This window comes from Acinonyx jubatus, chromosome E4, assembly GCF_027475565.1.
Source record: "Acinonyx jubatus isolate Ajub_Pintada_27869175 chromosome E4, VMU_Ajub_asm_v1.0, whole genome shotgun sequence".
NCBI lineage: Eukaryota > Metazoa > Chordata > Mammalia > Carnivora > Felidae > Acinonyx > Acinonyx jubatus.
In genome coordinates, this window is record NC_069395.1 from 27,091,983 (window position 1) to 27,152,930 (window position 60,948).

At 49.3% G+C, this 60,948-nt stretch overlaps 1 protein-coding gene, 1 long non-coding RNA gene and 1 pseudogene across 8 annotated transcripts; 1 reads left to right on the forward strand and 2 right to left on the reverse strand.

Annotated features, from left to right (window-relative positions):
* Positions 1 to 6,760: 6,760 nt before the first annotated feature.
* CHIT1 (chitinase 1) lies at positions 6,761 to 42,598 on the forward strand. Of its 6 annotated transcripts, none has more exons than XM_027074753.2 (12): positions 6,761 to 6,997; positions 29,965 to 30,041; positions 31,562 to 31,591; positions 34,110 to 34,311; positions 34,906 to 34,962; positions 36,301 to 36,466; positions 36,698 to 36,822; positions 37,536 to 37,659; positions 39,521 to 39,706; positions 40,024 to 40,137; positions 41,468 to 41,594; positions 42,153 to 42,598. In XM_027074753.2, exons 1-12 carry the CDS (start codon positions 6,963 to 6,965, stop codon positions 42,386 to 42,388), a joined length of 1,479 nt encoding a protein of 492 aa, XP_026930554.2. In that variant the 5' UTR covers positions 6,761 to 6,962; the 3' UTR covers positions 42,389 to 42,598. The 6 variants fall into 6 exon arrangements, with proteins under 6 accessions (XP_026930554.2, XP_053065143.1, XP_026930555.2 ...); XM_027074754.2 differs by lacking the exon at positions 6,761 to 6,997 and adding an exon at positions 7,969 to 8,703; XM_027074755.2 differs by lacking the exon at positions 6,761 to 6,997 and adding an exon at positions 25,905 to 26,034 and having other exon boundaries at positions 29,965 to 30,070.
* On the reverse strand, positions 18,814 to 19,854 carry LOC106971716 (etoposide-induced protein 2.4 homolog; annotated as a pseudogene).
* On the reverse strand, positions 40,217 to 60,694 carry LOC106971808 (uncharacterized). 2 transcript variants are annotated; one of them, XR_003425667.2, is made up of 4 exons: positions 56,844 to 60,694; positions 47,093 to 47,213; positions 46,255 to 46,975; positions 40,306 to 40,779 (listed from the first exon to the last, which is right to left on the reverse strand). It is a non-coding gene; the product is annotated as an uncharacterized LOC106971808 (long non-coding RNA). The 2 variants fall into 2 exon arrangements; XR_008293048.1 differs by having other exon boundaries at positions 40,217 to 40,779; positions 46,255 to 47,213.
* Positions 60,695 to 60,948: the final 254 nt, after the last annotated feature.

A 60,948-nucleotide genomic window follows, 5' to 3' on the forward strand; every position in this document is an offset into this window, starting at 1 on the left:
GGGAACCTTCTGGGTTGTAGGTTCTGGCCAACGAAGGTGAATAAGATAGGGTCTGTGCTGTTGGCAAACCCGAAGTCTATTCAGGGAGGCAGGAAGGATCCTGGGAGGGGCCCAGTGACGATACTGCAGCCCCGCTGGCCACCGACCGTCGAGCTCTGGCCGCTGGTGCTCCTTAGAGCCAGGGGAAGGGGGAGAGCAGCCCAGGGAGGTCTGCTGGCTGGAAGAGGGCCTAAGGAGGGGCGGGAGTGGTAAAGGCAAAAGGGAGGGAGTCTTGGGAGGCGAAAAGCGTGCAGCTCGTCCCCGGCTCCATTGTCCCTACTCTGTGCAAGGTGGCTCAATATTCAGGTAGCAGGTGGAAGCTGACTCAACCTGAGCTCATGTGAGATTGTTGGGTCTTGCTCTGCCTGGGGCCTCAGAGAATCCCGGGAGGGCAGGGACAATCTTACTGATCTTCAAAGGATCGCTGTCTCCCTCCCTGCGCTCCCCCTCCTTCACCACGAGATCTCATCAAGGAGGGCTTTGTTCATTCAACAACTATTTGCTAAAGCACTTACTGTGTGTTGGGCATTGTGGTAGGCACTGGAGATACAACAGTGACTAAAACAGACAAAACAGCCATTCCTAGCGTGAGGGGTGGGGGTGGGCAGGGGAAGGTCAGATACTACACAGGATAAGTAAGGGAATACACACATACTGTATCAGATTGCATTGTGAGAAGTGCTGAGTTGGAAAATGAAGCAGGGGAGGGGGTGAGATGCGAGATAGGGTGGCTGGAATGTGAGAAGGTCACCGTCTGGGCTCCAGGAGGTCACCTTCGTGGCTCGTTTGAACCTCCAGGGGGAGCTATAGAAGGCAGATGCGGGAGTGGGGGGCTGGGGGGAAGTGTCACCTCCGGGACTCTCATTTAGCAGGCCTGGGGTTGGGGTCGGGCCCAGACATGTGAAGCCATGAGTGTGGTTCTTTCTTAGGAAACCGAGTCTAAGAAAGATGGCACTGGTTTTTCCCCTAGGAAGGCCCTGTGGGAACCCCAGGAAAACTGGACAGGGGTGGCTATGGCAGTGCCCCCCAGGTTTCGAGCTGTGGGGGATCCTCACATGCCATTTCCTCTTCCTGGGGCCCAGGCCCAATGCCCAGCCTCTCCAGGGAAAAGGATGAGTTTGGAGTTCCCAGCCAGAGCCTCTACCAGATGCAACTGGGCTGGGCTGGAAGAAGGGGAAAATCCAGTTTGAGGACAGAAGCCTCGTTTGGGGTTCTGCCTCCTGAGTCAGTTCTGCCGCCCAGGGGCAGTGAGGAGGGGCCCCGGCCCAGCCCAGATGCCGCTGTCCCAGTATTTTACAGCAATACCAGCCCTCACCGGGGGCAGTCTGGGGGCCCCAAGCTCTGGCGACAGAGGGGGAAACTTCCCCTCTAACGAAACTTCCTGGGATGATCTGTTTATTCCAGAGAGCACTTTCTGAATACTGACTTTGTGCCAGACCCCGTTCTAGGGGCTGAGCACATAGCGGAGCGCAAAACAGGCAGAGTCCCTGCTCTCTTCGAGCTTACATTCCATTGAGGGAGACAGACCCTGAACAAGATGGTAAATGAAATCTAGATTTCCGGTCATGATAAAGGCTAACAAAGAGAGAAGGGAGTTAGAAGGTGTTGGTAGCAAGTATATGATTGAGAGGTTCAAGGGAATGGGGTGACAATGTCCCCCCTCCCCTCCCCGCACCCCACCCCAACCAGGGCTGCACGGGGAAGGTGATTTGAGTGAAGGCTCCAAGTAAGCAAGGGAGTCACAGGAGTAGAATTCCAGGTCGACGAAATGACAAGTTCAAAGGCACTGGGGCCGAGCTGTGTGTGGCAGGGTTGAGTTACAGCACGTTGGCCAGTGTGACCGGAGCTAGCAGCAAAAGAGGGAAGGCAAGGAGATGGAATCAGAGATCGCATTGACTAATCACAGAGGGCCCCACAGGCCCTATCAAGGACTTGGGTTTTTACTCCCAGTGAGGTAGGAAGACCAAAGGAGAATTTTGGCAGAAGAGTGACCACATGTGACTTACATATTTAAGGGATCTCCTCTGGCAGCTGTGTTGAAAACAGATGATGTGGGACAAGAGTGGAAGCAAGACCAAGGAGGAGGCCATCATGTCCGTGAGAAATGATGCTAGCTTGGAATGGGCTGTTAGCAATCGGAAGATAAGAAGTGGCTGGATATTTTAAGGGAAGGGCCTACCGGATTTGCTGACAGACAAAACGAGGGTTGTAAGAGAAGTTCTACGTTCACACATACCAGGTGCTACGTGAAATCCTTCATGTGGCAATCATTCAGATTTTGCAATAATCGTCTAAGTGAGGTTTGATTGGTATATGCACTTTACAGATCAGGAAACCGACAGAGAGGCTCGGTACCTTGAAAACCCTCAAGTGCTGTTGCTGGTCTTTAAGCCCCATCTTCCCCCGAAAGCAAACCCTGAGCCCTTAGCAGCTTTGCTGTGACCGTCTTATCCATTCGTCCCCCTGCAACTCTCTGCTGCACCTCTACCCTGCGTCGGGCAGCGGACTCGATGTCGGGGATGCAAAGATGAGTAAGAGAGAGTGCTTGACCTTGGAGAATGCATGGTTTGGAGGAGGAGACAGATAGGAGTGGAAATAACTAGAGTTATAAGAGATGCGTGATGCAGAGTCCTAAGCCCTCAGAGGACCGGGCTGCCATACGGCGCGGGGGGGGGGGGGGGGGGGGTAAGACACCTCAAAGGGGAAGGTGTGGGCCCGGGGCTGGAGTAGGGGGAGAAGAGGGGACCAGAAGAATCGGGGATGGAAAAGCATTCCTGGCTGAGGGCCCTGTGTGTGCCAAGGCACAGAGGTAGAAAGTGGTCTGGCACACCCAGAGAAGGGCACGAAAGGTGCTTTGGTTTGGGAAGAGTGTAGAGAGACCCGGGAGGCTGGAGTGGAGCCGTGGCACTTTGCCGGGCCTCAGGCCTGCCCAAGAAAGAGCTCCTCCTGAGAACCAGGGGAAATCACCGCAGGGTTCCCAGGGGCAGAGATTCGGTCAGATCTGTTTTCCAAAGATGGCTCTCCATGGTGGGGGGTGGGGGAGGAGTGGCAGTGGATGCCCGGGGCAGGAGGACGTGGTTTTCCCTGCTTCAGGATGACGCTGCTCGCCATATCTGGTAAGACCATGAGAACCAGTACGTGTTTCCAGGAAACAAACAGTACTCTCCCGTGCATGTGTATCTACGCGTGTGGTGCCTATAAATAGACTCCGACACGGTGCTTGGCTCGAGTCTCACGCAGGGCCATGGCAGCGTCTTGCCACAGTCCCCGAGCTGCCTCTGCTGCTTCCTCCCCTCCCCTGGCAAGGCTCAGCCCCATCAAGCACCACCTTTCATCACCCAGAGGGCAGGGCCAGGATCTGACCTGTCTTACCATGTTCCCCCTAGGACACCAAGGCCAGTGTCTGAACTGCCGAGTAAAGGATGTGAGTTTGGCCAAAGGGGGAGATATGGAGACTGTGTGACTCCCCCGTGACAAGGGTGAAAAGGAGAAGTGGGTTTGAAAACCTAACCCCCCCCTCCAGTGGTTCAGGGACCATCCTGGTCAGAGGTAGTGAGTGGATACGATGACCCTCATCCCATCCATGGGAAGCTCTATGACCTTTATGTTAGATTAATGAGGAGAGAGGAAACAGAGGCAGAGAAAGACAATATATATGTATATGTATATGCATATCTAGAGATACACACGTGTATATGTAGATACAGTATATACAAGTATATGCATATAAATATATACATGTATACCCACATATGTGTATATATGGAGAGAAAGACAAAGAAGGCACAGGAAACAGGGACAGAGACAGACAGACAGACAGCTAGAGACAGAGAGATGGGGCAACCAACCGTGGGTTTTAACCATGGCGATCTTCAAAGCCCCAGCTAGAGCAGACCTGCTAAAATAGGGCAGAATCGATGCTGAGGTGCCACGGAGTCCAGCCTAGTTCCCCTTCCACATCCCCAGCTCAGAAATTTACATCGGTTTCTCCCTCTCTTGTCAACTCTGGGGGGGAAAAAAGCAAAAAGCAGGGGACAGCAAAACAGAGAAAACCCAGACTCACAGGGATTCGCAGAGTGAAGCCTCCCGCCCCCCAAGGGCTTACTAACCCCTTCTGCTCCAGGCTGAGGGGGAGCCCACGTTCTTGGCAGTTCTTTGTGAGGCTGAGCCCTGTCCCAGAGGTCAGGGCCTGGATCGGGGAGGGCACTGAGCACCCGCCTCTCCTCTGGAGCACCAGGACCTGGCATGTTTCACCAGGCAGCCAAGTGGAGCCCAGTGTCAGCCAGGCCACCCTCCTGAGCCACCCAATTCATCAGGAGCTGCAGGGACCTTGGGAGACTCCCTCACCTTGAGAGACAGCAGAGTCCTGCTCTTCACATGACTTCCGGGTGAGAGATATAGTCTTTTCCCTCTTGGGCCTCAGTGTCCTCATCTGGAAAATGGGAATAAAACACCTGCTACCGTGTGATCTCCCTTATACGTGGAACAACAACAAAACACCAAGCCTGTAAATACAGAGAACAGACTGGTGGTCGCCAGAGGGGAAGAAAGGGGCTGGGGGGAGTGGGCAAAATGGGTGAAGGGAGCCAAAAGGTACTTCCAGTTATAAAAGAGATAAGTTATGGGGATGTGATGTACAGTATGGGGCTGCAGTTAATGCTACTGCATTGTATATTTGAAAGCCGCTAGGAGAGTGGATTTAAGAGCCTTCATTCTAAGAACAATAATTTTATTGCAACTACATACGGTGACGATGTTAACTACTCTTATCGTGGTGATCATTTTGGGATATAGACAATTATCAAAATCATTACGTTGTACACCTGAAACTAATACGTTGTATGTCAATTGCACCTCAATAAAATTTAGTCTTATTTATTTTTGAGAGAGAGCACAAGCAGGGGAGGGATGAAGAGAGAGGGGGACAGAGGATCAGAAGTGAGCTCCGCCCTGACAGCGGTGAGCCTGATGAGGGGCTCAGACTCACAAGCCACGAGATCATGACCTGAGCCGAAGTCCAACACTCAACCGAGTGAGCCACCCTGGCGTCCCCATGAAACATTTTTAATAAAAAAAAAAAAAAAAAAAATCTGCTCTCCCATTTTACAGATGATGCAGCTGAGACACAAAGAGGTTGGGTATCTTCCCCGTGGCACTATCTTCCCCAGGATTTGGGCCAGGCAGTCGGGCTTTAGATCCTGTGCCCTTCGCCACATGTCTTTGCTGCCTGTCTGCGTCACCAGCATCGCGGGAGGCCCGCCGCAGCGCGGTGAGAGATATTTGTTCAAGCGTGTGAGGCTACGATATCTGCATAAGATCATCCACTTTGACTCTAAGCTTGAATCCCAATTCCCACATTGGCACTGACTTCGGGTTGAACGACGGTGGTGGCCTCTGTGTCGAGGCTGGTGTGGGGCAAGTCTTCAGGTTGCAGGGTCTATACCACGGTACGAACTCCCCTTCCCCGCACCCGAGAAAACGAAGAAGGCAGTAAAACTCCCAGCCTTAGCAAAGTGAGATGGTTGAATACGATCTAGAACGTGGCAGGATTTTAACGAAATGCTCAAGAGCTGAATCACTACGCATTGAGCACTTTTCAAAAAACCCCCTGATTCTCGGGGTTTAGGGACTACTAATAAAAGTTTCTGAAATGCCCAACACAAACGAACAAACAAACAAAACCCCAAACCAAGCATCTGCTCTGCTTCCCCCGCAGGCCTGCTGTGAGCACGGATTAAGGTGGTAGCATTGTGGGGATTTTGTAAGCTGCACATGACTGGCCCGTGTGCTCCAGGCTGATGCATGCTTCCACGGCCCCCCCGGGTCTCCTAACCGCAGCAGGATGGAGACCCAGCCTGAGTGTGCTTTCTTAGAGGGTGTGTCTGAATCGGGGCTCCCCAGGAAGACCCGTTTGAGGACTGCCTGTCTCCCTCAGGGGTTTGTGTACAGAATGTGGGGTAGGGATCACCCTCGGGAGGGGGCCATCAGAGGACAAGAAAAGACCTTTTTCTTTTCGTGCTCAACCAAGCTACCCACAGCCTCTTTCCTACCCAGCTACCCCAAATCTCCTCAGGGGCCCTCAGATCTTCCGGGAAGGAGCACTCCGGGAAGGAGCACTCTCCAGGCAAGAAGCACTCCGGGGAGTGTCGGGGAGCAGACCACTCTGCGTTGCCCAGCTCCCATACCCGGAGTGCCCAGAGTGGACCCTTGGAAAAGCTCTGTGCACTCAAGCTGGAAAGGGGGACCAGCGGGATTTGAGGGAGGACCCGGGAGGGCAGAGGCGCGCGAGGACCTGTTTCCAGCATCTGTGGGAAGCCTCCTGCCTCTGCCTGTTTGTGAAGTTGGTCTTCGCCGCCCCTGGGCTATAACAGCCATCCATTTATGAGGTCTCGTCATCCTACACCCTCGCTGCGCCATAGTTACATGAATGAGGCCCCCGAATTTGACACTTCTAAAATCCACATCACTATGATAACAAAACAGTTACCATTTACGGAGTCCCGTCTGCACGCTGGGCAAGGCGTCAGTCACCTAACACAGCTCAAGTCTAATCCTCCGCACAGCCTCAACTGAGTTGGGGCCCCAACTGAGAGGTCGGGAAGCCGGGTCCCACAAGGAGAAGTCACGTGGCCGAGGTCACGCCCAGTAGCATCATCCAAGTCCCAGCCTCAGAAGCCTGCGTTCTTGGGTAATGACCTCTCCAGGGAGGGCATATGATTGGCCCCTCCACCTCCTGTGTGTTTGGTGCTGTAAGCCAGGCCCCCCAGAAGTTAACCGACTCTGGTGCCTGAAAAATCAAACGAAAACGAGTTCTAGGCCTGTCAAGCTAAGTCAGGCCCTGTTGTTCCCACCCAGGTTCTGCCTCGGGCGGTTGGGGTGGTGGCAGGGGCAGAAGCTATCAAAAGAACCAGTCAAGGCTTGGGATGTGCAGTCAGAGCTCCTTGCTGTGTGTCCTGAGGTAAGTTAGTTAACTTATCTGAGCTCCACTTTCTGATCTACCTCACAGAATAAAGGTAGGTGTGCCTGGTCGCCAGCGCCACCAGATGTGCCTGCCTGACCCACTGGTCCTAAGTCCCTCCAGGACAGGAATCGCAGTTGGGCCTCGTTCCTGTCACCGGCCTCGACAATTTCTCGGCTTCCTTCAGGTGTCCTTGTAGCTGGCCCTCCCTGGTACCTTTCCCATCAAGGGGCTTCCTCAGGGCCTGTCACTCTGTGGTGATTGTCCAGCGCCAGCCCTGTTCTGTAAGCTCTTTGTGTCCCCAACTTGGGAAGGATGGTCACACAGTGGCTTTTCAGGAAGTGTTTAAAAGGGGGCACTCTGAGGAGTCGGGAAAGCAAGAAGAGAGCCGGCCGCTGACTGGGCGGTGGAAAGGCCCTGAACACTTCGTCTACTTGGCAGGCCGAGTTCGCCTTCTCTGCCCCCGTGGGGCCTCAGGCCTTTCTCGAAACAGTCTGACTCGTCTTTGGTAGAATTGCAGCCTGCAAGCTGTTCTCTCCTGCATTTCCTGTGGAGCAGACAGCATTTCCCCCTCAGGCCAGAGCCCTGGGGCCCAGGCCATGCTTCTGAACCTGTCCCCGTCAGGCCCACGCAGGCCGGGTCCATTCCCAGGGCTCACCGCTGACAGAGCCCAGGCTGGCTGATTTGACTTGAGCAGTTTCTGGCCTCGGGGCAAGACCGTGATCTCGCTGAGCTTTTCGTTTTGTGTTTTGTATTGTTTTGTTTTGTTTTGTTTTGCCTTCTTGTCCAAGAACCTGAGAGCTCTTTTGCAACCTTTAGTCCCTTTCCTCTGGCAAGAGAAGGAAGGGAGACTTCTTCCATCCTGGGCCCATTTACACTGACTGGGGAGCAGGAGCGAAGGGGTGTGTGTGTGTGTGTGTGTGCCACAGGGGTCACCCGCCGGGCTGCCTCCAGGGGCTTTCTCTAGAGGACACCCGAGTGGGTCCTTCCCATCGTAGGACCTACGGAGTGACTCCTTTCTGGACTGAACACAGAGGCAAGGTGTTCCAGACCCTTGCCCAGCACCGGGGACCCCCTCTCCAAGCCCAGGAAACAGGCTGCCTGGCCACTGCTTGGAACCCGGGACATGGGCTGACGGGAGAGGACCCTTCCCTCCACTCAGGACAAACCCAGGGCCACACGGAGCCACTGCCCCCGCATTCAGCTTGTCGCACGCTCTGTGCACTCAAGTACTTCCATCTACGCACACACCCAGGGGAGTCAGCCGGTGAGATATGGTGACTGGCTTTAAATAAACACCGTCAGCTCTTTTAGGCCCCTGGGACCGGGTGCATTTTCCTGGCCTGACACGCCTTCCAGGAGCAACACCTGCGGAGACGTGCCCAGCTCCCAGCCTGGCGGCGTAGACCAACACGGAGGCCCGGCTCCCCCTGCTGGTGAGTCTGCAGTGTCTTCTCGTCTCCATTGGCCAAGGCCTCCCCCTTGCCATGTTCTCCCTGGCTGCACAGTGGCCAACGCCACACCGCTGACACCATCGGGCTCCACGTGACCTGCCTGAACAGCAGCTCCTCGTACTCAGTGGTGTGAACACGCCTGAGGTGGCTGTGTGACACCGAAAACTTCTTTGAAGGAGGCTGAGGAGCCATTTCTACATCCTAGGCCCACTCGTGCGCATCTAGGCCAAAGGAATTACTGATGTTCAACAGGTACGTGGTCAGACAGGGGCAGTGGGACAAGGCGGGCACCCATCACTGTGGAATAAGTGCCTAGAAGGTAGAGGGTCCTGTGGTAGGAACCAGGGGTCCAGGAGAAGGAGCCTGCCATGGCCGTCCTAAGGGGGGAGCTCTCAATCATGGGAAAAGCAGGCCAGATGGACCTACCAAGAGATTGCATCCTCAGGCAGGGAGCCACACGGAATTTACACGCGAAGGTGAAATGGCCCCAAAGGTGAAGGCTGGGGGACTCCTGAGGCTGAGGCCAGGATGGTGTCTCTGGTGGGGAGCCAGGCCTGGATCGTTCCCTCCATGTCAGGAGTCTCCTGTATCATCCTCTCCTTGACACCCAGCCTCTCTGGGATTACAAGGGCCACTTACTAGTCCTTCTAGCGAGGGGCCCCTCTTCTGCCTTCTAGAGAACCTACAGGTTGAGACAGCGTCCATGTTCTTTCTGCTTTTCTTGGGCCGGGACCACCTTGGTGTCCCTTCTCCTGGACACCCCCGGATTTCAGGCTGAAATAAATTCCTCACGACTGACTGCAGCTCCCAAAGAAGCTTTTCCTTTTCAGAGTTTCTGCCTAGGGATCCAGGGCGCTCTCACTTCTACCTGGTCCTGGCTCTCTGCCCTTGAGGCCAGGGTGATATGAAGAGTGTATGGGTGAGCCCCAAGCTGATCCCATGTTATTAGTCATAGCACCTCTCCAGCCTCCGGACTTCTTGCTTGGTTGATTTGGTGGTAACCACTGGGGTCGATGACCCCACAGTCCCCCAAGCTCGATCTCCTCACCTGCGCCCGAGAGGACCTCCTTCACGGCACACCCTACTTACCCATTCTGCTGTGTGGCCAAGATCCCTTAGCAACAAGTTCCAGTATGGGCCGTGGGTTACCCCCGTTTACTGTAGCATAATTACAGGACCAGGATTTGGAACCAGATAGACTGGGATCTGAATCCCAGTTCAACCTGTTACTCTCTGTGTTACCTTGGGCAATCTGCATAACCTCTCAGAATCTCAGTTTGCAAATCTGGCAGCGAGGATAACACAGTTGACTGGACTGCATGGGGGGGACGATTAGGCGCCAACCCTCCACACAGTCAAAAATTCGAGGGTAACATTTGACTCCCCAAAACTTAATTACTAAGAGCCTACTGTTGGCCAAAAGTCTTACCGAGAACATAAACACTTGACTAGCCATTATTCTGTATCCTATATGTGTTACATACCGGATTCTTACAAGAAAGCTAGAAAAAAGAAAATATTATTACGCGAGTCATAAGGAGGAGAAGCTACATTTACAGCTCTAGAGTGTATTTGTCAAAAGAAATGTGTATAGAGGCAGACGGGTGCAATGCAAAACCCATGTTGTTCAAAGACCAAGACGCCATGGTTGTATGGCATGAGGCTGTGCAGGAAGGGAAGGAGATAATGCAGCGACTCCAAGAAATATGTACACTGGGCCAAGGCCAGATGAATCTGAAGGAAAAACATGGTATATCTTGCTGGAGAGTTAATTTAACCGGAAAAAATTTAGGGAAATATATTCTGAAGGAACCCAGCAAAATGTACGCCTCGAGTGCATTTCAAAGAAGCGAGAGGAGGCTGGAAGAAATGCTTTTACTTATGGCCACTTGCCTTTGGGTTACGCTCTAAACTTGGGGGTCGGGGGAGCATCTGGTTAAGGGTCACGCTCTCAGCCTTTGGGAGTCTTTTGATAGAAGAGTCTGATGCGTGTGAGGAGCGGGTCCCTGCTTGTGCACAGGGAGACCTCGTCAGGGGAGCTGTCCCAGACTTTGTACAGGCTTTTGCACCTCTGAGATCTTTCCTTGAATAATCCTGACTCTCCCGGGCTTCAGCCACCAGCACCAGGACACGAATCTGAGGCTCCAGTGAAGGAGCTGTGACCAGTGTTCTCTTGCGCAAAATCGCTAGCTGATTAAGAAAGGTGGGTGGGGAGAATCTCTTTTCACAGATTCCAGGGGGGTAGGCGTGAGGATGAGGCAAGTCACTATTGGCTTATTCTAGTCCTCTGAGGCCCAACCGCAGAAGCCCTGGGAAATTTTTGGGCTGACCCTGGGAGTCAGGTTGGGGATTACACTCAGAAACTGGCTACAGGAGCCCTGGCCACATTGGAGAGGAATTCCAGAAACCGCACATTCCAGAACCCTGGAATCAGAAAGGAGAAAAAAGGGAGGTTGTGCGCAGCATGCCCTGGGCTCTGGGCTGGATGGTTTGCACGTGAGGTTTCAGTTACTAACAACAGCTTGTATGAGGTAAGGTAGCATTATCTCCGTGCCCAGAGAGGTCGTGAGACTTGTCCAAGGTCACACACCTTCCGTGGTAGAAGCTATTAGTAGTTCCCCCATAATTGTCTACTATTTGTCTAGGCAGTTAGAGCTGCCTAGAAAGGAGACTACATTTCCCAGCCTCCTGTGTGGCTAGGCGTGGTCATGTGACTGAGTTCTGACCGGTGAGAAGTAAAAGTCTTGCGGCAGTTTCTGGGAACCTTCCTTAAAGCACAGTTTGTTTTGTGCCCTCGGCCCCTTCCTCTTGGTTCCTACTTCTATTTTGCTGTTTGGCAGCTAGGTGCCACCTTGAACCGTGAGGACAAGGGCCACCCACTAAGAACAGCAGAACAGTGATCTGGAAGAAGACTACCTCTAGGCTTTTACGCAGGAGAAACATAAACCACCTTGTTAAGGCCACGTTGGTGCAGGTTTTCTGTTACCTTCATTTGTACCTCACCCTGACTGAGATACCTGGTAAGTGATGGAGTGGGAGTTTGGACCTGAGTCAATGAGATCTTAAACCCACATTCTTCTACCACAATATGATGTTTCTGGGGCCCCCATGTGTGTTCCAGCTGTACTGCTATAAAGGGCTTGGGTGTGAAGCATTCCTTGGAACCATGATGGCATGGGAGGAGGTGGAGGGGGAAGCTTATCTAATGCAACTCTTCACGCTCATTTATTTGAGGCAGCCTAGGGGTCTTTGATGGATCCAGAGGCACCTTGAGGCCAAAGTCCACGCCCCTGAGAGGGTCGTGGAGGCAGTATTTCCCCTAAGATCCAGGAAACTCCATCTTTCTGCCATGGGACTTGCTACACGGCCAACCTCTTGGGGTAGGTGAAGGCTGCATTCAGGTCGCCCCCCAACCCCACCCCAGTCTCCTCTGACAGACTGTGGCCACTTGGGACACCTCTAAGGAAACTTTGCTAAGGAAGCCTGCTAAAACAGGTGAGCAATGCTCTTTCCATTGAGGAGTGTTGTAGGAGTTTTGTGAGCCCAGAACAATCTCACGTAGGCAAGGCATGGCCCCGTTTGGGGAAGGAAGTATGTTTTCTCTTACCCAATCTCAGAAGGGGTGGTTGGCAGCTTCATTAGAACTTAGTCTGAGTTAAAAGGGCTTTACGATCCTACTGTAGACCACTAGAACCTTCACATCACCGAGGAGAATCTGAAGTAGGAGCCACAACGGCTGGCTCTATATCTGAGAAGATGCTATTCACAAACAGAGAAGACAGTTATCTGGCTGGGTGATCTGGAGGAACTCTCCTACCTTGTCACTTCCCTGGTTCCTATAAGGGGCATTATAATCACTACGTCTCAAGGTTACTGCAACATTGAATGAGATGAAATTGAATTGATGAAAACACGCTAAATTCTGCAAAGCACTTACCGATGTGAAAGATTACGATTCCACATTTGCATAGTAGAAATAAAAACACTGTTGCTGACACTTTGTGCCCAGCCAGATCCTCTTTCCTGGGCTAGTTGACCCGCAGTTGTGTGAAGACTGGTGCTAACAGTTCACAGGTCTTCCTTTCCAGAGAGTTCCCTTGGCTGAATGGAAGCTGCCTTGCCTGGGGGCCTGCAGCCAGTGACTGGCTGACTCAGGGGCAGGAAAGGCCAGCCCCCTTACCTTAAGATAGGATTATCTCTGGTACAATCCCTGCTCTGGAGCTCCCCTGCAGGATCAGGCTGATGCTGGTCCACAGCTGAGACCACAGCCTCACTTAGCTCCATCCCCTGCCCTATCCTGCTTCTTTTTCTTTCTCCTGAAAGTTCTTCTTCAGTAGACCACATGTGCTGAAATCTGCTTTTAGGGAACCTGACCCAAGTGTTTACCTCATAAAACTGCTCTGAAGATACAATGATATAATATAAAGAAGTTAGTCCCATACCTGATGTACAGCAAGTGTTCAAAAAAATGTTAGACATTGTTACCCAGGAGACCAGAGCATCAGAAACCTTCTAGTGTCATAGTAAGGGATAGAAATCCGGTGGGTTGGTAAGTGGATTGAATTTCACCTGCTAAGGCAATGGGATGAGCGGAGAGTGGTGGCTGAATTTTTCTTGGCTATCACTGGTTCTCTCTGCTTTGGGCAGTCAACGAAGATCATCCAGCAGCTGATGAAAAAAATTTCAGTCATTATATACATTTACCAACAGAGGGCGCCATTTCCACACAAATAAGCGCATTTCCTGGGCTGATCTGAACTAGGTTTCATCAAGGCAGCTCAGGTTGGTAGGGATGATCAGTTACATGGCAAAGAAGATTTAGGAAAATGTCTTTAAGACCAGCACAGATCATTGGAGAGGAAAGAACAGGGAGAAACAATGGGTGAAGCTGATGGGGAAGCTTCCCAGAAGGTGAAGCTTAAGCTGGGCACTCAGGAACGAATGGGGTGATGGGACATCACATCCCCAGAGGAAGCCACCAGCCTAGGCTAGGTGATCAGGGCCTGGGCAGGGCAATGGCAGGGAGGATGGCTAAGGGCAGGTGTGAAGGACCTCAAAGAGGGAAACAGGACTATGATTCCAACCAACAGATTATAAGAGGACAATAGGCTCAGTGACCCAGGAGCAGACGTCAGGAAGGACTGTTTTTATGGAACACTGACAGCACTTTCTCCAACTGGTTTGACTGCCTTGTTATGGTGTGTACAATGACCTCGCCCTACATAGCACCTTTCCAGCAAGCCATAATTTCTGCAGGATTCCTGCTCTGTGAAGATTCTAGAAACCAGTGCAATATTCAGAGATGTTAATAGCATTAGGATTCCATTGGTTCTTTCTATTCAGAGTAGAGAAGGCAAAAAATGACCCACAGTTTTCCCTAGCCTCTGCTCTAGGAGAGAGGAATCATACAGTAATTTGAACAGGGAAGGTTTGACAGAAGAAGTATCAACTATTTTGTGTAGGGAATTAACTACACAGTGGGAATAGAAGGGAAGATTAAAGAATCTCCTAGGACTGACAGAACACACAAAGAAGAAACACACTTGGAAGGGGAGGGAGCACCCAAGGCTGGGGTTCAGCTCTTGTTGGAGAAAGCATGGTTACAGCTCCCTGGGTGGCAGAGAAATTGTCTGGGTTGTTTTTGGACAAAGCTGGTCCATACTCAGAGAGCCAAGATTGATGAGCAGAGAATGGCAGGTTGGGGCTGTTGGCTGGAAGCCTTCTGTTGGGTGCCCAAGTAATTTCCCCAGGAAGTTGCTTTTGGGGGATGCTGATGAACTCATGGCAAAGCCACCTAGGGCTCACTCAGAAACCTTTGGGAAGCTGCTCCTGGGAGAGCACTGAGTGCTGCACTTTACCGGAAACTGGCCCAGTCACCTCTCCTTTGGGAATCACCCTTGTGAAGGTGCAGCAGAATCTTGGAAAACAGGTGGGGCACCCACAGAACTGGCCACGAAGATGCCAGCAAGGAGTGATGCCGAAACTTGCTGGGTATGAACGCCCCCAGGGTTCCCCCCTGGGGTCCTGGAACCCTGAACAGAAATTTCCTCTCCCCACTACCTTGTTCCTCTAGCGCCCTCTACCAACAAAGTTTAACATGTACCAACTGGCAAGGGAGAACGGTTCCAGGCTTATATGAAGGGTGGATTTAGAGCTGAAAGGCAATAAATTGTTAATTGCTACAGATGTTAGAGGGTTCCTTTGGGGGCGAGGGCATAGTGGGAGGGCTCTTCCATAAAACCTTTTTGAAAAATACTACATTAGGAAATATCCCTGCCAGCTAAGAAGTGAATCAAAATGAAGAACTCAAAAAATGAAGTTCTAAAACAAAAGGCAAAGAACAATTAAATCAGTAGAACCAAATAAAACTACACAAACTAAATAATTGTGATTCACATGATGCAAAAGTCCAGAAAAAAATGAGATAAAGATAATTCTTACAATTATATACTGTATAATAAAGATTTCATCATTATGAACTGGGGTTTTAGATAACAATTCACTTTGACAAAAACTGGGAAGTAGCAAAGTTGAATTTTTCATCTAGCAAAGGAGACGTCAATAGGTATGGGAGCATGTGAATTTGAAGACAGGTCAAAAGAAGTCATCCAGCGGAGCAGAACAGAGTTCTGAAATAGACCCACACACATATGGTCAAGTGATGTCCTACACAGAATTAAAAAAAAAAAAAAAAAGCTAACCATAAAAGAAATACTTCTTTTATGAAGTCTTAGAATATGATTCACTCAAACTTAAAGACCGCTGTTCATCAGAAGACTCAACTGAGAAAAGAAATAGACAAAACCAAAGATTGGTAGAAGACAGTCACAATACATGTATCTGAACATGCACTTCTGTCCAGAATATATTTAAAAAACTCTCATAACACAGTAACAAAACCAAACAACTCAAGAAAAATATGGATGACAGACTCAAACAGACACTTTACATAAGAAGACATACAAATGGACAGTAAACACAGGAAAGAGTGCTCAACATCATTAGTCAGCAGGAAAAAATAAAAACCACAGTGAGCTGTCACTACACGCCCACCAGAATATTTAAAATTTCTGAAACCGGCAACAACACATGTTGGCAAGTATTTGGCATAACTGGAACTCTCACACATTGCTTTTGGATGTGTCAAATGGTACAACTACTTTGCAAAGCTGCTTGGAGGTTCTTATAAAGTTAAACACACATCTACTCAATGATCCTGTAATTCCACACCTATGTATTTATCCAGATGTTACGGACTGAATGTGTGTGTCTTCTCTCCCCCCCAATTCATGAAAACCTCACCTCCAATATGATGGAGACTTTGGGGAGTAATTAAAGAAGCCTTTGGGAAGGAGAGTGGAGCCCTCATGAATAAGATTAGCATCTTTATAAAAGGAGACAAGAGAGACATCAGTCTCTCTGCCATGTTAGGGTACCATGAGAAGATGGTCAGATGTAAACCAGGAAAAGTGCTGTCACCAAAAACCCAACCATGCTGGCATCCTGAGCTTGGACTTCCAGGCTCCAGAATTGTGAGAAGTAAATGCTAATTGTCTTAGCCAGCCAGTCTATGGTATTTTGTTATAGCAGCCCGAACTGATGAATGCACCAAAGAAAATAAAAACATATGTCCACAAAGAGACTTATACATGAATATTCATAGAAGATTTACATTCATAACAACCCCAAAATAGAAACAACCCAAAGTCAATTAACAGGAGGAATGTATACACAAATTGTAGTATAATTATACAATGAAATACTTCTCAGCAATTGAAGGAAACAAATATTGATAAACACAATACTATGGATGAGTCTCAAAACGTTATGCTGACTGAAATATGCCAGATGCTAAAGGGTATATACTTTGTGATTCTATTTATATGACATTCTAACACAGACAAAACTAAATCTATGACCATAGAATAAAATCAGTGGTTTTGGTGTGAGGGGTTACAGATTGACTGGGAAAGGCACAAGAGAACTTTCTGGAGTGATAAAGTTGTTCTCCACCATAATAGAAATATAGGTTATACAGGTGTGCACATTATAATAATTCATTTAACTGTACATGTAAGATGTATACATTGTAGTGTACATACATTATACTTCAACACAAAGGAAAAGTAAATAAGATAAATAGGTATAAAATTTAACTGGGCAAAGGAGAAGGCAAAACTACATGAATGAAAACCAGTAGAAACAACTAAGAAATAGACACAGACCCAAAAGGGATGTTGGAGTTATCGGACACATACTTTAAAATAACTGTGCTTACTATGTTCAAGGAGATAGAAAATAGATGAATATTTGCAGAGAACTGGAAACTAAATAATGTGACATAACCGACTTGAAAAAGATCCAAATATAAATTATAAAACTGAAAAAAAAATTTAAACTGAACATAAGAACTCAAAAAAGGAATTTTACAGCAGACTAGATGCAGTTAAAGAGAGAATTAGTAAACGGTATGATAGATCCAAAGGAAATATCCAGAATAAAGCATCACACAAATCTTGGTGTTGTATTTTCACTTTCATCTGGCTTGAAGTATTTTTTCATTTCTCTTGAGACTTTTTTGACCCGTGTATTACTTAGAAGTGTGTTGTTTAACCTTCAAATATCTTATGATTTTCCAGCCATCTTCCTGCTACTGATTTCTAGTTTAAGTCCATTGTGACCTAAGAGCATACTTTGCATGACTATTATTCTTTCAAATAGGTTAAGATATGTTTTATGGCCCAGAATGTGTTCCATCTTGGTGACTGTTCCATGTAAGCTTGTGGGGAATGTGGATTATGCTGTTGTTGGGTGAAGTGTTCTATAAATGTCAATTAGATCCAGCTGATTAATAGTGTTGCTCAGTTCAATTATATTCTAACTGATCTTATACCCACTGGATCTGTTAGTTCCTGGGTGGGTGTTGAAGTCTCCAAATATAATAGTAGGTTTGTCTGTTTCTCCTTGAAGTTCTCAGCTTTTTCCTCAATATTTTGATGTCCTATTGTATACACATATTAAGAATTACCATGTATTCTTGGAGAATTAACACTTTTATGTTTATGTAATGTCCCTCTTTATCTCTGATCATTTTTCTTGTTCTTGTTTTCTTGTCCTGAAGTCTGCTTTGTCTGAAGTTAACATCTGCTTCAGATTCATTTTGATTAGTATCAGCATAGGATATCTTTCTCCATCCTTTTACTTTTTCTTTTTAAAGTTTATGTATGTATTTTGAGAGAGAGAGAGACTCTTCCCCCCCCCCCCCACAGCCTTAATGGGTTTAGTAAGTTTACCCCTTCAGGGGCTCCTGGGTGGCTAAGTCGGTTAAGTATCCAACTTCAGCTCAGGTCATGATCTCATGGTTCCTGGGTTCAAGTCCTGTGTTGGCCTCTGTGCTGACAGCTCAGAGCCTGGAGCTTGCTTCAGATTCTGTGGCTCCCTCTCTCTCTGACCCTCCCCTGCTCGTTCTCTCTCTCTCTTCTCTGTCTCTCTCAAATAAACATTAAAAAAATAAGTTTACCCCTTCAGGTCCTATTTGCAGCAACCAATATTTCTTTGAAATGCCAGACAGACCCAGCAGTGGCCAACAGTACACTTCAGATCTCGAGTTAAAAGTTCAGGTTCTCTGAGCATTTGGTGTTGCAGTGGCACTTGCCCAAAACTGGTACCTCCCCACAGCTGGATAACTTTAAATGTACCGGTGAAAAAAGGCTTTTTTTCCCCATCAAGGGGAAGAAAGAAAATCACTCCTCAAAACCCGCAGACCTGGCTGTGAGGTCTTTCCTCCTGTCCCATCTCTTCGAGTTTGCGTTTTGCAGTGGAGCAAGAGAGACTAAAATCTAACCTGACTTACAAGAAACAAGACAGTGATGGCTATAAAGGGAGTGACCAGGAGCAAATGAGATATTCCTTCACCTCCCACATCCAATATATGTGCCTCGCAGAGAAAAACAACAAAAAATAACAGGTCCACAAAATACAACAGCTAAAATTACAAAATCCATTCATCCAAGGATGGTGGAAGGCAGGAAGGGGAGTTGCAAGGATAAACAGCACAGGGAGAAAAAAGAAAAAAGTATTCAAATTGCTCCAGGCACGGGGGCCGACAAGTGCTAGAAAAGAGCTGCAGAAAAACCTGTGGTCCATTCAGAATCACCGGTGTTAAAAATCCACATCCCGGGGTCGGGAAGATTCTGCCTTATGTGCACCAGTGACAAAGATCCCAGTTCCTCAGAGAGAAGGGAGTATGCAGCGGGCCCTTGGCAGAGTGAGTCCTGCCTTCCCAAGTGGAGGAAGGGACAAGGAAAAGAGATCCTACAGCCTCCTTCCGATCCCACCCATCCCCTTTGGATGGCAGGTGACTCAGTGGCCGGCAGCAGCCTTCAGTTTGGCAGGAGAGCGATGGCGGTGAAGGGAATTTCTCTGCAGAGATCGAGCTACTCAGGGCAGACTATAGGTAGACCGTCTTGTGGAAAAGCCTGTTGCTTAAGAAAACCACCAAGGAGAAGAGGCACAACTGGAAAAGGCATGCTGTGCCAGGGGTCTTTGCTTCATTGCCGCCCATAATGAACAGAGGAACAAGGATGGGGAAGAGGCATCCACTGAGAATATACCAGGACGGCGTTGCTGTGAGGAAAGCCAAGGGCAACCCAAATCCAAAGTGGTGTGGCCAGTTCCTTTCTATGCTTGACAACTGCTGGTGCCCTTCAATTCCTCTATTGAACCAATGATATTCAAAGCAGTACAGTGAGTAGAGGAGGGACATACGCAGAAGACTAACGAGCTGACCAACAAGGTGGTTGAGAAGGAGACTCACAAACATCCCCCGGATGAGAAAAAGAGCCTGCCGCAAAAGGTTGAAGAGCATGTCAGTAATTATTTGGCTGAGACTAGGGAATGGGTGAGGCTTCCTCCCTGATACCTCAGATGCTAGATCAGCTATGTCTTGAAAACAAATGGCGTTGACAACTTTGCTAAGCACAGACAGAGGAAGCATGCAAAGAGCACTGAAAATGGACGGAAGGAAGAAACATCTCCACGTAGCGATGGATCGCCGACAATTTGGGCTGTTACGGAGTGGAGTACGGAAATGAACACCTGATAAAACAAGAGGAGACTCAACCAGAATGCTCCGCCACCCCAAGTGCAGCATTGGAAAATTCCACTAAGGCTATGCGGCTCAGTCTCCTGCTTCCTTTCTGTACGTTGGGCTGTCCTCGGCGTCAGCACACCTGCTTGCCCTTCTTTGACGCTGCTCCTCTCTCTTTTGCTGAATCTGAGCATGTAGCTTTGAGATGGCACAAATTCCCTACAGGGAGTCTTTGATTTCCCTGGCAAAGTCCTAGAAAAAGGTTTGACACCTGTCAGCCATCTTTTCACCACCCAAAACTTACCAACTATGCAGAGGAGACAGAAGGACCTTCTCTTCAAGAAAGAGGATACTCCGAGTGGAAACTAACAAGATCAGAGAAAGGAACGAAGCACTCAGAATGGAAGCCTGAGAGAGAAAGAATCTTAAGCAGTCTCCATGTTCGGTGTGGAGTTAACATGGGGCTCGATCACATGATCCTGGGATCATGGCCTGAGCCGAAATCAAGAGTTGGACACTCAAACAACTGAACCACCCGGGTGCCCCTCCGTCCTTTTACTTTTAATCTGTCTGTGTCTTTATATATATTATTTTTTTAAGTTTATTTATTTATTTTGAGAGAAAGAGAACGGGGGAAGGGCAGAGACAGAGAGAGAGAGAGAATCCCAGGCAGGACCTGCACTGTCAACAGGGCTCAAACTCACAAACCATGAGATCATGACCTGAGCCGAAGTCAGATGTTTAATTGACTGAGCCACCCAGAGCACCCTCGTGTCTTTATAGTTAAAGTTGACTTACTATAAACAACATAACTGGGCCTTGTTCTTTAATCCATTCTGATAGTCTGTATCTTTTGATTTGTGTTAATTAGTCCATTCACATTTATTTTTTTTTTTAATTTTTTTTAACGTTTATTTATTTTTGAGACAGAGAGAGACAGAGCATGAACGGGGGAGGGTCAGAGAGAGGGAGACACAGAATCTGAAACAGGCTCCAGGCTCTGAGCTGTCAGCACAGAGCCCGACGCGGGGCTCGAACTCACGGACCGCGAGATCATGACCTGAGCTGAGGTCGGCCGCTTAACCGACTGAGCCACCCAGGCACCCCAGTCCATTCACATTTAAAAGCGATTATTGATATAATTGGATTACTATCTACCATATTGGTAACTGTTTTCTATTAGTCATGCTTGTTTTTTTTTTTTTTTAATCTTCCCCCCTTTTTCCTCCTTCTCTAGTTTTATTTTATTTTTAAAGTATACCTAATGTAGAGAGAGAGAGTGTGTGAGCAGGGAAGGGACAGCGAGGGGGACAAAGTATCCAAAGCAGGCTCTGTGCTGAGAGCAGCCTCAAACTCACAAACCCTGAGAACATGACCTGAGTGGAACTCAGGCGCTCAATCTCCTGAGCCACTCAGGTGCTCCTGCCTTCTCTAGTTTTAATTCAACATTTCACAAGATTGCACTTTCTCTTTTCTTTCAGCATATCGGCATACCGTGTACTTCTTTTAAACCGTTCTTAGTGGTTGTCCTAGTATTTGCAATATACATTTACAACTAACATTACTCCGACTTCTTTTTTTTTTTTTTTTAACGTTTATTTATTTTTGGGACAGAGAGAGACAGAGCATGAACGGGGGAGGGGCAGAGAGAGAGGGAGACACAGAATCGGAAACAGGCTCCAGGCTATGAGCCATCAGCCCAGAGCCTGACGCGGGGCTCGAACTCCCGGACCGCGAGATCGTGACCTGGCTGAAGTCGGACGCTTAACCGACTGCGCCACCCAGGCGCCCCACATTACTCCAGCTTCTATACCATTTCACGAGTGTGCAGCTACCTTACAACAGAATATTCCCGATTCCTCCCTCTGTCCCTCATAACCTTGCTGTCGTTCATTTCACTTATCCATATGCTATAATCCCCTAACACGTTGTTGCTATTATTACTTTGAAGACTTATCTATCAGATCCATTAAGAATAAGAAACATGAAAGATTTTATTGTATCTTTATTTATTCCTTCTCTGGCGCTCTTTGTTATACAGATCTGAGTTTGTGACCTGTGTCATGTTCCTTCTCTCTGAAGAATTTCTTTAACACTTTTTAAAAGTTTATTTACTTATTTTGAGAGAGAGAGAGAGAGAGCGCAGAAGCAGGGAGAGGGGCAGGGAGGGAGGGAGAGAGGGAGTCCCGAACAGGCTCCCCACTGTCAGCGCAGAGCCCGATGCAGGGCTTGATCTCACAAACCGCGAGGTCATGCAAGTGGGGGTGGGGCGGAGAGAGAGGAAGAGAGAGAGAGAGAGAGAGAGAGAAAATCCCAAACTCGACTTGGGGCTCGATCCCACGAACTGTGAGATCACGACCTGAGCCGAAGTCAAGACTCGGACACTTAACCGACTGAACCACCCGGGCACCCCTGAAGAGATCTTTCTCTAAACTGTAATGTGAGGAGGAAGTGGGGCTTCTGGAGGGAAGATCGATAACGCCTGACACCACTCCTCAGACTGGACCCCCAGCGGCTAATTCTCAAGCTAGCCCGCCCTCAGCCTCCAGCAATTCATCACAATCACTATTTAAGGGTTCCTCCCAGCTTATTAAACTTGTAGAATCAATGAGTAGATATATGAGAGTGTTTCCTTCAAAAGATGAGTGAAATACACAAAGCTTGGGCACGCTAGTTTTTTTTTTTTTAAAAAAGAAAAACTCAAAGGCCCAGAATTGAGAGTGAGAATCATAAACGAGTGTACGAGGGCACGATGTATGACGTGTCCCGCCGGGCCCTGCCCGGGCCCAGCCCAGGGCATGTGACAAAGCACCCCATGATGGCCTTGGGGGGCCCACAGGAGAGGAAGCACGTCCTCGGAGTCACTCAGCAGGCAGGGAGTGTGGATGGAAGTGCCTGAAATAGAAGCCTGTGCACAACCTCTGAGTGGGAGCTGAGGGAACCCTTCTAGGGCTGAGATGTTCCCACAAGAAGCGGGATTGTGTGTGTGTGTGTGTGTGTGTGTGTGTGTGTGTGTGTGTTTTGGCCGATCCTGTCTGCCTGGCTCCCCAGAGGCTGAGTGGAACCCATCTCAGGGGGAGTCCCGGTCCAAGGTCCTGAGCTAAAGGCCACCACCGCTGCACGCGTTTAAAACCTTGAGTGATAAGGAGTCTCAGCTTCAAGTTTGGGGGAAGATAAGAAAAGCTTCAAAGCCTGTGGTTGGGACCAAAAGGGCTCCCTCCAAGGGGCCGAAGCGTGAGTTACTCAGAAGGCTGCGCCTCCCCGAGGGATTTGCATTGAGTAATGACCTCAGCCCAGAGCAGGGCTAACCCTGCAGGCTATTAGCTCCACAGAGACAGTGGCTGTGAATGGATCTCGGGGTGCCCAATGCCTGGCACGGTAGTTGCGAGCTAGAAGGTACACAGCCAACAGGCACATCAACCATTTTTTTTGTGTGTAAATAATGAAAGCAATGTTTGCTCATTGTGAATAGTCAGAACGTAATTGCCCGAGGTTGAAAATCCGAAGCCCTGCCTGACACCTGCTCTGGTTTCTTGAAGTTCCTTTTTTTTTCTGTTTGTTTTGGTCCATCCTTCACGTGGGGACTCTTTCATCAAGCATCTGGTGATCCTGGCTTTTCTTCCGCATGCAATCGTGAATCATCACCATCGGAAGCTCTGGGGCTTGGGCGGTTTCTCATCTGAGGCCCCATCTTGGGGTGATGGGACCAGGACACGGGTATTCCTCTGGGGCCCCCACACGGCGTTTGAGTGTTGGTGGTCAGAGCTTCAGTCACTTTCCCTTGGCAGTTTTCCCTGAGAATAACTTTTCAATGCCTGGCTTGGGGCTCTAGTGGAGCGAAGGGCTGGGGTCTGAACGCCCCACATGCAGACTGTCACATAATTCTCCAGTCATCCGTCTCTGTCTTCAGTCTGGTGTCCACACCCCCATCCTCACTCCCCTCTGTGCTGAGCAAGGTGCTCCCAAGCCTACAGTCGCTGTGGTCCTTCCCTGCATTTTCTGGCTGGCTCCCGAGACGCTGGGCAGAACCCATTTGGACAGGCAAGGCCACTGGAAAAAGTGGATCTGGGGGTGTAACAGTTCACCCAGACCTATAATTGTCAGCCTCGCCCCACTTCATGACATTCTGCCAACTCCTGCGGCTTTCCAGGGTACCTTGGCATGAGTCCCCTGCTTCCTGTGGGCTCGTCACCTGCAGTCTGAGGTCTCGGCTTCTCCAGGTCTGCTGAGTTAGGTCCACTTGTTCATTCTGTGTTCATCATCAAAGGTGAACATTTGAACACATGGTCGAACATTTGTTGACCTCGCTTATCTATTTTGGTCCCCTCTCCCATTTGCTTCGTCTTATGTCATTTTATTCCTTTAACTGCTATTTTGGGGGAGCTTCAGAAGAGTGGAGATAAATACCTTAGTTCAATCTGTCAGGTGCTATGGGTACACCTTGCTTTTCCCCTTTAACAATGTATTAAGGAAGGTCTTTCTTTCTTCTTTCTTTCTTTCTTTCTTTCTTTCTTTCTATTTCTTTTTTAAAGTTTATTTATTTTGAGAGAGACGGAGAGCAGGGGAGGGGCAGAGAGAGGGTGAGAGAGAGAGAATCTCAAGCGGGCTCTGCAATGTCAGCCCGAAGTCTGATTCGGGGCTCAAATTCACAAACATGAGATCATGACCTGAGCCAAAATCAAGAATCAAATGCTTAACTGACTGAGCCACCCAGGCGACCCCCCTCCCCGCCCTTTATTTCTTTTGTGGAAGATTTTATTTTTAAGTAATCTCTACACCCAACATAGGGCTCAAGAGTCAAGAGTCACATATACCACCAACTGAGCAAGACAACCATTCCCTGTATTCTTTTTTTTTTTAATGTTTATTTATTTATTTTGAGAGAGAGAGGGGGCAAGAGAGCTCTGCACCATCAGCACAGAGCCCGACGTGGGGCCTGAACTCACAAACTGTGAGATCATGACCTGAACTGAAATCAGGAGTTGGATGCTCAACCGACTGAGCCACCCAGGATCCCCCCGCCCCCCCCACTTTATTCCTTTTTAATGGGATATAGAATTCCAGGCTCAAGAGGGGACACCTAAGCCTGTTTTAGGTTTATGTTACATTCTTGAATGTTGCAAGGAGCGTAATGGACATTGTTGTACATCAATAATTATGTGTAGAAATATATAAGGGAGGGAAGAAGAGAGGGAGAGAGAGAAAGAAAGAGAAAAGGAAAGAGGAGGAAAGGAGTCTGTGTGGAATGTCAGGCGTCTGAACCAGACAGGTGGGGGAGAGCTTTGGGGGGTGAGTACGCTGTGTTTCCCATCCTGACCCACTCTGCCCGGACCGCATCCTTCCCTCTCAGTTCTGGTACCCATGGCCTGCCCTCCGCCTCAGGCTCAAACCTGTTACTGGTAAGAGAAGCAACTTCCCCTTGGGTTACGGTCCACCAGGATCTGGAAACAAGCTGATGCTTGGACGGGCAAGGCCACAATCTTCATGGCCAGAATGGACTCTGTGTGCCCTTTGTCCCCAAAGGATGCCCTGATTCCCAGACCTGAGTTTCAGCATGACTGAAGGAACATCAGCCAGCCATCATGAGCCCTACCCTCGCCTGAGACTCAGGCTCATCCGAAGGTGCCTGGATAGGAAAGGGAAGAGCCCAGGAGTCTCCAACTCAGCTCTGGCTCCTCTTGTATCCGGCTTTGGTCAAGTTTGCAAATTCTCTGGCTTCTCCTTCCCCACCTACTCTTGGGGGAGAATGGCTTCTACCTAATATATTAAGGAGATTTGACTTGTATATTTAGATCATACAAGTATATTTGTATATTTAGGGGAGGTTTGCATGTCTCACATCAAGCAGCTACTTCCTGAGCACTTGACATTGATTGAGTATTGAAGGATACTGAGGAATAACGTCCAACAATCAGCTCACTCAACAGATATTAACTGAGGCCTCCTGTTGTATGTACCAGCCCCTGGGGCTGTCGGTGCATAGTGGCAGGCAAACAGACACGGTCCCTTCTCTTATTCTGAGTTCAGAGGGGTCTTAGCAGGAGGATCTGATCTAAGTTTCTCAAAGATCGGCCGGGCTGCTGTGGGGAGAATGATGAGCAGGGGGCAAGAGAAGGACGAAGGAAGGGCAGTTATGAGGCTCCCTCAGTGGATGGGGCAAGAGCTAATGGTGGTTGCTGGTGGCGGAGGAGGTGGAAGAGGAGGGAAGACTTCTTGTAGCATCTGGGCACGTGAGGGTGCGGGAAAGCGTCATGTGACTGCAGGAACAGGGTGGACGGTGATGCCTTTTACCGTGATGGGGAAGAACTGGCTGGAATGTGGGAAGGAGCAGTTAATGGACGCATCTGAAGGCTTGGCACAGGCTCAGCACTGGGAGGCATGGAGAGGCGTGTGGGGAGAGGCCCAGGCAGCTCCAGGGATGTGGTGCCTGTGTGCAGCAAGGGAAGAGGAGCGTCACGCCAGCCACTGTGATCGTGGTCTCCTCATAAGACCTGGTTGGTGCTCTGTCACTTTTAAGCCCTTTCACACACTATCTACTCAATCCACGTCGCAAGTAAGATAGGTAGTGTTATCTCCATTCTGCAGATGAGGAAACTGAGACTTGGAGAGGTTGTCACTAACCCCAGCTCGGACAACCGGGATGGATGTGAACCGGAGGAGGCTCTAAAATGTCTGTATAGGAGTCTGCTCTGGGGTGGGCTGGGCTGGGGCTTTATCTTGAAGTTTCATTGTATATCAGTCGCACCAGTCTTACTTGAATTTGTGTTTTTGGGTGGGGGGCACTGGGAGAGGGTGGGAGAAACCAATGGGCATGGAACGAAGGGTATAAAGCCCCTCAGGTCATTGGTTGGGAGATCCACTGAGGCACACCCAGCTCTGTCTTGAGCACACCCAAGCAGGGAGTGCTTTCCTGTTCTGGATGGAAGGAATTGTTCCCAGATCATAGGAGATGGTGTGGACCAGCATGGCTGGGGAGGAGGCAAAGCCTGACTCAGATGGATCCCTGTAAGATTTGAGGGGCCGGGAAGGCTGCCCCAGGAGGGAGGGGGTCAAGGAGCAAAGGGCTGGTGTGCTATCAATTAGAAGATACCAGGACCTTTCAGCTCTAGACATGGGCCACCTACACTGGGGGGCTGAGACTTTCGTACTTGAGTTAGAAATTGGGGCGCGGGTGTTCTGGGTCGGTGCCTGCGAAAGGTTCAACCCTAGCTTCACAGGACATGGGCCTGCCTTCTCCTCCCCGGGCCCCCACCTCCAGGCAGCAGCTTTGTATTCCTTGATATTTTGCAGTTTTGGTCTGCCTATCAGGTCAGCCTCGAATGCACCCCACCTGGCCTGAGACATAATTGTAGAAGTCCAAGTTGGTAAAGCAACGCACCCCTCTCCTCTCCTGCCGGCATGTCCAGTGCCCTCCCACCCAGACCCCCTTAGCAGACATCACCCCACCCTGCTGTCCTCAATCGGTGGTTCTCAACTGATGGGATGCATGCAGGGTTTTTAACCATCTCGCTGTCCCTGCAGTCTGATGGGAGGTTTTGTCTGAGACGATCTGTGAGTGAATATCTGGCCAGAACCATCCTGCCATTCTCCCTCCGTCTGCAAAACTACTAGTTCTCAAAGCTCTCCTCAAGCACCACCTCCCCCGTCTTCTCCCCCACTCGGGCTGGGTTCTGGCCACCCCCCCCTTTACTCCCAGGGCACCCCTTCATCCTGCCCCTTGTCTTTGCTACTATATACGGTGCAAGTGGTACAACCTTGATTTTTTCCCCATTTCAGTAGAAAAGTCATTGACGTTGATGAAACATCCTTTTCCTACTCAGTTGAAACATTGCTTTTGTTGAACATGTTTTCCACGTATGCTCAAATCTACCTCTGTCTGTCTGTCCTGATGCCTGTTCCATGCTTTGATCTCAACGAGTTTATAGTAAGTTTTGAATAGCATGCCCCTGGTCATTGCTATCTTTTTGTTTCAACTCGAGGAGAACTAACATGTTTTGTGATATTGCTTCCGTACCAGGAACATGTTCGGATCTTGTTTATGTCCTGCACTAGGTTTTGTAGATTTTACTATCTAATTTATTGTGACTAAATTTAGTCCTAAGTATTTGATAGCTTTTGACACTCCTGTGGATTCATTTGCCCCTGTTTCTATTTCTAATTAGTTTCTGCTAACGTAGAGAAAAGCTATTAATTTTTGTGTATTCACCTTAAATCCAGCAAATTCTATTTTATTCCTGGTCTATTTTTTTTTAGAGTCTAGAAAACTGAAGGCTTTTGTAGATATCCAAACATATCTACAACTATTGGCAGTTATATCATAATCATATACACACACACACACACACACACATACGTATTTTTCCCCTTTTCTTAGTATAATAGCCAAAATTTTTAAGACAATGCCGAGCAACATGGTGGTACCCTTCATGCTTTTTTTTTTTTATTACTTATTTTAATGGCAACACCTTTAGCATTTCAAAGTTTATGGTGTTTATGGTTGGTTCTTAGGAAATAGGGCATATATGTGCGTTTGCCAGGGTACCCAACTGAAATCTCTCCCCCACAGGGGTGCCCATGGGAGCTGATGTTGACGAGGTGTTGATTTTAGCATCGAAAAGACAAGTCAGAGCTCCTGACCATCACAAGATTTTTTAGCAGAGCAACTTAGAGGATCTTATTTCATATGTTAGGTTTCTACTTATTTTCCTTTAGAGAAATGGTCTGGGACAAAAATTAAAAGAAAACAATATAATAATAATCAAAAGGAGAAGGAGGAGAAGAAAAGAAAAAGAAAGAGAAGGAGGAGGAGGAAGAGGAGGAGGAGGAGGAGGAGGAAGGGGAGGGGGAAGGAGAGGAGAATCAGCTGCATTAATCAAGGTAGTGATGTTAATGTTGGGCTATTGGGTGCCCTAGAGACCCCAGATGAGTTGGGACAGGTCAGTATTTGGAGCAACTCAGAACCCTGGGCCTCTGCAGTGCAGGGTCCTCTGGCAGCTGAGTCAGAAAAGCTCAAAGCTGACAAGTATACGTGTATGGGGGTGGCAGGCAAGTGAAGGAGGCAACCGGCCTCTCTGGTGAAGCAATCTTTACTCCCACATTCCCCCTCCCCTTCTCGTTCACATCCCCGGAGCTGAGGCACCTCTGTAGATCTCAGGTGACCCTGAGCAGACTCCTTTGCAGGACCCCCATATGAAGGGAACAGAAAAGACCAAAACAAGGGGCCGGGGCTGCCACAGAGAAAGCAAGGACCCAGGGCCCGGGGGCACTGGGCATGGGGGTCCCACCCTCAGATCTCTGACACACACAGAGACTGGGCAGAACCAGGAATAACTACCAACATGTAGCGCCTTTACAGCAATTCTCTGGGCATTTCATTTTACAGATGAAGAAACTGGGACTCAGAGAAGTTAAGGAACTTGCTCGACGTTGCACAGATAGTAAATGGCAGAGCTGGGATTCACATCCAGGCAAACTGACCCCAGAGCCTGTTGCCCCAGAATGTTCGCACTCAGCCATCCAGGCCACTGGTGCTAAGGTCAAGGACCAAAGATCAGATCATCTAAAAGCTGCCAAGTTTTGCCTGGGACCCTGGAGTGCGTGCACACACCAGACTTTGTCTGCAGACAGAATAAGTAACGTGAACATGGTTAGGTCCCAGAGCGGGTTGTATGGTACTCCTCCCCACCCTGCTCCCCAAAGATATCTCCACCAGAATCTCAGAATGTGACCTTATTTGGCATAAGGGTCTTTGCAGATGTAACTGAGGTAAGAATCTCAAGATGAGATCATCCTGGATTAAGGTGGACCCTAAATCCAGTAACAGGTGTCTTACTAAGAGGCAACAGAAAACACACTGAGACACAGGGGAAAGACCATGAGACAGAGATTGACTTAATGTCACCACAAGCCAAAGAATACCGGGAGCCTTCGGAGGCTGGAAGGCACAAGGAAAAGATTCTTCCTTAGAAACTTCAGAGGACAGATGGCCAATACCTTGATTTCAGACTTCTGGCCTCCAGAACTGAGAGAGAATGAATTTCTGTCATTTTAAGCCCCTCAGTTTGTGGGAATATGTTGCAGCAGCCGTAGGAAACTAATACAGCTCCCTATGACTTGTAAGAAACAGGGCATTTAAGGGGCACCAGTCTGACTCAGTTGGTGGAGCGTATGACTCTTGATCTCCAGGTCATGTGTTCAAGCCCCAGGTTGGGCGTGGAACTTAGTTAAAAAAAAAAAAAAAAAAAGCAAAAAACCAAAGGCATTTAAAACTACTACTAAGCTCATCCTTGCTATTTGCCATTATGTGCTTTTCTCAATCAATGGATATAAAATACATCCATTGTGTCCATATGCGTCATGTGGATAGTGATGAAATTTGACTTTTATGAAATATATATTACATTTGCAACCCCATCGTCTTACAGAGAGGGCACATGGATTCCAGAGGGGGCAGTGAAGAAACAAGCGAGCAGGCTGGTCTGGAGCCCAGCTCCCCTGACTTGTGAGTCATCCCTCTTCCTCCAGAGCCCAGTGAGTTACAGATCACTCATAGGTCTTCACCAACTGACTCCAAGGAAATCAGAACCCTCCTTGTCCAGCAGGAGGCTTAGAAACACTTCCTGCTTCCCTCTCTTTGCCTCCCGGTTTGGTCATGTTAAGGGCCCGGTTTACCCACCGCGATTGTTCCAGAAAACCAAGAATTGCTAAAGGCCATTGTGTCAGGTTTGCCCAACCCACGCTGTGTGACCTAGCCCTGCATGCCCCACCTCAACCCCTCTCGCCCGCCTCTGCCACCCCCTGATTTCACCACTCCAGGCCAGGATGGAACGGGGCAGCCTAATAAAAGGAGAGCAGGGTCTAGAGAGTCAGTTGCACAGGCTGGAGTCTGGTGCCGAGCCAGCGCCATGGCATGGTCCGTGGCCCGGGCAGGTGAGTAGGCCGTCAGGGACAGCGGGCGGGGCCCTGGGGGCTGTAAGGCAGGGAGGTGGCTTCTGCCTCATGGCGCTGTTTGCGAGGGTACCGAAGCGTTCAGGAGAGCCTCAGAGAGCCATCCTATTCCTTCCTCTGCCTCTATTCCTGTGGGCCCCCTTTGGCTCTTTCAATTCAAGAGCCTTTGTGTTGCAAGAAAAGGCTTTTCTCAACAGGCTGAAATGGACTTTTCCTGTGCCCCCTCGCCCCCTCCGGGTCCTGGAAGCCCAGAGTCGGTGAACACCACTGCGGTGGGTGGTTTTGTCTTTCCCACGTTCTTAGGCTTCTGCTTTTGGTCCTTATGCAAGAGATGCCCCCTGCCAGCAGCTTCCCCAGACCCGTGCTGGTTGTCTTGCAAGAAAGCGGGCAGCCTGGGGCCACGACCTTGGGTGACCTTGCAAGTTCTCTTGCCCTTGCAAGCCCTTGCAAGGCTTTATTAGGTGAATGGGAAAATTCAAGGTCATCAGAAAGGTGAAATAAATCTTTTTAAAGGAGTCCTGCCAAGCCTAGGTCTCCAAGCACGTTGGGAACTCAGCTAACCTCCTGTGAGACGTGGCAGGAAAGCCACAGAATGTGGTAAATACTGGCTGTGAGCAGAGGCACAGAGGCCTCCCTGAGAGATGGGATCGCTGGCCTAACCCTTCCAAATTGGCTCTTTCCAGCCCCAGGACAGCCCCAGGTTTCCTGCCTGTTCGAAAAGGGAAACTTTCTCTCTGAAAACCTCACAAGTTAGTGGTTTTCCTAGATCTTTCTCAATACACACCGTCCTCCACTGGCGCTCTAGGGAGGGACAACCTCAACTCACGGAAACTTCCATCAGCTCTAGGACTAGTCTAGGCCAGGGAGGGGCCCCTGCCATCTGGCCTGGGGGTGAAGGGATGGACACAGTGCCCTCCTGGGTCCCTTTTGGACAGAGAAGGTTGATTTGCGGGAAGCCATCCTGGGTCTAGCCCCCTTTGACCACCTCTACCCACTGTGTTTCAATAGGCATACAGGGCCCGGAAAAATGCAAATAACCTCGTAACCTCTGCCTTCTCTCCTGTGCTGTTACAGGTTTGATAGTTCTACTGATGATCCAATGGGGTAAGTGGTGCCTTTCCTTTGTCGTTTAAATGTTAATTTTATTTTTGAAAGAGAGAAGGAGACGGAGAATCCCCCGCGGGCTCCTTGCTGTCGGCGCAGAGCCTCATGTGGAGCTCGAACCCACGAACTGTGAGATCGTGACCAGAGCCGAAATCAAAAGCTGGACTCCTAACCGACTAAGCCACCCAGGCGCCCCCATAAGGGGTGCCTTTCTTGAGGCTAGCCGTGGGTTCCCTCGGCCCCTTCCCTGGGCTCTGCCACCCTCCCCACCCACTCCCCCAGCCCCGCCCCCAACCCCACGCCAAGAGTTCTTGCCATGGTTCCGGTGAGGCCTCTCCTCCAAAGCTCAGCCCTCTGCAGGTGTCCTCATGCCCCACACCTTCTTCCAGGAAGATTCTTGCCTCCTCATCCACTAGCTGGACCACATGTCCACGGAGCCAGCTTCAATGTCAGCCTCGCTCAGGTCTTTCCTGAGGTCACTCGCTCCAGCCTCTGTGCTCTCATATCTCTGAACACATTTTCCAGTATGTATGTCAGTGCTGCTAATTATTGGCATAGATGTCTCCCCGACCAGGCTGTGAGCTGCTGGAGGTGAGGAACCTAGGTCTTACCCAGCTCCGTGTCCCAGCCCCATAACTCATACTCCCGTTTCTGTTGAACCGATGGCATGTAGGGCCTGGAGGAGCCAGGAGAGCTCTTCCTGTATCAGACGGGAGAGAGATCTCTGGGGGACGTTCAGCAACTTGGACGCTGGAGTTCCCTTCCCACCCCATCCCGCTCCCTGTGTGTCAGTGGCCCCAAGAATGTTGGCTCCTCGGACCCTCACCCTGAGGCTGGGCTGTGACATTAGACAACTATTTCCCCTCCTGGCCTCACAGGAGGCAACAGCCAGAGGCCACAGAAATAACAAACATGGGGAAGAAAAGTGGAAGGTTCCCAAAAAGTTTAAGTCCAAGCTGCTTCTGGGCATATGGTGTGGTATGATATCTATATTAATGGAGTTTTATGTGAATGAAGGGTTAATATATGCAAAGCGCTTAGAATAGAGTTTACTATCTGTTAGCACTGTTCAGAGTATTTAACATACTAACTCGCTGTCCATACAACAGTCCTTTGAGGTAGGAACGATGGTCGTTGTCATGGTATGGAGGAGGAAGCTGAATTGCCTGCCTACAGAGCAGCAGAGCTGGGATTTCAAGCCAGGCATGAAAATTCCAGAGACCCTGTTCTTAACCACCGTACTTCATTGCCCCTATAGTACAAAAATCCATGCATAACGTTTTTTAACGTTTTATTTTTTTAATTTATTTGAGAGAGAGAGAGAGAGAGAGAGCGCGCGCGCGCACAAGCAGGGGAGGGGCAGAGAAAGAGGGAGAGAGAGAATCCCAAGTAGGCTCTCTGTTGTCAGCACAGAGCCAAATGTGAGGTTCGACCTCACGAACCATGAGATCATGACCTGAGCCAAAATCAAGTCAGTGGCTCAATCGAATGAGGCACCCGGGCACCGCAGGATATTTGATATGATACGACAGGATATGATGTAGGAAGAGACTCCGGGCTTCTTCCTAGACGGTCCTACGATGTGTTCCCTGGGTTAACCCTTTGCTTTGGGGAGTTCACCAACCCTCCTCCTGTATCACTACAGGCTGTACTCTCAGCCCCCACTGGCAAGTTCTGGCAAGTTCTACTCCTAAGTGGCCTTTGGCTAGAGCCAGTGATGACCCAAGAACTCCAGCTTCTCCTTCGGGAGCCACCGATCTGCCCGGGGGGGTCCCAGATAGTCCTTCATGTGCTGGATTCCCACACAGCCTCCTGTAGCCATTTTGCACCTTCTTCCCCCTCCCCTGATCTCTCAGTGGCCAAATGGAGGCTGGAGAGGACTGTGGAGAGATCCTGTTGGGACAAAAAGAAGTCCTAGAGTTTAGACACTGGCCATAGATGTGCTCCAGTACAAACTCCCCATTCTGCCAAGTCCTTGGCATAAAATGTTGGCTTGTGCAAACCATACCCTCACAGACGACAAGTTCTAGAAGAGCCCTCAGAGACCACACAATCATTTTCAGATGGGGACCCTGGGCCAGGGCTGAAGGGGCAATTGGCCCAAAGTACATTTCTGGCAGATACAGGAGTAAAAACCAGCATTCTTGCTTTCTGGTTATCTGGTCAACCTAACATAGCACCGACCTCGGTGGGGGCCCTTGGCGCTAGATCAACCCCCTGGGAACAGACCCCCCCCCACCCACCCAACGAAAGTCCCCAAACTTTCTGAGGACTCCAGAAACAAGCTGCCTTTGAGTCGGACAAGTCAGACGCTTAACCGACTGAGCCAGCCAGGTTCCCCTGTATTTGCATTTTAATGAACATTCTGAAGTGTTCCAAGCAACGTGTTGAAAGTCCTGCTTCTCTGCTGTCAGCCAATCAGGTGTCATGTTTCACACCCTCTGGCATTAGGTAGAGGGGGTCAGTCCTCAGCAGACCCTTCTGACCACCATTTCTTTTCTTGGCCCCAAATGGCCAGGCTCTGCTGCAAAGCTGGTCTGCTACTTCACCAACTGGGCTCAGTACAGACAGGGAGCTGCTCGCTTCTTGCCCAAGGATGTGAACCCCAATCTGTGCACCCACCTCATCTATGCCTTTGCGGGCATGACCAATCACCAGCTCAGCTCCATAGAGTGGGATGATGAGGTTTTCTACCAGGAGTTCAACGGCCTGAAGAAGATGTGAGTTGCACTGGACGAGGATGGGGGTTGGTGGAGGCAGGTACCTCTTTCCAGAGCCAAAAACCTTCCCCAGCCCTGCAATCCTGCTACAGACCTGCTGTGTGGCTTTGGGCAAGTCACATCACCTCTCTGGGCTTTCCTGTGCTTATACGGGAGGAGTAGGGGTACATAGGGACTCCTGAAGGGCCCTTCCATTTAGGTCTAGGTGGGATCTGGCTTGGGAAACTGTTTTCTCTGCTGGGAATGTATGCCCTTCTTCCTCCTACAATCTATGCGTTTTTTCAGCTCCCGTGTTATCACCCTCTTGACAAAGCCACTCTGCGGATACGCCCTGATCTCTCTTCCTGAGTTCTTCATGTGTATGTCTCCCCAGCCAGATAGGAGGCCCTTGAAGACAAGAGCATACTGTTTCTTTCCCAATCTAGAGCTCCCCTCATCCAGGATCTATGCATAGGGACTTACACCTTCCCCCCACCCCATCAGTGCCCATCAGGGCACCCACAACCCCTTGCTTTCCCAGTCAGTGAGGTGAGCCTGGGGAACTGGCTGGGCATTAAAACCTGCAAATTCTGGCATTTGTCTTATCTTTCCCAGGAATCCCAAGCTGAAGACACTGCTTTCCATCGGGGGCTGGAACTTTGGCACTCAGAAGTGAGTTGGCCACGGCACCTGTATGGCAGAGCCACTGGGTGGTGACCTGACTCACTGGCAAGAGAGAACCCGGCCAGTGGGTTCTGGGAATCAGGCCAGGTGGAATATAGTCAGGGTGGGGGATCAGGAGGGCGGCCTGGACGCTGGGGGCTGACCTTCCTCCTGGGCTCGTGGTGCCTCATCGGGAGGGCTGTGGAGGGGGCTGAGCTCTGACTGTTACACATCCGGTCTTGCCGGGAGCACGGGAGAGATCCTGGCCTCTTTCCAGGCCTCAGTGTCTTCCTCCATGAAATGGGTACAGGGAGAGTCCCAACTAACCTCAGACAACACACAGTGACGATATTTCCTGAGCTCTGAGACAGGATATCTTGTTTGAGAATTTTTGTTCCACTTCTGGGTGTCAAAGGCAGTCTGTGAGAACGAGCTCGGATGCCAAACTGTGGGCATTTTTGAGGAATAGGACGTTTTTGAGGAATTCGGGAGATGATGGAATGGGACATATGAAACTAGACTTTTCCTAGAAAGTCCACAATATATGGTTCCCCAAGTTCTAAACTACTCTTTCTAAAACTTTTTGGATCATGAGCCCTTTTGAAAACCTGATAAAATTTATGACCCACCTTCCCCAATCTTTTATTGGAATGAGGGGATTCTTAGCCTGGGGTTCCCAGGCACATGGACCCCACTTAAGTGCTGCTATTAATTAAATCAGTAAATGAATAGAAAACCAATTAAAGTAGGATCCGTCTATAAATACCTCGAGACACTTATAGGGATCTTGGGAATCAGGAGGATGTGGGGAGGGGGTTCCTGGGGCAGCTTGGGATTTTAAGGGCCTCCAGACAAGTCACAGTAATGGCACAAAGCATTTTACAAGTGTGAGTTTGAAGAAAATGACCACATTGACCCACCAGAGAACGAAAGCAGCAGGTTTCCAGGTTACTCAGCTCTTTCTACTTCCCTTTGTGCTCATATTAGAAGCTGTTCCCTCCTTTCTAAACCTCTACCCTGGGGTGACAGCCGGCTCTGATTCAGGGGACCACAATTCCCTGAGCAGGGACAAGGCAGTAGGCGTGTGGAGGGAGTTTGGGGAGGCAGAGTTCCTGGCAAGTCACTGTGCCCTGGGGGCCGGACACCCTTCTAGACGGTCCCTTTCCTTAGGCCTGGCTGGTAAGTCAACAGCAAATATCCCAGCAGCATCTGAAGCAGCCCTCCCAGCATCCTCCTGGCCTGAACAGCCAGCCACAAATATCCTGCGTAGTTTCTCGTCTGCCTGTGAGGGAGAGAGTGGCCTCCTGTCAGCAAAACAGGCCCATGCTGCCCTTCATCACCTCGCAGATTCACAGATATGGTGGCTACAGCCAACAACCGTCAGACTTTCGTCAACTCAGCCGTTAAGTTTCTGCGCAAATATGATTTTGATGGCCTTGACCTTGACTGGGAGTACCCAGGGAGCCGGGGGAGCCCTCCTTCGGACAAGCAGCGCTTCACAGCCCTGGTGCAGGTATGGTTGGGGGTCACCCAGTTGGCCTGGGGTGGGGGGGGGGCCCAGATTGGTGGCCTCACCGGACAGGCCGGTGCTGTTCTGTCCCCAAGGTCTGTTGCTTCGGGTATGTGCAGAGCCCAGACAAGCCCTGCAGTCAATTTTCAGACTCCTGAGAGTGAACATCTGCCTGGGGCCCACAGGGGCCAGCCTGGCCCCTGCCTTTGTATTCACTGTGAGCCACCTCTGCAGGACCTGGCCGCTGCCTTCCAGCGGGAAGCCCAGACGTCAGGGAAGGAACGCCTCCTTCTGAGCGCAGCCGTCCCGGCCGGGAGAAAGAACATAGAGGCTGGATACGAGGTGGACAAAATTGCTCAGTGAGTCTCAGGCCGATGGCGTGGAACGTGTGTTCTCTGAGGTGGGAGAGACCGAGGTCGGGCTGAGTCGCCTCAGGAGTAGAGCAGATGGTCACCTGCAATGTACCGTCTGGGGAAAGGCCTACCCCTCCACCAGCAGATCCAGGAAGGATTTGCTCACGCTGTCTGCTTACTCCAGTGTCCTGGAGTCTCTCTTTTGGAATCCTTGCCCTTTTCTTTGGGAACTCGGTCTTAACATCAAGCACCCTGGGAGCGCAAGAGTGAAACCAAGAGGACAAGGCGTCTGGCTCCCTGCACCCCAAGGTGTTGAGCGTTAGAAATGTGGAATCTCGGGCCCTACCCCAGGCCTCCTAAAATGAGAGCCCACACTTTAATGGTGTTCCCGGGTGATTCACGTGCACACGAAAGTCTTAACAACACTGAGCTAGCTTTCCCTCCCAAAAGGTAAGAGTACAAGGCGTCCTGAGGGTGCTGTGGGGAGGATGCCAAAGACAGGAGCTGCCAACCCCCCAGTCTGAATGACGATGACTTCAATCTTGGCGGGTTGGGGGGAACTAGGGAGAGCTGTCTAATCCCCTCTCCCGGGACCAGGCGGGAGCCTGCACCACTGCCTCTTACCGCGAGGGCCCTTCCCAGGCCACACACTGAGGGCAGGCGGGAGCAGTGAGGGACTGCCCACTAGCCCGTCACCCCTCTCTCCATGCCTCCTGCAGGAGCCTGGATTTCATCAGCCTTATGGCCTACGACTTCCATGGCTCTTACGAGAAGACCACAGGACATAACAGCCCCCTCTACAAGAGGCAGGGAGAGAACGGGGCAGTGGCCGAACTCAACGTGGTGAGTGGCTGCATCCGCAGGCCCCCATCCGCAGGCCCTGTCAGGTGGCCTCTTTTGAGCCTCGAGGCCCTAGTGGAAAAGAAAGGCAGGATAACCAAGCAGGGCACAAAGGAGCCCGGGCTTTTCCTTTCTTTGCTTGTTTATTTCCTGTCCTGTGCCAGTGCTGAGGGGAAGCCTTACTTCTCTGTAGCCTCCTGGCTGATGTTCGACACAGCAAACCAACTGAATGACATCAAATAACGCAGTGGCTATTTGGGAAGCCGTCTTTGGGCTTGAATGTCCGGCAAAAATGACCTCTTGCTTCCTTCACCTCCTCTACCCCATTTCCTTCAAAACAATGGGTAACCATTCACTCCTTGTCACTGATTCACCTTCAGTGACGAGCCGCCTCCACCCCCTACCCCAGCACGTGGAAAGGGCAGGTTGAGTTTCAGACTGGGGTGAGTGGTGGTTTCCTGCCCAACTCGCCCTCGCCAAGCAGCCTGGAGGGTTTTTATAAGCCCACTCAACACTTTGAAAGTGAAGAACAACCATATTGTTTCTTCTTTTAAAACAAACCAAAACAGCCCTAAATTAAAGTGCTTTTTAATTTGGGGGAGCCCACGTCTTGGTGTATCGGCTGGGGTAGAACAATCTAGGCTTCTGTGGCTCTTTCCCATATAAGGGAGCCATCTGTGAGTGCTTGAGTCAGGAATCCATAATTCACACTGAGCCCAGACCCCTCCACCCCCATCAGGAAAACTGTATGGGTCCTGGGGGAAGCCAGCCCAGCTCGGCGGCTCGACACCCAAAGACATTCAGCTGACAGGTGAGGGCCCCGAAATCCCACCAGCACCCTGTTCCCCCAGCTGTATGCTCTGGATCCACGCAGGGGGAGGGAGGCTTTTCTCTTCTTACAAGGAGACCTTCTACTCTCTATACTGTGTGCCCGGGACTGCCTCTGGCCAGAGGGGGACTTTTCTGAACTTACACAAGGTGCCATAGAGCGGAGCAGGGGGCCTTGACCTCTGCCTTTGAATAAGCTCCCATCTGATCAGAGATAAATCACGTAGACCAGCAAAAAGAAATAAATACGAATACACGTAGTGAAAAATGTTCCTGACTTAAGTGCTAAGAGGGTGCAGAGTAACAGGAGGACTTGTACTTGAACAGAGTGGCTTCCTGGGGGAAGTGAGCCTGTAATCCTGGCTTAAGGGAAGAATCTTCATTATTCATTTATTTCACATACGTATGTTGGGTACCTCCTCATGCCACAGGCTGGGGGTGTTACGTGAAGTAATACACGATGGGGTCGGTCCCGTCCAGAGGCAAATGAGGCAGCCGTGTACTCATTTGTTCTTTCTATTTGAGCATCTAAGTGTCAAGCATTGTTCGAGGCACGAGGGATACAGAGATAAATAAAACGGACCCCATTCCCTGCTCTTGTACTCTGGGTGAGACCTAGAACAACAATAATGCGTATGATGAGCATGATCGCAGCTTTCCTTTACTGCACTATGCTGGGCCTTCCACGTGCATTACATCTTTTCGTTCTTGCCATTTCTATCGTTTCCATTTTACACACAGGAAGCCCGAGGCTCAGCAAGGTTAAGTTGTTGAGTGAGGAAGGGATCTCGGCCGCTTTGCTCACTGAGGTGTCCCAAGCATAGAGCCTGGCCACAATGGGCCATCAATAAATATTTGCCCCGTGAATGGTTGTCTGACTCCAATGGTTGTCTGGGGTCGAGGGTCTAAGACAAGACCTAAAGAAGACAGGACGGTGTTGGAACACTAAAGCCCATCGGAAGCCCGCAGCCTTAGATGACCAGAACCAGGCCAAAGGCAAAGTAAATTAACCCTTTCCCTCCTTCTCCATCACCAGGACTTTGCCGTGCAACTCTGGGTGCAGAAGGGGACCCCTGCCAACAAACTGATCCTTGGCATGCCTGCCTATGGCCGATCCTTCACCCTGGCCTCCCCATCAAACACTGGAGTGGGGGTCCCAGCCACAGGGCCTGGAACCCCTGGTCCCTTCACCAAAGAGGGAGGGCTGCTGGCTTACTATGAGGTGGGAAAACCCCACGGGGCCCCGAGTATGGGCTGGGGTGGGGGGTGCTCCTACTCCCATAGTTTCTGAGTGAGGATGCCAAGAGCAGCAAATTCTGGCCAAGTGAAGCCCAACCCCTTTATGCCATCTTGGATTATCCTTAAACCCCAGTGCCTCATTGACTCCAGGGTTCTAGGTCACTCAATCTAGAACCCCCTACGTTCTCCAGACTTCCTCAGATAGGAATTTTCCAATCTCTAGTCTCCTCTGGGCAAAGAGGCACAGATGTCTGTGGTGCCCCCTGCCTCTGCCCCAGCTCTGCCCTCTGCTCCTAACAGGTCTGCTCCTGGAAGGGGGCCACTAAGCCCAGAACCATGGACCAGAAGGTGCCCTATGCCTTCAAGGGCAACCAGTGGGTGGGTTTTGATGATGTGGAGAGCTTCAAAACCAAGGTGAGGCCCAGCCCTGCTGGGAGGGGGGTGGTCCTGGATGGGTCCAGGTCAATAACATTGAATGATGGCATCCAGAACCTCTCCAAAGAGGAATCTCCTCTGAAACATTTCACAAGTCTTCGTGTGATAGCATTTTGTATTTTTACCAACTATCGATTAAGAAAAGGCATGATCACAAAAAATTGCCCTACGTTAAGTACCACTCTTGAAAGAATTTGTATTTTATTACATATATGTTTGCATTTAATAAAATACAAATTCTACAGACATACGAAGAGGAGAAATACATACAGTGAGATATATCATTTTATTCAGCTCAATGACAACATTTGTGCATGCTCAGATTACAGACCTTTTGATTTACTTATATGACTCCCCACTCCTGCCCAGTATCAACGGCTCAAAACAAGTGTATTTGTGTGCTTCCATGCCTCTCTCCCCCATGAGATCACGAACTCCTGCAGAGGCACCTGCTCTGGTTTGTCTATCCGGACATCTCACGTCAGCTGTGATGCAGGGCAGACAGTGGCCAGTCCCTCTAGAGGTGTAGACAAAGCGCTCTGGGAGAATTGTGAAGGGAGTGTGATCCTGGCGGCGGGGAGATGGGAGAAGGGATCACGGTGGAAGGGTCTTCGAGAAGGTCTGAAAACAGAAGGGCGAGGAAACTGAGAAGCAAAGACATGTGGGGAGGAGAGGCCAGGCTGGACTCCGAAAACAAGCTGTCGGCCCTCACCACTGGAGGGGAAGTAGCCAGAATGGGAGACTGGGGCCAGCAAGGGCTCCAGACCAGCCCTACTCTCCAACTCCCCTCATGGCGTGTTAGGCTTAGGGGATGGGGAAACCCACTTGCGGGAACACACAGCCATTCACTGGGGAAACCCCAGGGATCTGGTGGAGGAAAGAAGGCCCTCAGGGAGGACAAAGACTTAAAGACAGGAAATCGTTCAGATCTCTGGGGAAGCTTTGTCATCCCTATGGGAACTGGACTCGTCACAACCCGCAGGCCGTGCCCCCAAACACAGCAGCTCAGCACAGAAAAGACGGAGTTGTCAAAGCTTGCAACCTAGGGAAGTGCACACACCCATCCACTCCTCAAACCCCCACCCTCGCCCTCACCCAGGCCATGCTCCTGTTGAGAGGGGAGGATTCCAGAGGGATCAGGACTCAGTCGCCTAGGCTTCCCGCCCAGGGCTGTGTCCAGAAGTCTGGACCACTCATGACCTGGGGGTGCTGGAAAAAGAGCCCTATCCAGATGAGGAAGCGGGTTCTGGGACGGGCCGGGCCAGGTTCCCCCGGGTTCCTCCACCCGCGCCTTGCTCTTTGTGCACAGGCCAGGTACCTGAAGCAGAAGGGACTGGGTGGCGCCATGGTGTGGGCTCTGGACATGGACGACTTCGCTGGCTTCTTCTGTAACCAGGGCCCATATCCCCTCATCAAGACACTGCAGCTGGAGCTGAGTGAGTGAGGGGCCAGGGACCAGAGGCGGAATTCGCGGGAAGAGTAGGAACACCCCCTCCCTGAACTACAGGTCCTGCCTCCTTCTGGGGAAATACCCTTATTCCAATCCTGTGATTTCCCAAATTTCATGCACCCCCAGGGGCCAAGGAAACTTTGGAAGCCATTCTCTTTTCAGGCTCTTCTTCCCCTTTCTGACGGCAGCAACGCCTGTCCAGGGCTTGCCTCTGGGGGCCCTCAGCCAGGGAGCTGCAGTTTTGCGCCTCTCTTTTCAAAGAGAAAGCCTGCGCTCACCTGGAGCGCAAGACCCCCGGAAGCCCTCGACAGTGTGTGGCTGGTCTTTGCAGATGATAGATGGCCACTGGCACCCCCGTGTTTTCTGTTGAGCTGCGCTGCAGCTCTAAGTGTGGCTGTCGGGCACCTGGCTGTGCTCTGCCTTTGGGTGGGGGGAGTGGTGAGGTATTGAGCCACGGCCTGCCTGTGGTGGTTGCCCGTGTGCTTGGCCTGTGGGTTTGGGATCTCTTGGGGGAGGCTTGGCTGAATGTTCGCTGTCTCCCCAGGCCTTCCTTTAGGCCCGCCAGGACCTGAAGTCCCCGCACCAGACCAGCCTTCTGAACCTGAGCGTGGCCCCAGCCTCGAACAAGACACCTTCTGCCGGGGCAAAGCTGACGGGCTCTACCCCAACCCTGGGGACCAGTCCAGCTACTATAGCTGTGCAGGGGGGCGGCTATTCCAGCAAAGCTGCCCAGCGAGCCTGGTGTTCAGCTCCTCCTGCAAATGCTGCACTTGGAGTTGAGTGCCCAGGGTCCCTGCAGCCACAGCCACCGGGCCAGGCGCTAGGGTCACTCCACAGTCTGCCTCTGCAGCTCTCCCTGGGGGCTACAATCCTAGAGACCTCCCTGTGGCTTTTCTGTATCCAAGCTTTCTGCTCTCAGCCTTGAGTTCCTTTTCCTATGATCCTTCTGGACCTGTTACTTGCAAAATAAATCTATGGTTTGCTCCCCACGGTCCCCGGGTGTGGTGACTTACAGAACCTCTCTAAGCACACTGTCAGTTCAAAACTGGGAAGGTGGGGAAGCCAAGAGGCAAGGGTGGCCTAAGGCATGCATAGGTCTGAGCCAGGCAGGAAGGCAGGCCCTTCAGGGTGCCCACATTCCAGTGGGCAGCTCTCAAGGCACTGGTGACTTCGCTGGAGAGCTTTTCCTGCTGGCCTCCACTTGGGTGTTATTCCCAAGATTCACACTAGATGGCAGCAGAAAAGAGCTTTTCCTTGCCTTAGGGCTCTGCAATGGCCACCCAGCATTAAAATAAGAATCCAAACCCCAGGTAGGTATTCAGGGCTCGCTTTGAGATAAATCCTGTTTTAGGCCTTCTATCACCTACTGCTCCTATATGCCAGACAAAAGAGGGACAATTATTATCTTCATTTTACAGGTATTTAAACAGAAGGCTAACTAACCCAGTTGAGTCCTAAATGGGCCACGTTGCACACACAGTATCCCGGATAACCGAGAAATGCAAATGGTCTCTGCAGCTTTGGGTTGAAGCCTGGTCGTTCCATTGGAAGAAAATCTGCACGTAACCTAATGGTCCATCTTGCCATGCACTCACCCAAGCTGGGTTTTGGGGTGGGACTCAGGCAGGCAGCAGGAGATGGGGACACGTAGGAGAGAGGAGGTGACCTGGCCCTTCACCCTAGTACAGCCGGTACCAGATCCCTATAAAAATGACCTCCCCGCTTCTACTCCCCGCCTGTCCTCGGGCCTTTACAAATCTGTTCTTCTTCGGCCCCGAGCACAGGCCTGCTCACCACACATGCCCTTCCTTTGAGGTCTCAACTCGAAGGGGACGCGCCAGGCCTGACAAGAGCCTCCTAACTGCTCAGAATGGTGTCCAGGGTGGCGGTTTCCTTTTGCGGGGTGCAGAGCTGGCTTCTGGCTCTGTCACCTGCTAGCGGTGTGACTTGAGGCCAGGAAACAGAACCTCATCACCTCATCTGTTGGGTGGAATTGAGCCTCGTCGTCATGATCAGCACTCACTCTTCCCTCCCTCTTCCCATCTCTGTCCTTTCTTTACCTTCTGTGGGCTGGGTAAGTCAAGAATCTAGCAGAGAGTCTCCTTGTAGCAGAATTTATGGGTCCCCAAACAGCCCAAGTCCCCCTACATCGTCACTGTGACATTGGTGCTACCTTCATGTTGAGGACAGTTTTAAGCAGGGCTTCTCTCTGATCTTCTCCAAACCCGTGGTCCTTGTGTCAGCTCAGGCCAGTGCCACTTGTCACCCTGCCTCCTGCCCCTCCTTTGTCCAGGCCAACCTCCATCTAGCCCCCAGCTCAACGTTTCTAAATTTTGGATCAAATCCTAACACTTCCCTTACTTAAGAGATGCCAACAGCTTCCGGTGGACAGAGTCAAGTCTCCATCATCAGCATAGAGTCAAAACCCTCCATTAGGCCCCAGCCTCATCCCTTGGTCTCATTTCCTTTCATCCCACCCCAGTTTGGTGGCCGGGTCCCCAGACCACCTTGCTCAGCCATGCTGGCTTCTCATGAGAAACCTCCCATAGTCTGTCATCACCCCTGTGAGGTTTGAGCCCCAGTCCCAAAGCAAATACTACTTTTAAACTAAACTTTCTCCCTTGACCTATCAGACTGCCCCACCAGCCCCACACAATCCACTTATAGCTTAGGGGACGCACCCCTGTACAGAGCCGACCTTTCGAGTCAGGTGCAAATGCTGCTTGAGTTGTTGGGGGGATCAGCTTTGAGTAATAGCGTTTGAAAAGGATTTTTGTGTCACTCATGTCTTGGTGGCTTAACCCATGAATGTCTGGCCGCTCTCCCTAACAGCGATGACCACTCTCAACCCCATGAAGGACAGGTCCCTCTGACCTTCTCTCTGAGGACGTTCATAGCGTTCACCACCATGTCTAATACACCTGCCGGAACCCAGGCAAACAGTTAAGCCCATCCCTTCTCCCAACTGGGACCAAGCTCTCCTGGGGGGCCGGCAGGCCCCCACTGCCACAGGTACCCACTTCCAAATGTACCACACCCTACGTGAGCAGTGAAACTCTATTGTTTTTATTGTGGTTTAATTTTGAAATCTACCATATAGACCAAAGAGTGTTTCAACTATGTATGCTCAGTATCTCCCATGAGTCTGTCACCCAGGTAAGGAAACAGAACATTGCCAGTACCTTCAAAACTACTGATGCGCCTCTCCCTAATCCTACACCCTTCTATCTAGATTTTGATTATTCATTCCCTCGTCTTCTTATAGCTTTATCAACTGTGCGTATATTCCTAGACTAGAAGTTGTTTATTCTAGACTATTGTGAACCTTATATAAACAGAAACGTACTGTGTGGTGCTTTCTCTGGCTCACTTCTTATCTTCACTTAGCCAGAGCTCACCCTATTCACTGCTGCATAATTTTCTACCACATGCCATGCCAAAATCTCTACTTTCTGCTATCAGGACACATGGGTGTTGTTTCCAGTTTGGGGCTAACGTGGACCACATTGCTACAAACACTTTTGAGCCTGTCTAATGGTACCCATGTGTATGATTTGGGACACATGCGAGTTCAACTTTCCTAGGCGCGGGCAGAGGTTTTCCCAAAGTGGACATCCAACTACTCCCTACCATTGCAGCGTTCCTAGTGAACCCCATCATCACCATTCCTACGCCCTACTTTATGCTGATCTGTGAGGTGTAAAAACGGCATCTCACTCGAGTTTAAACTCGCATTGCCTTAATTACTTACATTTCAGCATCTTCTTACGTCTACAAGCTATTTGTGTTTGTTCTTTTGTGCATAATAATCTGTTGTGTCGCTTGCCCATGTTTCTATTATGTTGTCTCTTTCTTATTGAAATGTAGCAGTTCTTTACATATTCTGAACACAGATCTTTGATGTAGGTTTGACCATATCTTTTCCCAGTTTGAGGTGTGGCTTTTCATTTTTTGGGTATTGTTTAAGGTAGTTACCTTTGCCAGTCCTATCCCTTATGGTTTGTGCCTCCTGCATTTTGTTTAAGAAGTCTTTTTCTAGGGGCGTCTGGCTGGCTCAGACAGAAAAGCATGTGGCTCTTGATCATAGGGTTGTGAGTTCAAGCCCCACGCTGGCTGCAGAGATGACTTTTAATTAAATTAAAAAACTAAACAACAACAACAAAACAGGGCACCTGGGTGGCTTCGTCGTCGATTAAGTGTCTGAATCTGAATCTTGATTTCAGCTCAGGTCATGATCCTCTGATTCGTGGGATCAAATCCCACATCAGGCTCTACACTGGCAGAACAGAGCCTGCTTGGGATTCTCTCTCTGCCCCTCCCCCACTTGTACTGTCTCTGTCTCTCTCAAAATAAATAAACTTTAAAAAATAAATTAAATTAGATTTTCTGGCTAATTGTTGCTAACCTATAATAACATCACTGACATTTGGAAACTGATGCTATGTCCAGGAAACTTTTCAAACCCTCTTACTAACTTTAATGATCATTCTGCAGAGTGTTCTATATAGACAATCGTATTATCTACACGAATAAGTTTTGTTTCTTCCATTCCAAGCCTTATGCCTTTGTTTATTTTTCTAGTTGACTGTGCTAGCTGAGGCCTCCAATTCAGTGGTGAATAAAAGCAGTGATAATGGGCATCTTACCTTGTTCCTGGCCTGAAAGGGGATGTTTGCAACATCTCACCATTAAGTATGCGATTTATCGTAAGTTTTTCACAAACGTCTTCTATGAGACTAAGGAAGTTTGCTTCTACTCTTGGTTTCCTGAGAGTTTCCATAAGAAGGGCTGTGAATTTTTTCAGGAAGCTTTTATTTTCAATAGATTTTTGCTTTTATTCTGTTCATAAAGCAAATTACATTCATCAGTTTTCCCCCTGTTGCATTCATCTTGCATTCCTAGGAGTAATCCAACATGGCCCTGATGGGTTATCTCTCCCGTGCATCGCCGGATCTGGCCAATACTGTGTTTCACATTTTTGTGTTTATATATTAATAACAAGATGGGCCTGCGTGTTTTCTTTCTCACACGCTAGGATGCCCTTGCCATCACCGCTACCGGCCAGGCTAATAATAAACCGACTTAGGGTATCAATGTTTTGCTGGCCTCATTAACGAGTTAGGGAGCTTCCCTCTTTCCACTCTCCAGATGAGTTGTGTCCCAGGACTTCTCTGTTCCTTGAATGGTAGCTGTCACCAGGAAAGCCATCTCAGCTCCATGCTTTCTTGAGGCTCATTTGTAAGTGCTGATTCGATGTCCTATAGTGGTCGCAGAACCGTCGCATTTCTGATTTTGTCTTGAGCAGGCTGAGAGCTGAACTCACTAAGGGTCAAGAAGCCTGCAGTCCCCTGGTTAAAAAGCCCTAATCTGAGATAAAGTCAGGGAGGTTGCTGGTTGTCTCTCCCTTCCATCTGTCCCTCCCAAGTGGCCCTTGACAGGGAGCAGCTAGAGGCCGCCCGGGCATCCCCTTGCCAGGTCACGCACCTGCTCCGAGGCCAGGCCCTGGTCCAGTGCGGAATTACCACCGTGGAGCACTCCTTATGCTCATCCCACTGTCTGCTGTTGTGTTCAGAGCTTGGTGCAAAGAGAAAATAGCCAGATTCTTCTTCATTAATTCAGTGATTTGGGCAAAAAAAAAAAAAAAAATGTGTTTAAAAACTTGTCGCAGGGAGAGAAAGATGGCTTCCAAAGGCCCCCTGTTGAATTCCTTTTGGGCGTTGCCATTCTATTTAGCATGGGAGTGGGGAGAAGGGAACAGACATTCCTGCCAGGCCCCTGCCCCTCGGCCCCTACCATATGGCATGTGACATCTGGCCCCGGCACCACCCACTCCCTCCTCAGTGTGCCCTTGCCATTCCAGTTGTTGCCCAGGCCAGTGATAAACTGATGAGACCAGGCAACCAGGAGGCCAGGCTTAGCTAAGGACACCCTCCCAGTCTTCCCACCCCCTTGGGCCCTTCATTCCAAGACGGGACACTAAAGGGGCCACCTGAGAATGGGAGGCATCAAAGGAAAATGGCAGGAGGACCCAGTGCCTATAACTTCTGCCATCACTACAACTTGCCCTTGATCTTCTGGAGCAGAGCCTCTAAGGCACCAAGGAGCCAGACCCCTCCAAATCAGACCAGCCCCATGGGCTGGGGGTCTTGTTTTCCCTAGCGCCTTCTTGGCATCTAATTTGAGATCCTTGATCGCTTCTTGGCCTTTTGGGCAAGATCAAGTGTAATTTGAGATCCTTGAGCTGTAGTAATAGTTCATGTGACCTTATTTCGGCCTCTGTGAGGATGAAAATCTCTACCTTATTCATTTTTAAAGTTAGCTCTCTGTTTGTCCCACGTGGCTTCTCTGTGTCCATGGATAAGTCTTGGACCGCCTTCCAGTGCACAACCCAGGGCTCCCCTCAGCCCTGCCCCACTGAAAGGCAGACCTTGAGCATAAGGGGCTCAGACTCTGGAACATGAGCCAGGGCAGGACTTGAAGCTAGACATCTGGGATCCCTAAAGTCAGAGTACAGAGAGACTGTCCCTCTACCATATTCTTACCGCCATCACCCAGACTCAAAGATGACTTGGTATGGAGGAAAGTACACTAGGCCTTTATCTCTGCCTCTCTGTGTGAGAGAGGACTTGGGCAAGTCACTTAGCTTGGGTCCCCAGTGTCCCACCAGTGGGCAGTTGGACTAGATGACCTACCAGCCACCACCAGCTACTGGATTGTCCCTTCCCAGAAAGTAGAAAAGCAAGGGAGAGCTAGAGCCTCCATTTGGCTTACGTATTCGCCCCTCACCTTAGTCTCCCAACCACAAGGCCCCTTTCAGTACAAGCCTTGAACAGCATGTGGGGGTCTCTCTCTGTGGCTCCCTCTTCCACCTGACGCGCGCGCACACACACACACACACACACACTCACGCCCACGAAACCTGTCCTTTCCTGACCTTTGTTTAAAGGCAGCCGCAAGAATGGGAAAAGGACATCTCACATTACCCTTTATGCCAGAGCCTGTCTTTACACATCTCCCCTGCAGACTCCAGCCAGGCTGCCCTTGCCCTCCCGTCTGCCCTGTCCCACATCTGCAGGGAAGCCACAGATCTGAAGCCAGCCAGCGGCTGAACATGATGTCCAGGCTATGTTCCAGAGCATCCCTGGAGTGACTCAGGGGTTACTGGCCTGTGGAGGGCATCCAGATCTCCACTCTTCAGCCAGTGGAGAGACCTTCTCCTGGTGCACCAGTCCCCGAATGCCTTGAGACAATCTCTTTCTAATCCTTTAATCCAGTGGTAGGAGCCATTTTCTATTAAGAGACAGTGATCTCAGTGGAAAAAAATAATCATCCCAGGGCCATACGATCATAGAAAATTACTTAATTTAGGTGCGGAGGCTGCTGCTAGTTTTCCATTAACAGGGACTTAACAGAATTCAACACACCTGACTTTTTTTTTTTTTTAATTTACATCCAAGTTAGTTAGCATATAGTGTAACAATGATTTCAGGAGTAGATTCCTTAATGCCCCTGACCCATTGGGCCCATCCCCCCTCCCACACCCCCTCCAGTAACCCTCTGTTTGTTCTCCATATTTAAGAGTCTCTTGTGTTTTGTCCCCCTCCCTGGTTTTATATCATTTTTGCTTCCCTTCCCTTATGTTCATCTGTTTGGTATCTTAAAGTTCTCTTATGAGTGAAGTCATATGATAGTTGTCTTTCTCTGACTGACTAATCTCACTTGGCATAATACCCTCTAGTTCCAGCCACGTAGCTGCAAATGGCAAGATTTCATTCTTTTTTGATTGCCGAGTAATACTCCATTGTATATATATACCACATCTTCTTTATCCGTTCATCCATCGATGGACATTTGGGCTCTTTCCATACTTTGGCTATTGTGGATAGTGTTGCTATAAATATCGGGGTGCATGTGTCCCTTCAAAACAGCACACCTGTATCCCGTGGATAAATACCTAGCATTGCAATTTCTGGGCCATAAGGTAGTTCTATTTTTAATTTTTTGAGGAACTTCCATACCAACACACCTGATTTCTAAAGGAAGACAAAACCATACTCAACAATCGGTATTTAAAAATACGTCTTGACTCTAAATTTGCGGCAGTCGAGCTGATGGGATTTGAAATAATGTGAAGGAAAGTTGAGAGTAAGAAACTGTGGTGAGAATAAAAAGGAATGTAATCAGGTAAGAAAAAGATGGAAGGAGAGAGGTAGGGTGGTGGAGAGGAAAAGAAGGAGGACAGAGCCAGGAAGCCTCCGCGGGACAAGGGCTAACTTGTCCCTGCTTAGCACTGGGCTCCCGGTCGTCCCTCATTCTGTAATGCCTGGTGTTTAGGTTACTACCTGGATTTCAGGTTACCATTTGTTGTCAACAGCGTGGGTGCTTATTTCCATTATACCATCTGCTTCACAAAAAGTCCACAAATTAGATATTTTACAAAGGAAGAAACTAAGACTCAGAAAAGTTGCCCAAGTTCACACATCAGTAATAATTAGAGTGAGGACCAAATCCATACCTTGGCCAGAAGCCCATGCTGTATGTATGCACTCTGCCAGCACATATGACTGTGTCACCACCATCTCCCTACTGAACTGTGGGTCACTTGTGTCCATCACCTCCTGTTCCCCAGGATCCGGCCACTCTTGCTTTCCTTCTGTTCCTGGTACCCATTAAACTCATCCCATCTCGGTCCCCACCTTCCCCGACCTCAAAGCTCTGTCCCATCTGTTCCCCTCTCTGGGACAGCTCATGCCCACACCTCCCCCTGCCACCTCAACCCCACTTCAGGTCTCTCCTTAGTGTCGCTTCTTCAGAGACCCCCTCCCCAACCACTTGACAGTCACACAAGCACATCACTCTGACTTATTTTTATCAGTGACGCTTACCACTACGTGATGTTTTCTTTGTTTATGATCTATGTCCCTGGGCTAGGACAGAATCTCTGCATGAGCAAGAATTGATGCAGACTTAGGACTAGATCTCCAGTATCTAACATTACTTCTGGCGTAAATGCTTAATAAGTATTTGTTGAATGGATGGATGGGTGAATGGATGGACAAATTACTCTCTATCCCTTCATAGATTCTCTTAGCAGAGGTGCGTTTTCCCAGGGAGCCAATTACATCAAGCCCTAGACTGTATTTCCCACATCAGCACACATCCCCTCTGCAACTTTAACCAAACCTCATCCACTCCACAAGCATGCCCAAGCTCTTTGCCGAAGCTGTGGATGGAGATAAATGAGACTTGACCCCAGACACGAGGCTTGATCTTCGGTAGTTTACAGAGTCCATGAGGGGAGATAAAGCATGCCCACAAAGCATTATAATTAAAGATTAAATGAGCCATAAGCAATGAAATAGGAACACACTAAACATGTTCAAAGGAAGAAGAAATCCTCTCTGAACGACGGAGCAGTGAGAGCTTTAACAAATAGAGGCACCAACACAGAGACTGAGCCTGAAGGCAGGTTCAGAGCCTCCTCAGTCTCCAAGGCAGAGTATTAACCAGGCAAGTGTTGAGAGCCAGGATCCCCAGGGCTTGTCCAGACTGGACCGGGTACGGGGCACAGGAAGGAGGCAGCGCGAGGTGAGGATGGAGGGAGAGGTTGGAGCCAGGCTATGCGGGTTTGTGGACTCAACATAACCACAGGAGAGTGAGCCACGCAGGCACCGTGAGCCAGGCAGCCCAGTGTCCAAGAGGCGCCCAGTCTGTGGCATTCAGCAGCTGCCAGGAGTGGGGGTTTGTTGGTGGAGGGCTCTGGCCTGCAGTGACGGGGGGCGGGGGGTGGTTACTGACCTCGTTTCTCTCTGAAAAGCTCAGTGAGACAGATTTCTCTTTTCCTCAAGCAGTGTGAAATACGAGCTGGTCAACATGCATGATTTCTCAACAGCAGGATTCATTTCCTGCTGCTTCATTGCAGCAGTTTTGGGGACGATATCCCGCTATAATGGGGGGCAAGGCTCCAGGCTACAGCCATTCTGCTGTCCAGCTAATCCTGTTTCAGAACACAGTTCTCTTCCTAAGGGAGTGAGCCGGTCAGGACAGAGGAGGGGACCTAGAGGGCTGGAGGTGGGGTGGAAATGAGGAAGGAGCAGGGCTCCCTAGCGACGCTCATGGCCTGTGGGGGCTCTGGAAGGAAGAGGCCGGTGGGTCCAGGGGATTTAGGGAGTCTCAAGGAAGGACGCCAGACCCCAAAGAATTCTCAGCCCCTGCATCCTTTCTCTCCACCTTCCTGAGGTCCACGGCCCCTTCCATAGACTCAGCCATACCTGTTTCTGGCACCTGAGACTACAGAGGGATCTTCCAGTGCCTTCTTCTGGGCCCATCTCTACAAATACTATACCACACTGTAATGTAAATATTGGCTCTTAAGGCTGCTCCTGCATAAACTGTGAGCCCCTTGAGGGCAAGGGCCTTGTCCTAATGCCTTGGCGTCCCCAGCCTCTGCTGCACATGCCCCAGGCCACCCTCTGTGGGTTTGCTAACTGGGTGAATGGGGTGGTTGCCCCCTACATCTTCTGGGTCTATTCCACCTCTGCGGGATCTCTACCCATCTGAATGCCTCAGGGCTTGCCCAGGGCTTTCTGCCCTTCTCTCCTTAGATCATCTCTTCCATTTCCAGGGCTTTAAATAGCATGGTTATGCTAATGGTTCCCACACTTGCGTATCTCCAGCCCAGACCTCCCCTCTGAGCTCCAGATGCATACGTCCACCGGCCTACTTGCTCTCTCCACTCCGATGAGGTGTAAACAGCTCATCTTTGCCCGAAATAGAGTCCGTTATTATAAAACCTGTCTGCACCTCAAGGGTGCCTCACTTTAGAAAATTACCCAGCGCCTCTCCACGTGGCTGAGGTGGAACCCCAAGGTGATTCCTGCTTCTTCCTTTTCCCTCAGCTCTTACATTCACCTCCTCGGTAAGGTTGATTTTCCCCTCCAATAAATGTCTAGAGTCGGCCCTCTTCTCCCCATGTCCCCCCCCCCCCCACCAGCCTAGTCCAGGTGGCCACACGTCTTGCCTGGACCTCTCTGATGGCTGTTCACGCTCTCACTTCTTTCATTCCAGTCCCCCTCCAAAGCTGGTCTCGGCAGACAGCAAGAGTGACTTTTCAAAACACAAATCCTGTGGCGTACCCCTGCTTAAACGTTCAATGGCATCTGACAACACTGAGGGCCAAACCCCTTCATGGTTTACAAGGGCCCCTGACCAGACCCTTCTCTCTCATCACCATTTTCTCTCTCTTTTTTTTTTCCTCACCCCCGGGACCTTGCATATGGTGTTCTCTATCTAGATCATTCTCCCTGCTTCTGGACATGGCCAACTCCCCTCTCATCCCTCAGATTCCAGTTTAAGGCCACCTCCCCCGAGACGACTCTCCGACCATCCAAACTAAACCCCACTCCACACCCCACCCAGCTTAGCCCTGGACCTGGCACCTCATGGGGGCTCAGTAACTATTCCAGAAAGAAAAGGTAGGTACAGTCTCCATCCCAGGCCATCTCCTGCAAGCTCCCGTCTTCCTCCTTCTCGGCTACCCAGGATTCAGCGCCCGCTCCCTTTATTTTTACATTTCTCGAAACTACCCACACAAACACCATATTGTAGGGTTTCTTTCTCCTCCAAAATTAGCTGCAGAACTGGACAAAGGCTCCTTGGCTGCTAGCTTCCTGGCTGTCTCTTTCGGTTTCAGGGTTTAAAAGCTAGTCCTGCAGGGGAACAGTGGGAGGATGGAAAATCACCAACAGGGAGAAGTGACGGAGTCCGGAGACCAGCCGAGTTCTGACAGTCATGGCCATGCTCTATAGTTAGCTCCTGACTTCCTTTCTTGGCAAGATCTTACCAGTTATCTAGGGCAGTCCCCGTTTCAACTGTTCCGTTCCATTGTCTGACTATGTATCATGAGTTTTCTTACAATATGGTCCCTCTACCCCCTCTCCACCTGCTCTCCCCACAACCAGGGTGGGGACCCGCACACTCAAGAGGTGAAAGGCCATAGGTTCCAAGTTCAAGCCCTTGATCCACCGCATTAAAGTCTGTGTGACTTTGGGGAAAGTATCCTCTCCGAGACTCAGTTTGCTCAGCTGTAAAGTAGGGATAGACTAGTACCTTCCTCCCAGGATTTGGCAGGGGATGACTGGCATACAATGTGTTGAGCATTTGGCACTCATAGAAAGCCCCCCTTCCCTCTCAGGATGGATAAATGGCATGAAATTTTCAACCAAAAGACTCTTGGGGCCTGGTGAGCAATTTAGTGCTTTAACCCAAAGTGTAGGATAATTAACATGCTGTTGAGTGACGGGTGCTTTCTCTGTTCTCCTGCGGCCTGACTGGGGAGCCAGGTCATGTCCATAGGTGGGGAGCGCAGGCTTCCTGATGAGGAAAAGTGATCAGTTGCAGCCACCAGGGAAAGGACAAGTATTTATTGGAAACCAGAGCTCAGAAGTCTGGCCTTGGGCAGACCAGAAAGGGTTCGTCTCTCGGGCCTGGTTCTCCTGGGCCCCAGCTTGCGAGCCACGGTGCATCCCCAAACAGGGGGTGAAAGATGGCCTCTCCACGTGGAACAAGGAGAGAAGATGGCACCGGTCACTCAGTGTGCACGTCCCCTTTGTACCCTGGAGCCTCCCCTGAAGGCTGTCTGAACACCTGGTTCGGATTCAGTTCTGCAGACGGACAGTGTGCCACCTCCTAGGCCAGAGTGTGAAGGGATGACCAGTGTCTCCAAGGCCCCCTTGTGACAACCTTTCAAGGGGAAGGTGCATGCAGGTGATTCCTGGGGACAGAGGAGGGATCATGCAGCCCCGTTGCCCCTGCCCACGTGGCAATTCTCTTTCCGGGGCTAACACACGTGGTCCTGCCTGGAGTTTGTTCTTATTAAGGAAGCTGGCACTTCCTTTCAACGTGTCAGGGGCACCAGGTGCACACCATGTTCACATCACCTCCCGGAGGGGCCCCCTTAGCAGGAAAAAGGGCACTTTGTGCTTCGGGCCACGTCTGTTGAAACAAAACCGCAGGCCGGGCCCTGGGGCGGGTGGCTGGGAGACCTGGAAACAAAGTCACCTACTCTTGGTTTCCTTGTTTGACAGAGAAAACCACCTCTGTACTCTTTTCCTGGGGCTGCTGAAGCAAATCCCACAAACCTTCGTGGCCGAACACAACACATATCTGTTATCTGACAGTCAGAAATCCAAAATAAGCTTACGAGGCTAAAGTCAAGGAGTCAGCCGGGCTCGTTCCTTCTGGCCCCAGGGCAGAATCCATTTTCTTTCCTTTTTTTCACCTTCTAGAAGCCTCCTGCATTCCTTGCCTTCCATCACCACATCCCTCTTCTGTGTCTGAAGGACTCTTGTGATTACCTTGGGCCCCCTGGGTAATCCAAAATAATCTCCCGTCTCTCAGCTCTCCGTAACTTAGACACATCCTCCAAGCCCCCTTTGCCATGTAAGGTGATACGTTCCCAGGTGCTGGGGGAGTGGGACAGGGGTGTCTTTGGGGAGCCATTATTCTGTTGACCACAATCTTCTTACCATGTAAAGGTGTTCTCTTCCAAACCTCACTCATTTCCCAGGCTCCAGAAGGGACCTTATGTCATCTCAAGCCAAAGGGCCCGGGCTTAAAATTCCTAAGACAGAGGGTCTGCAGAAACTTCTAGCTGCAGAAACCTACTAGCACTTGCTGTACCTCTGCTAGTGTGCCAAAGCCTTACATACGACGTCTCCTTTAACACTTACGACAATCCTGGGGAGATACTGAGGCTCGCAGGGGTGGAATAATGTTCCCAAGGTCAGCAGGTGGCAGAGCTGAATGGGAATGAGAGGTTTCTTTCTGCACCTGCCACAGCGTAGCGCAGGGTGCAGCTCACTGGGGCCCTGGCTTGGTACATTACCAGCGTTGCTTTTCTCCTGGCATTAGAAACAACCCCAGAGAGGGGACCATCGCTTATGGTGACAAGGGCTGTTTAGACAGGTCAGAGCCACACACTAGTAGCTGAGGTTTAGAGCTTCTGGAAGTAGGAGGGTGTGTGTGTGTGTGTGTGTGTGTGCGCGCGCATTCCATTAACTCGTACTTTTCTTTTTTAATGTTTTTTTTTTATTTTCGAGGGAGAGAGAGAGTGCAAGCGGGGCAGGGGCAGAGAGAGAGGGAGACACAGCATTCAAAGGAGGCTCCACGATGTCAGCGCAAAGTCTCATGTGGGGTCCGAACTCATGAACCGTGAGCTCATGACCTGAGCCAAAGTCGGATGCTCAGCCGACTGAGCCACCCAAGTGCCCCACATTAACTCATACTTTGAATGGAGAGGAGAAGGGGAAGACTGTCCTAGGGGATGGGAGTGTATGATTGTTAGCCGGACAGGAAGGGAGGCCCAGTAAAGGGTCACTAAAAACACTGTCTGTATTCAAAACATTCCTCGACACGGTGGCTTGAAATCACCGTCATCATCATCCAAAGACATTTACCAGAGACCTTTGTCCTTGGGCTGACGAGATCTATGGAGAGGCAGACCCCTGCACAAATATGGCGGTGGAGAAGTTCAGTGGAAAGAGACACAGACTCTGCTCCCAGGAGGCACCAGATCCGAAGAGGAAAGGAGGAAAGAGATCCTATCTTCAGGGAGATTCATGTGCGGTAGATGGAAAAGAGAGTGCTCAGTTTAGAAGGCAAGCTGGAACACACAGGAACCAAGCACACCTCCACACAGGCAGGTGTTCCCAAATCCCCACAATCCAATGGTTATAAAGCCAGAGCCAGAGGAAAGAACCCTTAGAAGAGAGCTTGGTGAAAGAAGAAGGTTCCAGGAGGAGGTGAGTCTGGAAGCAGGAGGGAAAAGTGAAGTGGAGAGTTGAGAGCAGAGCGCTGGGGAGGGAGAGGAAGTCACTCATCTGAGGGGTCCGTGGAGGTAAGAGAGGTGGGCGCGAGTAAGCCTGACCACCGGCAGGGAGCTGCCCAGATGAGCCAGAGTGGTCATCCCTTCTTTAACAAGACGGGCAAGGGCAGGGGTTTTATAAAAAAAAATAAACACACACGTCTCTGATCTAGGGGCTCCGGGATGGGCGAGGAATCCCGGCCCCGAGTTCTTGAGTGGTGCCTCACCCAGCTTTCTCCTCCTAGTCCGCTGCCTAGAGAATGCAGACCCGCAAGGGTCCCTGGCTCCCTTACACAGGAGGCCCCCCACATGGCTGTCCCACCCATCCAGGCAGAAATGGTGTCCGGATCATTCCCCACCCTGTCTACTTACCAAGAAACTGATGACAGGTCAGCTGAAGGGACCGGTACGATCACGTGTCCATTATCTTCATGTGGCTTCTCTAGAGAGACCAGTTTTCATGATCCTCTGACTTTTAGTTAATGTACCAAACGTATGTGAACACTGCAGGAACAAAAGGTGAAGCTGTGCCTTGTTTGTTTGTTTGTTTATTTATTTTTAAGATCTTATTTTTTTAAGTAATGTCTACTCCCAACACGGGGCTCAAACCCACTACCTCAAGAGTGGCACCACCGACTGAGCCAGCCAAGTGCCACCCCCCTTCCCTGTTTCCAGTGACTAAGCACTTCATATGCCACAGTCAAGGGAAGAAAAAAAAAAAAAGGAAAAAACCCGACAGGGCTGTGGTAACTGGCTCTGTTTCCCCAAACAATAAGCCTTGAATACCTCCCAGAAATGTGGACTCTCTAACAAAAACAACACTTGATCCCTGAATTTTGCTGTGCTGAAAATCTGAGGGCATGTTCTGAATATGACAGCCATGTGAGAAAGCTGCTATTTTCTACCACGAATAGACCACTATAAACACGGTCATCTTGGTCATTTTTGATTTTTCCCTTTAAATACTCGTGCTTTGTATTTGACCTGCTGGCCGTCAGAAAAGCAGCCCCCTCACACTTTTCACGAGTGATTGTTTTCTTCCCTTTCCTAAAAGCACTGGTCTCTGGTTCTCCCTTGACAGCTTACTCCTAGATTCCCACCGATGGCGTCAAGGTCACGCACACCTCGTCCAGACCCAGGGCCGTGGAGCCCTCACCCTCCCCTGGCTCCTCCGGGGACTCTCCTGTGAGCTGACGGAGCTGCATCGGGTTCTCGGCCAAGTTCGTTTCTGGTTCTGAGGGAGCTACAGCCGGGTGTGCCCACACTGGTGGCAGGAGCAGTGCAGACCACCGTGCGATTAGCCTGGCCACGGAGAGGTTTCTGTCACGGGGCAACCCACGGGCGTTCTGGAATTGGATTCCCCTGGTACGCTTTTGCTTTGGTGAGGGGAATGTGTTTGAGGATTCTGGGAGGAATGTGGTTGAGGATTCTGATGGTTTCCGGCATTTGAGAATACAGAGGTTGAAAAGGGGTTGTGTGTGCATTTCTGTAACTCTTGATCGGGTTCTGTGTTCGCATATTTCGTGTTGGTATCGGTAGAAGTTCTGTTCTCATTTCAGAAGCTCTTCCTTATCCCGGAGTTCTGGCTTTTTTTTTTTTTTTAATGTTTATTTTTGAGAGCGAGAATGTGAGAGAGGGGAGAGACAGAGAGAGAGAAGGGGACAGCGGATCCGAAGCAGGCTCTGCACTACAGCAGAGAGCCTGATGCAGGGCCCGACCGAGCTCACGAACCGTGAGATCACGATCTGAGCTGAAGTCAGATGCTCAACCAACAGAGCCACCCAGATGCCTCCCAAAGTTCTGGTTTGTATCGTGTACTCATTATGGTCCCAATAGCTGTTGATGGTGACAAAGGTGAACACCCTATACCAAAGATGAAAGGAAACGAAAAGCTCTCTTGAATGTCCCTAAGTAATGACTGATTCAAAATTAACCTCTCTTCGGAAACTTATATATGAGGTTAAAAGGAGGTTATTATTGTGAGGGATGTAGGCATTATAAGAGAGAGAACGTAACGATCTCAAAAGGAGATCCCCAAATTACTCGGACTTTCAAAAACACGTCCTCCCAATGACCTGATGGTGCTTAATTATAGGACTTAATTGATCAACTTTCTTAAAAGACGCTGGTAGTGCCTGTTTCTATCTTAGATTCTCTTAGCTCCTCCAACTTGTACAGGAGTTGGTAAAATGATCTATTTTACATAAAGGAAAACATTTTGAGCAAACAAATTGATACAGTTTATTCACTCCTGGAGGAAGTTAATAGGTCAGATTATGGTTAAGATCTTTTCAAATCTAATGGATTAAGTACCTATTGCAAACTTCTTTTTCCTAAAAGAAATATTACCATATCAAGCACTCACATAAATGTGAAGAATCCAAAGAGTTCTAACATATACTTCTACTTTCATGCTTTAAATCTGTTGACTTTTTGAGAATTTTTTTCTTGCTAAAACTATTCAAGTTTTCTTGCTAAAACTAAAATTTATCATTTGTTGCTAAACTATATAATTATAAAAAGGGGGGGAAAACATGGCTTAATTAGTGATCTTGGTTACTAGGGTATAAAATAAGCAAAAGCATGACTGTTAAAACATCTTAAAAGTTTTAATATCTCATCTATAATTGTGTAAGCAGAATAATTTGTATAATATTCTAATCAAGACGATTCTTTGGAAAAATGAAACTGGTTTAATAATTTGGGTTTGTAAACAGCGCTATGCCTTCTCCCTGATTCTACCACCATCATAAAACCAATGTGAATGCAATATTCTAGTCTGTACAATGTGGGTTTATTTGCCTGTAGAAAGTGCAATTATTTTGAACTGCCTAACTTTTCTCTACCATTTTTCCTGGTCATAAACTAACATCAATTTATCTAAGATTACAAAATTGCAAAATACAGAGTTCAGGTAAGTTAATAATAAAGGGTAGTATCTTTATAGAAAAAGATTATTCTGTAGAATGCTAAAAGGACACACAGTGTTAATGTGTCAGATTATAACTTCCAGAGCCTTAGTTAACCATAAGACCTTAAACTAATATTAATTTGAGTTAATAATAAGCAATTTTTGGATACTCGAACAGCATCATTTTAAAATACCCCTGCTGTTATTTAATACAGCATAGCATAGCCAGCAGTAACAGGTTGAAAGCTTGTATAAATGCCTTTGGGTTATGTTAATGTACATACAGAGTTTTAAAAGAAAGATTAAAAAAAAAGATCAGTTATAATAATATGTACATGCAAGATAACAGATATATTTTTTAATCAGGAGAAAAAAAAGAAAACTTTTATCATAAACTAAAAATGTCCATGTGCAAAACATAAAAGAAAATAGTAAGAGACAAATTTGAGGTTATGCAACAAGCTTGGATGGTCCAAGGGGAAAGTAAAATCCATTTTCTTATGTATAAAATAGCTATAAATAATGAGTTTGAAAGGAGCAATGACGTGTTAATTGTTTAAATGGGTTGGCTTGATGTTAATTAAATTACTCATGAGTACTGTATTCTTTACTATAAATTGTTACACTAATGATCTATGCAAAGAACACACCCAGCATTGAGATCTGCAGCCCGTTTTTCTAACTAATATAACCTACTCCCAAACAATGCAAGTCCCTTTTTATAAACAGATTCTGTTAATTCTTTGTTCTTTTGGCATATTTTTTTTACATTTTAACATAAAGTCCTTCTTTTGGAAAACATTAATTTTCCTAAATAATTACTACCTATTTCTGTGTGTTTTTTTTAAAAAATATTGCTGGGGCACCTGGGTGGCTCATTCGGTTAAGCCTCCGACTCTTGGTTTGGGTTCAGGTCATGATCTCAGTTTGTGAGTTTGAGCCCCACGTCATGCTCTGTGCTGAGAGCACAGAGCCTGCCTGGGGTTCTCTCTCTCTTTCTCTCTCTGCCCCTCCCCCTGCTCACTCTCTCTGTCTCTCTGTCGGAATAAAGCAACTTAAAAAAAATTAAAAATATATTGTTAAAACATTGCTTATAACTAGTTTCTGCCGTCCAATAATTAAGTTCATGTCTCATACTTAAGTTCATAACTCTTCCAAATTTGACCTTGCCCAAATTCGGGCCCCTCGTGCAGAAGAGTAAAACTGTGAAGACATCTTTCACACCAAACCATTGATAGGTTTTTGAGACAGCCATCGTTAACGCATGGACTTATTTTTTCACTTTATGAAATGGGATATATGAAAAGTAATGAGTTCTGTTTGCCATTCTCCACATGGTTGATTAGCCCGACACAATTGTCAGAGTCGTCCTATTTATTCCTGCTCATCAAAAAGAAACATTCAGTTTTATTAAGTATTTATAAGTAAAATGCATTGATTTAAACATTTCCATGATTCTAGTGAAAACGATCAGGTTCACATTTCACTTTGAAAAGGAACATTCTGATACTCGTGTACAGAGACTGACACGATAATTGTCAACACATTCATTTACTTTAAATTTTG

Bases quoted from the DNA above. Each gene is read 5' to 3' on its own strand.
- CHIT1 (XM_027074753.2), top strand. From the start codon at position 6,963: ATGTGCAGTCAGAGCTCCTTGCTGTGTGTCCTGAG. The intron at 6,998-29,964 runs GTAAGTTAGTTA...ATCGTCTTACAG, and splicing joins TCCTTGCTGTGTGTCCTGAG to AGAGGGCACATGGATTCCAG. The intron at 34,963-36,300 runs GTGAGTTGGCCA...ATCACCTCGCAG, and splicing joins TGGAACTTTGGCACTCAGAA to ATTCACAGATATGGTGGCTA.